Source organism: Bidens hawaiensis, unplaced genomic scaffold, assembly GCF_021521415.1.
Source record: "Bidens hawaiensis isolate Kalapana, Puna unplaced genomic scaffold, B.hawaiensis_p1.1 tig00013298_1, whole genome shotgun sequence".
Lineage (NCBI taxonomy): Eukaryota > Viridiplantae > Streptophyta > Magnoliopsida > Asterales > Asteraceae > Bidens > Bidens hawaiensis.
Window position 1 is genome coordinate 248,699 of NW_027492127.1, and position 68,186 is coordinate 316,884.

Here is a 68,186-nt window from a genome sequence, read left to right on the forward strand (position 1 = left end):
AAAAAGTACTACTGGAATATATATATATATATATATAATTACTGAGTTACAACTTAGATATATGATGTTTGCAAGAATCAAATTCTTTTGGCACTACAGTACAAATCAATTCATCTAAAGCAAAAACTGAAATGAAAGCACTTATTAGTTAGGGTTTATGATCAATGGTGTGATTGTGATCCACAATGTCATAGTACACATTCATAAGGGCCTCCAACTCCAATATATATATAGAGTCATACTTATCTCTATGTTTGAAAGCAACCCTAGAACCAATCCCATGTGGTCCTTCCTGTAAGTGGTCATAATGCCAGTCTAAAAGGAAATGACAGCGTGAGTTAGGGCTTTCTACTCTACAGATAGAGAGAGAATGAATGGTATATAGTGTACATTTATAGGTTTAGGCGGCATGTAAATATGGAAAGTAAATAGTAGTGTTTCACATGACTTTGAACGTTTTGGTCCCTTGCAAATTTCCAAAAATTTGTACCAGTATATATAATATAATAATAATAATACAAAACAACTTAATTAGGGTTCCCAATTAAAACTTTTATGAGATGGATATTTGTCTTTTCTTGTATGTATTTTAACTTATAAGTCGTATTAAAATAAAATATAAAGAAAGAGGGGTAAAGCAATAGAATGTATTGTAAGAAATATGGTTCATTAATATAATTACCTGAGATGGATATTTGTCTTTTTTTTTCCTTTTTTTGGAAAAGTAGGTGTACATCATACATAATTAGTACGCCATCAGTGTCCGGTAGAGGTGCAAGTTTGAGCTTAGCATAAACAACTTCGGGTTAGATTTGTTTTGCGACAAATATATGTCGGGTTTCTTTAGCGGTATACCATAACATTTAGAGGTGCAATATCGGTTATTCAATTCGGTTACTAATAGTACTCGTGAATCGGTCAAACGGTCAGTTATTTGTTCGTAACCCTTTTTCTGGGCTTGAAAACACTAACCCATCCAACCGGTTTTGGTTATTATAAACCTAACCTAAAAATAGCTTGTTTTTTTAAATAATAAAAACAAAAAAAGCCCAAAACAATTTAACTACTAAAATGTATAAAGCAGATATGAAAAAATATTTTATTTGTAGATGTATAATCATCGTGTTAGTCATTGTTGTCGCGTCGTCGATCATCGTATTTAAATACCGGCTCCGGAGCCTTTGTCCCCATTTTTTGGTTTCATCGTCGATCATCGTATTTAAATACCGGCTCCGGAGCGTTTGTCCCCATTTTTTGGTTTCACCGCTTGCAAATTGCAATGTTTTGACAGATGAGCTCGTAAGGTGGAGTTGGACGTGGCTTTAAGGAACACTATACAAATTTTGCAACGAATATGTTTTTACCTTTGAAATGAGACGCAAATTAAACTTTGTGAAGATTTTGGGGTCTTGGTTTCGAGTTGAGTATCAAAACATTGTTTCCGTTTGTCATTGGATTTGCAAAAAGCAGATAAGTGATGTAATCGAACCTAAACATTTAATACCTACTTATAAAAAGGGGTAAAATCTAATTTTAACGTTACTAGTTAAGTGGTTAGTAAACTGTTAAAAACATCCGGTTAGTAATCGGTTAAATTCAAAAATGTATAACCGGTTCCTAACCATCGGTTTAATTAAATCGTTTACTAACCGATTTCTTTAGTACTGGTTATTAACCCACTAACTGGTTTCAGTTTCAAACTGATTTAGGTTAACCGAATAGGAATTGCACCTCTACTTACATTACAACCACATATGATTCAATTATAAGACCCGCTATAAACATTACAACCAAATTATTCACATTACAACCAATTATGACCCCATAACTAAGACCCGACATTTAACTGTTTCCTATCTACTACTTCTTATAAGAAAAGTCATCACCAATTAACTTAAAAGTGTTTGTGTAAGTTTGTAAATATGTAAAAAAATATATAACTTTTTGGGTTAAACAAGTTATGTCCGTGTTAGCCCGTGAATACATGAGCTTAGGGATGAGCATTTTATCCCAAATACCCGTATTCGTACTCGTACCGTACCCATACGCGTACATGTTCCCGTATCAATTTAGCCTATACGGTACGGGTATTGGTACTCATTTTTGTTAAATATTAGTACATGTACAATCGGGTACAGGTACGGGTACATATTGTATTTTGTACTTGTTTGGAGTATATAAAGGTTTAATTGGGATTCTTCATATTTAATATATAAAATAAATTCTCTAACAATGTTATTATTGAACAAGTACCAAACGTTTCTTCAAAATTAAATAATATAACATCCAAGACTCGAACCAATAAACAAATCACTTAAAGTCGGCGACCGAATTAGGTTTCTTCAATACTATCTTATTATTAAATCGACGCCCAATTTGGTACTTGTACTAATTTGGTACCCTTCACATACATGTGCAAGCACAGATACCCGGACTAATTCAGATTGTTTGTTACTCGTGTCGGTACCGGTTTCAAGATCGTCAAAGATTTGGAAATAAAAAAAATCAAAGTGGTACAAAAACGGGATTGTACCGAAATACTCGTACCAATACCCGTACTCGTACGCTACCGAAAAATTTGGTACGAGTATTGACATGTTTTTATTGATTTTTGGTATGAGTATAATCGGGTATGGGTACGGATACAGGTACTATGTCACACTCATCCCTAGATGAGCTACATGTCCAACATGAGTTGCAACCTTTTTGAACTCTATTTGAAAAAGAGAAATTTTTATGTAGGTTAATTAAAATGTTTTTGGTTGTGATCTTTGTGTATTCTGCCAATTAATTAAGTAGCGTGCCTTCAGAATTAGCATGCAATCAGATTATATGCTGACGAACTATAGTGACCTTCTGCTTGACCTTGTACCTTTGTTCTATAAGTCTATCTCTCATATAGGTAATGAATGTACTTTCTTGACCTGGCCAGTAATTTGATGTATTTATTTTGTCGTCTTTGATACGAAAAAGAAAATGTTATGGGTGGCTAAAAAGCCATAAACTATTCAACAACAGAAAAACAGTATATAGGCAACCGTTTTTGTTCGGGCTTATTTTTTTTTCAATTAATAACCATGTGATTTACATTAAACTATTTAAATTACATCAGAATAGGAGGTAAGCGGGCTACAAGTTACGTCGCTAGTCTCTTTCGGATTGCAAAACCAAGTATTTTATAAACTATATTGGTTGAACTTGGAGTCATAAGTCATAACATTATTGCAATGTATGCATAACGCGTTGAACTCGATTAAGTAGCTCAATGGCCTGATACACAAGGAACCCAAAAGTATCGAACACAAAAGGTGTTGGGGAATTTCTGCAAACGATTATCTTTGGATATCTCAGAGTCGTGAAAACACTATCAGATCAAAATTATTTGTGGTTCCCAAATATTTTGACCGGATGAAACTCAGAAATATGAGCAAGAATCAAGTATGGATTTGTATATGTTATGATGAATCAGAGAAGTTACGTATGATCAAGATCAATAATATATTAGGGTTGGGTCAGTTATAACTGCTTAGCAGTTATAACATAATCATGTTTGAAATTCAAAAACATCATATGACGCTCCTATTGTTTCATTAATATTAATAATAATATTAGTTACGAAATTTAATATAATTAAATTTCTGATACGTTTTTAATGAAACAACAAATGTACGAAATTGAATATTAGTTCGACCCCAGCCAAGGGCGCTGCCCCTTGGACCCTGCCAGGGGTTGCCGCCTCGCACCCCGCTACCTGGGGCGTTGCCTCTTGGCCCCCCATGACTTAGGGGCTTCGCCCCTTAGTACCAATAGAATTATAAATTATAATAAGATCAAATAAGTATGCACCCCGCACCCGACTTATTTAGATTCGTATTACAATTACCTTGATCAACAAGTTAAATCCTTAATTACACTAAAATCACTAATAAAAGGAATAAACATGTGTTGGTTGTCAATTCACGATTTCTTGTGTTTGATCACTTTGTATGATACGTCTTATAAGACAACCTGGCCCACCATGAACACACTACTATCCAAGCTCACAAGAGGAGAAACTCTTGTTGTAAATACAATAACTTAACGTTGATAAAATATCATTTTCTATTTAAAAATATATAGATAACCAATAACATCTTGCTAATATATATTTTCCTAATGAATTTCCCACTTGTGGCTTAGTGTTAGGAGGTTTGGGTTTTCTAATGGAGACTCAAGTTCAATTCTCACTCGTGTTATTTTGGGTGGATATTGTCAATGAATGATTTAAGCTAAGCCTTATGCAAAGGTTGTCATTTTGAACCCCGAGCCCACCGGGGTTTTAGTCCCACTCTATGTTACGCTAGTTCTGCTCTTATGGTAACACGACTGTCAAGTGACAGCCGGCGGTATGGTTTCTCGAGAGAACACCTAAGTCAAACTCTGAAGTCAGTATAAGTTTGGTTAAAACAACATAATCTGGCCAAGTGAAACAACGGAATTTCCAAATTTAAAGATCACGGTAACCTAAATACTTAAAAGTCGTAGTCATGAAAAAAAATATTTTTCTAGTGGGTCGGTTTTTCTTAAAAGTCAGATCTTAAGAGTTGGGTGGACTCACGTTCTAAAATATTATATCATAAAATACATAGGTAGTAAGAGCCCATAAACTAATACAAAATCAGAAATCTTGGTTATTCTTTTAGGAAATGGTCATCTTTTTTCAAAACAAAAAATGAATTCCACAATCTTCAACTTTTAATTTATCATAAAATTCATTTGAAGAAAACTAGTTGAGTTAGAGCATTTACATAATGACAATCTCATTCTCATCCGTATTTTAATAATTATATTAACAACTAAAAATTACTTACATATATATAATTTTTTTTCAAATTAGTTTTTTTTATATTATAAATAGTAATAATTCTCTATTCTCTACTCATAGTTAAAACGGGAAAAATGGACGATTCCTAGAATAGAAAAATGATTTGAAAAAGAAGATTATGTGATGTTGGCATCGGCTATCCGGACACCCTTTTTGCTAATCAGCCACTCTTTTGTGCTATTTAGACTCTCTTACACGTTTTAGAGCCGGTTTTATGCAAACCGAAACAAACTGGTTTGATAACAAAATTCTTTATGATTTACCAAACTGATTTTAAAACAAGACCGCCTTTAGGGAAAACCGGGTTCAAATCGAAGCGAACCAACTTGGACAAGTTTGATCCTCTAAGATATAACAAGTATATGATATAAAACTTTGTATATGCACATTTCATAAACAGAATCAACATAAAATTTAAAAAGGATAAAAATTAAAATTCTCAAGTCGAACATAAGATTTGAACTTCCAAAACAACCAAATAAAGTTTTAAAAACAAAAGTTTCTAAATGGAATACTTCCCAAGATCCAAAATGCATACAATACATCAAAAAGATAATATCTAATTCAACCTCTGGGCCGCTTCCTTGGCCAAAACCCTCTCTTTGGCCTTCGTCTTCGCCTGAGATTTGGAACCCATTATCCCACCGCCCCACTTCTTTCTATACTCGTCATACTTGTCATTAAAGTTGGCCTAAAATACCAAAAAAAAATGTTAAAACTCAACAATCAAACAAAAAGGATTGTTTTTACAAAAATTAATAAACATTAGATAAAACAAAAAATCAAACCTTGATAGCTTCCAAGATTCTGCTGAACTCCATCTTGTCTTCGTTTTTAACTGTAGTCAAGCACAGAGCTGATGCTGTTTTCTGATGAACAATCTGATAAATGCAAAGAAAAATGTCAAATCATAATAATGAAATTCATACCAGATACCAGTAAGTGTTTTCAAAAAATAACAAATAGGTAAAATAGACTTGTAAACAAAAAGGCATGTTTGTGCTCATTTGCTCTACTTTAACCGAACACACAATTGAAAAAAGAGAAAAATCAAGGTTTTCTTGCATAAGTTAGTTAGCTAAAAAAATGATGGCGTCTGTCTGTTCACATTCGTTCATTAAGAGTAAAAAGAAAAGTTCTCGAATAACAAAATAACAAAATATAGATGAGCAAACATAACAAAACTTAAAAACAAAAAAAGTGTGAACTTTCTTTGTTTAACCCCAATCGACCACCAACGGTCAAACAAGAAGGTTTTGATGTTCTCGTCCATTTTTTAAAAAAATGAATGTGCTCGTGTTCGTTTGTGTTCGTTCATTAATCGTATAAATGAACTCTTAATGAAGATAAGCAAACAAACATAACATATCAAAAACACTTATAAAGAAGACGTGAAAATCATCACGTTAAGCCTAAAATGTTACTAAAACTAAACCAAATTTAACAAACATAAAGTTTTAAATAAAAATATTAGTGAACAAAAACTAACATAAATAAATGTAAACAAACAAATAGAAACATTTTTAAGTAAATGCACTTTCACGAACATAAATAAATGTGCTTACGTTCGTTCAGTTAAATATATATATAAACAATGAAACATATTAAAACAATTGAACCAACAAAACTAAATTTAGACTTTTGTTTTAAATCATAAAACTTACAGCTCCAAGACGGGATTTTCCCTTAACAATGCAGTATGGGATTTCCATCTTTCTGCACAATGCAGGAAGCCAGACAACCAACTCAATAGGGTCAACATCATGAGCAATGACAACCAATTGTGCCTTGTTCTGAAGAAAAGTAAATAAAACTCAGTAAAAAAATTGCCAAAAAACCAGCATACAATATGTTTAACTTAGTTTATCAAAAAAATGTGACAGCAAACCTGCTCAATGAGATATGTGACATGATTGAGACCATACTTAACAACAATAGGCTTCTTTGTTTCTACAGTTTTTCCTTCAGATTCAGCCTTGGCCTTGTTCACGAGTCGTTCCTTCTTAGCAGCCTTATCCTCAGGCCTGTACTTAAGCAGCATCTTGAACAAGTTGGTTGCTACATATTCAAAAACAAATATTTCAAAAAGCAATTCAATAACTGGCCACTTGTAAATACAAACTAAAAAGTAAAGTTTTACATCTATAATATTGTAGCCCGCAAAAACTAACTACTTGCTGTTAAATCAAAAAAATAAGTTTTAATGTTTTTATAAGTTGCTATTAAAACCAACGATATGATTACTTGTAACCAAAAGAAACTAACTAATATAGATATGTTGTTGCAAATTCCAAAAAGCAGTTTTACAAAGCAAGCAAAACACCTAGCTTGTTGCTAATAAACAACTTACAAACATTTTCAAGCAACTAATATCTCTAAAGACAAGTTAACAACCAATAAAACCAGTGTTGTAAATTTCAAGACTACTCAGCAATTATTTGCAAGCCGGACCATAACTACAATTTTAATTCTGGCCAAATTCCAGCAACTTGCGGCAGTTTGTAGCCAATTTTAGGTTATTCAATATATATAGATAAAAATGTGTGTATAAATAAAAACTACATATAAAAATGTTTGTGTATATATATACAATGTAACATAAAAAATTGTATATATATATATTTTAAAAAATAAAAAACAGTATAGTAAAAATCCAATCAAACTAATCACTAGTCAAACTCTAAATCACTACTATCTACACAAGCTCATTTTACAAATTTGCAGCCATGTATCATGTTTTAAAAATATAGCTTTAAATCACTTACTAAACCACACCATTAAACAGTCAAACTGTAATAATAATAAGAAGAACAAATACCTAGATTCTTATCAAGCGTCTTAGTGAACTGGTTCAAAGCCGGTGGAACCTTCAACCTCTGTTTCAAAATCCTCCTCTTCCTCTGAATCCGGACAACTTGCGGCCATCGGACGAACCTGTGGACGTCCTTCTTCGGCGGCAATGCTCCACCGATTCCAAACTGCTTCGGCCTCTTCTCGAACAACGGGTTCACTACCTTCTCCTATTTTAATCAATCAAAATTAACAAATCATAAACATATTCCAAACACAAAGTAAGATTTAATATTAATAATAATAATCGTACCGTTTTCTTCTTTGTTGCCACTGCCTTTCCTCCCTTCTTTGGAGCCTTCAGTTATAATAATAAATAAAATTATGTAAGCAATCGGAATTTTGTTTTTAAATTTATTATGAAATTGAGAGATTAAATTTGGACTCACCATTTCTGCAGCTGAAGATCTAGAGAGACGACGGCGGTGATGAAAATGGTTTTTGTGTTTATAAAAAGGAAGAGGTTAGGTTCACCAAGTTTTAGGGTTTCGAGTTCTGGGCCGGGTGTTAAGTGGCTTTGCAGCCCAGAAGCCTGTTTAGAGGTCAACTTAAGATAACTATGTGTTGGGCTAGGCCTGAACGAAACATTAGAGGTGAAAAAAAAAACCGTACCCGGACCCGGACCCGGAAAAAAAAAAGCCGGAACCGGTTTTTTAATAATTGGGTTTTTAATACACCAACTAGTACCCGACCGTACCCATAGGGGATGAATAGGGTATGCATTTTAGTACCAAAACTCGTACCCGAACCGGACCCGATTTGTACCCGGTAATACTAGAAAACCCGAACTGCTTCCATACTCGGAACCAAGTTTTGTCAATACCCGAAACCGGGTTTTTCAAATACCGGATTTATACCCGAAAAATAACTTGAAATACCCCGAAAAATACCCCTAAGTGCAACCCCTAAAAAATTCCAATCTATACCCGCAAAAACCCGAAAATATGGTTTTTTCAATACCCGAAATAGGGTATTCAAATACCTGATTTTAGAATACATGGTTCTATACTCATCCCGATCCCGATAAATAGGGAATGGTTTTTAAAGGCAATACCCGGACCCGAACCCAATCCGGGTATTGCTAATACCTGATTTTTCAACACCCGGACATACCTTAACCCAGTTTCATACCCGAACCCGATTTTTTCTAATACCCGATTTATGCACCTCTAGAGTACATTGTATCAACAGTCAACATTAAAGGTGCACACAGAAACCAGTTTGTACATGATTTTGTAACCGGTCTAGTCCTAACCGGTTACTAATTGATCCTAACCGTCGGTTAGTAACCTGTTTATATTATTGATTTCAAAACCGGTTAATCGATTTTTTTACTTATTATTTTATTAAAAATCGGGTTTTTCCGGTTATTAACCGGTCCGGTCTAACCGGTCAAAACCGGTTACTACCCGACCCGAAAAACCGGTCTAACCGGTTAATTCCCGCAAAAAAAAAAAAAAAAAAAAAAAAAACAGTTAGCGTATTAACCGATTTGTGCACCTCTAGTCTAGTCAACACCATTGTGTATGCTTGTTTAAATTTTAGATACTCTAGTTTAGTAGTTCACTCTTGAGCTCATATCGTTTTCAAGCTCAAGTTGGACTCATAAAGACTGTTAGGGATTTTTGAGTTTTGTTAGGATTGAATAATCTGAGGATCATGGAATATTTTCGTATCGAAATAATTTGGTGATTTTCAAGAACTTTCAATCGGAAAAACTCATACTTCTAACAAGAATGAGTATGTGTATTCGTGTGAATTTCGTGAACTAGAGCGACAAACCGTGAACATCCAAAGACGACCAAATGACCGTTAGGGTTTTATACATTGTTGGCGACTTTTACATGTTACCTTCCTATATATTCTTCATTACCTATTTGCGTTTATTGGAAGTATAAGAAGGTTATATTACTCTTCATTGTCGTATCTTTCAAAACTAGGTGCTGGTGTCGAAAATATTTGGTTCGGTACCTTCACCGTAGACAAGATTTTGGTAAATACTAGTACAAATGCTCATTTTAGTACCTTTTGCTCATCTCTACTGCATCCCACCCTCTAAACCCTACCAATAGATTTGCTACGTATGGGATCTTACTATCATTAGTAATTATCTAACCTCCGTAAATGTCAGTAGTGGTTATAACCACTATAACTACCGATGGCACTGCTTTATAGTGTGTACTCGCATCTTCTAACTTGTATCATTATATATTCTAATTTCTCATTTGATCTTAAGTGAATCCCAGTTGCCCTAAATGGCTTCATGACACTAAAATCGCCAACATTCATCTCTCATTTTAGTGTAATCCTTGATTCATTTAAACGGGCATTCACATAAAACAAACTTATGCATAAATGAAATATCGTGACGATTAAATTTCATCATAGTATATTACACACTCTACTAATTCGAATATCAAGGTGTCACTATAGATTGAACCCTTTTTATTCAAAGTGAATACATGAAGATAAATACACAAAAGTTTGCATACTTGTATATTCTTACTTGACCCTATCCTTTGCTAGCATCTTTTACTAGCCTTGTGTCCTTTCCTTCAACGAGTGCATATAAGCCAAGTCACAAGCTTCATTGTAGCGCCTAAACTTAATACTCGTATATGTAGTTCTTGTACTCTTACACGTGAGTATGCAATTTTTCCAAGTTAAACTTCAACCTTCTTAACTTGCAGGTCTAAACATGTACCTTGGGATGATGTTACTAATGTGTTACAATATTTAGATGTTAAGTTTTTCACATTAAATTCAACACCTAATTTCATATTATATGGAAAGTCGGTCTCTTAACATGAAAAATTTTAGGTGGCCTATAATCTCAACCCTATAGCCGACTTGTTACCTAGGCACCTAGCCCTTTTGTTGGATGATCAGTTAAGTTATGTTGAGTTTGTTTGATATATGTACACAAGGTACAACATACAATGACATTGTCGATGACATATGATCCCGAAGGGTCACACACTAAGCAACATTATCTAGAATATGTATAAATTAGATTTGTACATTACAACCTCGCTTAAAATATATGACAAAATCATTGTAAATATAAATGATGTAGATATGTATTATGTTCATTATTTATATATTAACTATTAACGTATCAATTTGGGTTCATATTTGGCTTTAACGAACTAAAAATATATATAGTGTGACATGTTATTAGGAATAAGCATATTTTATTATTACATATTGCTACTAATATAAATCTGGTTCACAATAAACCAAATAAGTTACAAAACAAAATGATAACACACCAAACATATTCTAGAAGATAGTACAAGAAATGAATCATTAAACAGCACCATATCTCACCTTTTACGCATTCTTATCCGTGAATGAGATGGTGATGCAACAGATTTTTTGCTGCCAAAATATTGACTTTGCACCACATGTAGTCAAGTGATAAGTATGTCCAAAGATAAATACGTATGGGATATAATATCCCTGTAGGTAAATGTTAGATAAGGTAAAAGTACACTTTTAGCCAAGGCAACTTCACTATGGCATCTGAGAGATATAGGTGATATCGGTTTAGGGCCACAATGCAATTTCATAAATAGGATTTCTTAACCACTCGGCTAAAGAAGCTTACTTATCAAGGTTGTGAAAATACTGCGTTTAAATAAGGAACATGTGACATGCATCTAAAAAATAAGTAACCATGAGCCATTACACAAGCCACTAACCGGTGCATAGAAGAAAAGATCGTGCCATTTTAACCACAGGCTGGACCCAGGCCTTTCGACCCTCCATATCATACATTCCACAAATGTTTTCAAAATAACCGTTCAGCGATACAAAACAAGATTCGTCCAACAATTAGCCCGCTCAAGTACTCGAATCAAAATACAAAGTTAGTCAACACGCTACAACTACAATCCATGGTCAACTCACGCCTTCTTTGGTCTTCCTCTTCCTCTCTTAGCCGGTGCAGCACCACCAACATTATTCTTGCTGGCAGCAGGTTGGTGCCCCCGCCCACGGCCTCTGCCTGAAGCCTTCCCGCCCCTTTTACTCTTTTTTTCAACAACACCGTTAGCTTCCGAGTCACTATCATCACTATTATTATCTTCTTTTTCCGCTTCATCTTCCGAATCGGAAGGTTCTTTGGTTTTCTTCCGCTTGCTGGGTGTTTTTGCAGCAGCAGCCTTTTTGCTAGTTTTTTTGGCGGATGGCGGTAAAGTACTAGGTTGTTCAACCCCTTCTCCAGCAGCTTTTCCGTCATAAATTTCAAGCTGTAAACAGCCAAGGATCAATGACTTGGATATTATTATACACAAATACGATTACAAAAGAAATTAAATAATTTATTCTTTTATATTACCTGGTTTAAGTAATTCTCTTATTTTACCCAAGGCTGATAAATGTGTAATGTTCATCGAATATATTCACGACATGAAACTAAAATTTATTTTATTCCACCTCTGCATACTTATACTCCAATATTATGTGACTGTATATAAAATAGTTACAGTTTTACAATTAAACTTTGAATCTTGGCATAATGTACAATTAATTTAAGTCAAAACATTAAACATGTATTTACAGATAGTAAACAGGTCAAAAATTACCACAAGATTGCAATAAGAGGTTACCTGATCAAGCTGATCACCAACATTTGTCCGATCAACTACCACCAACGAATGTGCAAAGCCACACGCCACACTACAAAACAACACAATAAACAAAATCACATAATAAAAAAACAATACACGTTTTTTAGCTCGTTTTGAAAAGATTTTGTGATACCAACTAACCTTATAACATGCATGCCTTCAAGCGAATCTACCTTCTTCGGTATTGAAGAAGATCTACAGCACAAAACACAAGTTTCACCAACTAGAAGACAAATAAACACACACAATGAAACCTTAAAACAATGTAACATACTTCTGTTGGTTGGGCCCGTATCCAAGTTCACCCGATTGAGCAGGCCCCCAACTTATACACGAGCTATCCGCACCAACAAAATGGTGCATACTGCCTGAATCCATACACCGTATATTCCAACCGCTAAAACACAAAAACAATAATTAATAATCTTAAAGTTGGCACGTCATCAAAACAGAGAGATGCATTAAACTCAAACCTGAGATCCATGAGTGGTTTGGGGTACATCCAGTCATCACCGGAGTTCTTAATCTTGCCCCACATGTACATCTGCCCTGCACCTGAAATTACAAATTTGCCCCACAATCCAGATAATTTGTTCCTGGTCTAACTGTTTAATATTTATATTGGGAAGGCATTTGTTTTTTACCAGCAGTAATAGAAGAACTGACAGAACCAGCAGAAACAACTGCACTGGGAGGTACAAGGTTATGTTTTGTGAAAACATCAAGACGGCGAGGGCTAAATTCGTCTTTTTGCTCTTTATGTCCAAGCCTGTTAATATAATTAAATTATTATAATTATCAATTGCTTATAAATCAAGATGTAAATATCGAGATCCATAATTTCCCAGGTTGATTTAAATACATGCAAAAACAAAGCCGAACCGGAAGTTTATTCTGTTCGGCAACAGATTGGTTTTTGGTTTCAGGCACACCCCTACTAAATACTACCCAAACAGACTTAAGATAATGGAAAACGGAACAGGACCTGTTCAACCAGTTTATCTAAACGAGTCAAACAGGTTGGTGGTTTGTAAATTTGTTGTAATTAAACTGTAAATGAGTTGGGGGTCGACTTGTTTAAGTAAACAGGTTGGCAAGTTAACCGGTCAACCAAACCACGAACCGTTTAGGTGTGTGTAAGCACTAAATATATACTTTGGACAACTTTCAACCTGCTTAGCTTGTTTCCTTATATCTAACATTCTAAGTTATTTTAAATATGACTCATTTGACCCATTAAAAACAAACCATGACCCGAATCAACATGCTGACAAATAGAAAGTACCAACCTTCCGTATCCTCCAAAACCCCACCTACAACAATTCATAAAGCAAATGTTTAATATAAAAGATCCACATAAATTAATTATCTAAAACTTATATTATCAACATATGACAGCAATTGGGCAAGATAACTTACGTGTACACGTAGCCCTTCGAGTCCACAGCAACTAAACACATCCATATTAGATACAAAAGAATCATAGCATAAATCATTATAAAAAAAAATAAACAAGACTTATATGAATATATAAAAACCTGTATGATTTGATCCGCAAGCCACTTTTACTACAGTTTCGTTAGCAAAAGAAGCTATTGCTTTGGGCTGAGGTTGCGCTTCGTAAGCAAGCTTCACGGAGCTCTCTTTTGTATTATACTGAAAATTAAAAAAAGTAACATCATTAATTTACGATGTCAATATAAAATAATTAATATAGTATACAATGTAAAGTAAATGATGCACAGAGCTAGCTTTTATAAACAAACGAACACGAACATGCTCCGTTCGTGTTCGTTCGGTTCATTTACGAGCCTACTAAGTATACCTCATTGTCAGTTCCATGTCCAAGTTGACCGTACTGTGGAAGTCCGGCAGTTCTACAAATTAACATACAGCAAAATGACAAAATAAATTATATTGTAAAAGAAAATGTGTTGACTATATTGTTGACCATACAGTATCGAAGCGCCTTCAACAGAAGTCAACCAAACGGTAAAATCAGCTCCACATGCAACATTTGTGACTTCAGATACTAAACAGCGTACTGGGTTTACCTCAACTTCTGCAAAAGAGAAATAGATTGTGTTTTTAATCGTCAAAGACTCAAAACTATTTAAGCGCTCAATAATTAAAATAATTAGTGAACTCACCATTTCTCGCTGAACCCGTACCGAGTTGACCGTGTTTATTCCAACCAAAAGATAAAGAGATGCCATCTTCGGTTGCTACAACCGTATGGGATTTCCCGCTCCCGGCTTTTACAATTTTGTACCTGAAATTTTGTACCCAAAATAACAAATTAAATATAATTGGTTAAATGGGGTGCTTTCAAAGATTAAACATGCAATCTTGATGATAATCAAGACCATTGAGGGGTCAAGTGATCGTTTTTGGATGGTGAATTAAGCACTGTCTTATACAACCCGCTGTATTTTCTGATTTTGATTATTCAACATTACACGGATCAGTTTTTAAAAAGTGAACAAAAACTCACGAAGCAAGTGCTGAGACTACAGTTGGCTCATCACGCCTCATTCGATCTCCATGTCCAAGCTGACCCTTCTGCAAACACACAATAATATTCGCTTGAATTCTTTATAATACAGTTTGGCAGTAGTTAAAAATTTAGTTTCAAAATTAATAAAAACTGAATCTTGATACAGCAATTTTAACTTACATCATTGCGGCCCCAAGTATAGCAACGTCCATCAACACCCAATGCCACGCAATGACAAGACGCTACAGCAAAACATTTCAAGAACATTAAACCGAGGCCCGCTATACAAACACAGCTAATGTGCTATATCAGACACCGCTTTGTTATACTGGTCAAACAGCTTGTGTTGATGGTCATAGGGCCCGAATGATGGGAAGAAAAAAGCCATATGAAGCCCAAATCATACGACTTGTATAAGTTCTTGACTAATAACAAAATTACTGATGTAACCACCAATAAAGTTGCCCGTATGACTTTTTTCGCCTAATCATTCTGCCCATATGACATCAACCAGGCCCGTGTGACATCATACAAACCCATATAACTTCATACTAGCTATGTGTGATGTCAAATAGGCCCACGTCACTTCAAGCGGGCCTGTGTCGCTTCACTAAATCATAAGTCACGCAGCTGTATGACCTCTTTTCGCCTAATTGTTTTGGCTGTGTGACTTCATACAGGCCACAATGCCACATGTGACATCAAACAGGCCCACGTGACGCCAAATGAGCTAGTGTGACTTCAACAGGCCCACATGACGTCAAATGGGCTCGTGTAACTTCAAATGAGCTCGTGTGACTTCAACAAGATCAAATGGGCTCGCGTGAGGGCCTGTGTGACTTCACGGACAAACGGCCTCTTTTTTCCTAATCATACGGTGTGTGACTTCAACGGGCCCAAGTGACGTCAAACAGGCCCGTGTCACTTCATTAAGTCACACGGACAAACAGCCTCAGTTTAGCCTAACCCTCAAAAACACTAAAACATATAGCATACACGCATCACATAACCCTCAAAAACACTAAAACAGAATCACTCATGAGTAAAGAAAGGTACAAAACAACTGCTTATCAGTGAGCAAGAAGAGTGACTGACTGACTAACCAGAACCAGCAGCCACATAACGAATATCAACTCCGACGAGTGGGCGGAGCCTTGTGGGAGAAACCAAGCTCCATTCCGATAAGCCCTTCTGCCGACCAACGGCATCCCACGCCGTCGTACCACAAAACAACAACTCTCCACCTTTCACCTCCTCTTTCTTCTCAGCCGCCACCGCCGCAGTTGTCATCTCCGATCAAGCTGATAATAATAATAATAATGTACTGAAACCCTAATTATTTATAAAGAAAGAAAAATGGGGTATGTGTGACTGGTATTAATAAGGAAGGGTATGTTGGTTTTCCAATGTCATTTTCTTTTTCTTTTATTATCCTCTTTTTGTGTTATTCTCAGCAGGATTTCCCACCTTTTTTTAAATAAGGTTTTGGATTATTATGCTTCCGCAGGTTCTTTCTTGTTTTGCCCACTGTTTTCCCTCTTTTCATATATCTTCTTTTTTAACTCTTTTTGAGTTTTTGTATACACTTGAAGAAATAAAATAGGTTACCCTTCATTTTATATGTTGTGTTTTCTTTCAACTAAGAACATGGTATAGTTCATTTAAAGCTCATATAAGTCCTTTGATCTCTCAACCAATCATTTTTTTATTTTATTTTTTTCCTTTTGTTATTAAATAAAATTAAATGATGGAGAATGAGGTATAATATGAGTTAAATAATTAAGGAAAAACTAAGGTAGCACTGACGTGGTAAATGATGAAGAATGAGATGAATAAACCGTAGCACGTGGTCTAATGTCGGATTTGATACTAACTTGGTGTCAGCGATAGTGTTGTTAGGTTTTTACATGGCTAAATCATGTTTGTGTTTGGCAGATTGTATATAAAAGTAGACCGAATTTATTTGTTGTGTTAACACTTTTGTTTCATTTGTGCCATGGAGATTTGTCCCCCTGTGTTTTTGTTCTTACCCTTATGTTTATTTGCAACCCGAATGTTTCTTTGTGTTTTCCTTTATACACGCCTAATGACACGTGTTTGACATTTGGGTATTTGTAGGGGTTTTACTATTTTCCATCGCTCGCTTTTATTCTTTTCCATCACCCCTCACATTGTTATGGTGCTTGTTCATCTTGGTACATTTCTTTGCTTTGCATATGATTAGGGGTTGATTTTAATATTTTCATCGCATTTTTACAATATTGAAGTTAGGGTGATTCCTTAACCCTCAGTGGTACACGTAGGAATCCAAATCTTGATTCATTGATTCATCGTAAGCATAGTTTACTTATTTAGTATCGTCTTCCTCGTAAAGTGGGCAATTTTCAGCTCCGTGGCCCAACTCCTCAGTCCTCACAGTCTTCACATACGTCAAATTTAACTCCCGCCTTACCTACATAGTTTTTCCCTTTCTCGTTTTTCAGCATCAATAACTCTCGTTCCACTTATGTTAACATTTCATTGGTCTCATGATCAGTTGTTGACTTTTAAATCGAATGTTTTGTTCTTCTTTCAGCTAATGCATCTAATTTGGAACTTTGACTCATTTTTTTCCAGTAAATCCCAATCTTCTTTGATTTTTAATGAGCTAATGACTTTGTTAAACTCTTTCATAACTTATAAAAACAAATGCAAATAAGCAACGAGTTTAAGGATAAAGACGACACAGCTGATTTATAAAGGTTAAAGTGAATGTTAACTAATTAACTATATGACCTCTCCCCAATCGCCTTGTTGAGAGTTTTCTTCATTGGTCGTCTCCCTAGTCTGTAGGGATCACTGATACATCGTCTCACTTTTCAAATGAAGTGATCGCCTTATTCACTAAACACACCAAGTGCTTAGATTTACAATTATTTTAATTCCCCACTATGCCATGATAATGAATCTTCTCTTAATCTCTAATTAACCTACATTAAGATAGAGTTCTCAACCCAATAAAAAATAACACTATATCAAGATAGTGTGCTCATTTCTCAAATCATCAACAAAATGACGATTACTCGCTTGTCAAATCACTAGAGTAACCTGTAGTAATGACCTCTCAAAACACAAGTGTGGACAGTAGTGTTAAACCTATCAAACTGATGGCCAAAAACCAAACAACTAAGGTGGCGTTTGTCATGTAGGAATGGAGGTCGATTGGAATGATCTATTGTAAGGGAATGAAGAAAAGTGTGTTTGGTTGATCAAATGAATGGAGTGACTCATTACCTAGTGCATTTCATTCCCTCTAAAACAACCCAAATTTATTTCATTCATACCCCATGTGTTTTTTTCATTTCATTTCCTATTTCACCCTACATCACTTCCACCACCACCCCCACCAACACCAACCCCCGATCACTTCACATTCATTTCGTCAACGTGCGAAATTGAAATCAATGCCAACGATATATCAAGTACATAATATACAATAAACCGCTATTATACAATAACCACTCTTAAAAGAATTAAAAGAATGAAATATCATAATCAAAACATACATACATAGGCATAAGATCACGTATTTCTTGAATTAATCAATATCTATACTATATATAATACATCAAATAAGGGCAAATTAAGACACCCATTTTTAAGTAATCTACAACACTTAAAGCATGAGATACATGTGTCAGTAAGGGTAAACATGTCTTTTAAACACAATCAATTCAACTTACAAGTTTGGTCTCACATCTTTAACAATATTATCTTTTAATTTAACCTGTAAACTAACTTATCACCCATGATTTTTAAACGACTATAGCCTTTTCACACGTTAATATTTTTATAAACAAATTGCACCATAAAAACGGGCATTTTATTCTCTTTATTTTGGATATGATATTGTTGTAATTTTTTTCATTTTAAATAAATTTATATGTTACGTAGGGGTGTTTAGTGTCGGTTTTGATGGTTTTTAAGTTAAACTTGTGAGTTCAACCGTTAGTACAGATTTTTTGTCGTCCAAAACCAAACTCAACCATTGAAAGTTGAAACCGAATCGTTACTAACGGCTTGGTTCCAGTTTGGTTTCATACTTTAAACTTTAATAATAAATCTAGTTTAAAATAATTAATAATTTAAATGTACCATCAATTTTAACTAATAACAAACATAATATGATACCTGAGATGATCATAAATAAAAAATGATAATTTTATCCACATAAATGGTAAATATTAATGGAAGATATAGGACGTGAAATAATAACAACAAATATTACAAAAGGAATCATATTGCAATTGGGTTAATTTGAAGTTGTACAGCCAAGTTATTTTTAATAAAAAGATTATGCTCAATTAAATTTTAACTATATCTAATATATTACAAAACATTCTAATAATTAATAATAACAAAGATTAAATTGCATTCAACATTTACAGTCTGGTCTGGTTTCATATAGCCGGTTGCCGATATAAACCGCGAACCAACCGTTCACTACGTTTTGAAAATTTTGAAACCGACCAACAAACCGAAAGTAAAAAAAGAAAAAGAAAAAAGTAAGTCAAACCAATGACCGATTTATACGATTTCAAGGTTTTAACCGAACCATAAACACTTATATTTATACGTGATTAACATGTTTAAACACCCGCTGCATCGCGCGGCCACCCGTCTAGTCAACTTCAACAAGTAACATGACTACATTTGGTCCCTTAATAATTTCAAACAAAACAAAAACAAAAAGGCCTTCAGAACCGAGTCACGATTTCCAAGTTGACTCATCAATCCGAGTCACAACACACAAAAGAAACACAGATCCACCGAGTCAAAACAAACACAAAACCATCAATCCGAGTCTACTCCATCCATCCAATCACAACCGTCCATTTTACCTCCAACCAATCAAAACCAACCTCACGGATCACCAATTCCTCTTTCACAGAAGTCGTTGAGAACACACAATCCACGTCTCCCCGTGTATATATATACCCACTCACTATTTTCCCATTATACTTTTGCGAAATCAGAAACCCTAATCCCCAATTTCTCTCGTAAGTTCTTTAATCGTTAACCAAGATCTATAAATCTGTTGATTAAATACCTTCTAATCGTTATTATTTTGATTTAATTTCAGTTTTGTTGATTTGAATTGCAATGGCTCGTACCAAGCAGACTGCTCGTAAGTCCACCGGTGGAAAGGCTCCTAGGAAGCAGCTTGCCACCAAGGCTGCTCGGAAATCAGCTCCGACCACCGGCGGAGTCAAGAAGCCCCATCGTTACCGTCCCGGAACTGTTGCTCTCCGGTAAGTCTTCCAATTAACCCTAATTCGTTTTTAGTTTCGTTATTTAACGTCAATTTTTATTTCTATTTGTTTATTTATCAATTTCGGTTTGATTATTTCGATACCTAATTCCAAATCGGCTTTGATTATTTCAATACTTAATTATCGTTTGATTATAAAAAAATATATTGAAATCCACAATAGCAAATCAACATTTATAATTTTAAAGAAAACTGGTTTTTGAATAAATTAAGTAATAATACTTATTATTTTATAGGGGGAATTTAATGTACAAATTGTGCGAATCAAGGAGCTTAATTATGTAATTACACTATACTGTATATATAGTTAACTATGTTGTATAAATTACACTAATATATTCACACGGTTAGCCAGTCAATTTAGTTTGTTTTTGATCCAAAGCCTTATTTTATAAATAATTCTAGAGAGTTTTTTGAAACGCATATCAGAATCCTAAATTTTGCATATTTTAATTATTTGGATGTTTCGGGTTTAGTTTAGAGTAATTTGAAATTGGTAGTTGTGTTTATAAAAACATAAACTTTAAGCTCTAGGTTTAATGATATTCTGATTTGAACCATCAATTTGTTTGAAAATGCAGTGAGATCCGTAAGTACCAGAAGAGTACCGAGTTGCTGATACGTAAGTTGCCCTTCCAGAGGCTTGTTCGTGAAATTGCTCAAGACTTCAAGGTTTCTATTCAACTTTTTAATTGAAGTTATTGTTTTATTTTATGTTTATAATTACAATATTTTCTGAAGCTAATTTGCATATTGTGTTGGTGTAGACTGATTTGAGGTTCCAGAGTCACGCTGTGCTGGCTCTGCAGGAGGCTGCAGAAGCTTACTTGGTTGGTTTGTTTGAGGATACCAACTTGTGTGCTATTCATGCCAAGAGGGTTACCATCATGCCGAAGGACATCCAGTTGGCAAGGCGTATTCGTGGGGAGCGTGCTTAGGTTATCGTTAGGATGCATGTTTTAGTATTCGTACTGTGAACTTGTTTTGTTCTTTGATGTTTGGGGATGAAACTGTAATGTGAACCCTTTTGTTTTGGGATGTGGTATGTAAATTTGCTACAGTTGAAATGTGGTATGCAGTGATTTAGCTTTGGTAACTGTGGCCTTCGTTTGCTACTATTTAAATGATGTTAAACCATAATTCTGTTTAAGTTTATTGTCTCCATTATATTGACTGGTTTTTTAGACTCAGTTGATCAAATGTTTTTCCTGGCATCCAAAATTGCTTATTGCTTGCTTTTAGGGGTATAATGGCAACTGAGGTAACCTCTATTTCAGCCATAAACTGTTTGTTATCAGCTTTTGTTTGTGAACACCATTTGGTCAAAAGAGCAATGCTACTTGTTTTCTGATCACTGATACGCAAGTCGATAGTGACTTGTTTTTACAATTAGGTAGTATGGCTTCTAAGATGTCTATGTGGTTCTTGTAGGCAGAATTCTTTTGTGGGTTAAAGTTTGTACCAATTAGTGACCCAAAGTATTTGAAGGGTATGCGGCAATGGATTATAATTTCAATTTGGTTGGAAATCCATTCAATCACTAAAGAGAGCTCTTGAAGTTATGTCTAGTCCGGAGGGCAAAAGGAAACCCTTGTAACAATCTTGCAAGGTTTTAACATTTGAGATAGGCCATTCATGAGAAATAGTGTCATCGGCATTGAATCACTCCTAACTCAACAACCGTTTGCCATCACCGCGAGTGCTTCCATAGGCCATAGCTATATATACAAGATATGGGGAAAGAGGATCCCCTTGGCACACCCTCCGTATGAGATTAAAATTTTGAGTCGTTTTGACTTGAATAGGTGACCCAGGAGGAAGAAGGGCTCTCTTGCATCCAACTTTGCCATTTAACTGGGAAGTTCATGTGAGAAAGATTGGAATAGAGGAATTTCCGATTTAGACAGACAAAAATATATCAAAATTAATATTTTATTTTCCATATATTAAAACTGGTGAACGTCGGTACGCCACCAGCGAGAAGCTGGAAAACAGTTATAAACAACAAAAAAGAAAAGGTAAAAGGAGAACGAAAAAAACAATCCCTCAAGCTACAATACACGAAAACGGGGAGTTAACCCAAACAGACCAACTGATTTTCTTGTGCATGGACCTAAGTTTTATCCAACCAAACTACCGAGTTATAAAAATCATCTCGTTCCTCTGCTTCCGAATAAGCCACAAAAAATTCAGCTTAACACCATCATTTATCATTGAACTCATACTTAACCTCAAGGTTAAAACACTAACCAAGCTTCCTTTTGATAAAATAGGTAATATTATTCAGGATTAAAATAATAAAAAAAATCTCAAATGGTCGCTTCCTGTTAGATAAAACTAACAAACAAATATATAATAATAAAAAAAATCTCATATGGTTGTCAGACAAACACGTATTGTTTAAATACAAATATAATAAATAAAAGAATAAAAACAAAAAAAGATCTGGTTTATCTTGTTGCAATTGATTAATAAGCTGGTATTGTCTGTCTAGGGAGATCAGATTGACATCTGAATCACAAAACCTCACATCCATTCAATTCAATTCAATTGAAAATCCTAAATCAATCAATCAATTAACCAACAATGTCTTCAACGTTCTCCGGCGACGAAACCGCTCCGTTCTTCGGCTTCCTCGGCGCCGCTGCCGCCCTAGTCTTCTCCTGTAACTCAAATCCCCTTATTATTATTATTATTCCATTCCATCTGATTATTAAAATCTACTACATGTAGGTATGGGTGCGGCTTATGGTACGGCCAAGAGTGGCGTTGGAGTGGCATCCATGGGAGTCATGAGGCCGGAGCTGGTCATGAAGTCGATTGTCCCGGTGGTTATGGCCGGAGTGTTGGGGATTTACGGTCTCATTATTGCTGTCATCATTAGTACTGGAATTAACCCTAAGGCCAAGTCTTATTATCTGTTTGATGGATATGCTCATCTGTCTTCGGGTCTTGCTTGCGGTTTAGCTGGTCTTTCGGCCGGTATGGCGATTGGGATCGTTGGTGATGCTGGTGTTAGGTATGGTTGTTATATTGTGACAATAAGCTTGAACGTTATCGGTTATTGTTTACGGGTTCGGTTTGATTTTACGGTGATTTGAGTTGTTTGATCAGTGAAAGAAAGATTAATATGCTTACGCTGATTTTGATAGATTAGAGAGTAAAAAAACTATATTTGCAAAACTGAAGGGAGCTAGCTTGCTCGGTCTTAGCTAACTAAGTTACGTGTACTACTTTTAAGTTCTCTTAGGCGTTGTTAATCTTGTATGATACCTTAGTTATTTGGGATCATATATGCTTATAGGCCATAGTAGTCAAAGTCACAGGATGCAAGAAAGCACAAACCCGAGACAAAAGAACACAATGATAGAAAAGAAAGTAGAAGTTGCATAATAGGCATAGAAGTTTTTAGAAAGATATGCAAAGGTTATCGTAATTTCATACCACTAGTACTACTACTACCCTTTGATTCTAGATAAATACATAGAACTTTAGTACTAAACTTTATGCATAAAGCGGTACATAACTGCAACATATATGTAAGAGAACACTTTATGATAGCTTCATAGTGTCCTTGATATTTTGATTGAAGCAATTCTTTGATCTGGAGCTGAAAAATGTGCATGTCTGGTAAACTCCCAACACAATGGTCACGTTAAACTTTAAGCAAAACAGAAGATAAGTGACAATTTAGAACTGTGACTCTAAAATGGAGTGAAATTTAACAGTTTTGATCTTTCAGTTACATTTTTATGTTTTACTTATTAAATAATCGTAGTACTAAATCTGATATTGAATTTGTGTTTTTTGGCCTCTCTGATGAACTAAGTCTCATTTTATTTATTTTTTACTAGTTTGAGGCCCGTGTACTACACGGGTAGTTCTTGAAAATACAATATTTAATAAATATTCAGTATATACGAAACAATAAACCCCTTAAACACTATTAATACAGTCGTTGTTCAATAGTCTTTAAAACAATTTTAAAGTAAAAGATAATTATAAATATCAATGTTTAAATAAATAGGTTGTAAATATTAAATTAACAAATTTTGAAGCATAAATTTTAAGAATGGTAACTATTATTTTACTATTATAAATTTGTTAAAAAGTGTGAGGTTTAATGTAAGAGTGACAAGTGGCAAAACTTGTAGCCTTTTATTAGAGAGTATAGATATAGATCTAGTTTTGGTAACCTACGAAGTATGATCTTTCATTCTCTCCCATAAAAAATGCCCAATGCTTTTACCAATCTTGAACTGAGTTTAAGATTTTGATGTATGAATGTTCCCTAGAAATTTAGCCCAACATATTATACCTGCAATAAAGTGTAAAATGTTAGAAAAGATGTGTGCATATTCAAGACTGAAATTGAAGTAAGGTGCTATTCTATGTTTGTATACAGAGCAGTTAAACATTAGATGGATTAACACTGATTAAAGACAGATGTTAGCATGTTGCATCTTTTATTGTTTTGCTCTTGAATTGACATGATGAGCAAGTCATGGGGTTGGGTAACAGGTCAAAACAGTGGTGTGGGATTGAAACATGTAGTTTTCTTGTACAAGTTGAAACAGGTCAGGTCCGGTTCGGTTGGCCTGCTAACACTTCTCTGTCCATTAAAAAAAAGATTATAAATACCTAATGCATATTATTAGCACAAAAACAGTATTATAGTATAAATAATCTAAATCTTTGAATAAAAAATTTACGAAGTTTTATGCATTAAAGATGGACTTTGTGTTTAGCACTTCAGCCTGTTTGATCTTTCCCTTTACCTACCATTTTTTATTTAACATATTCGAGTCGTGATAAAGCACAACCCAAATCTCGTCATTCATGAGCAAGTTGATTGAAATTGTCATCTCTAATTAATAGTACTTATATATTTCATGGGATTTATTGTTTCTGTCCTTTCTAAACATGGGAGTCTGATTAATCTATTGTGTTGTAAATGCAGGGCCAATGCACAACAACCAAAACTTTTTGTTGGAATGATTTTGATTCTCATTTTTGCTGAAGCTTTGGCTCTCTACGGTCTTATTGTTGGCATTATTCTTTCTTCTCGAGCTGGTCAATCCCGAGCGGATTAGAAGAATCGATTGTGGGTCCTAAGAGTGCGTTAAAGTAATCACATTTTGTCTCCTCTGGTTAAGAGGCATGGTTTGTTCTACCTTTCTTTTGTGTAGGTTGTAGACTAGATTCTAGTATTCCCTAAAATAAAATCCCTTTTTATGCTATTTTTATTTGCAAATATGGCTTGTGACATTATAAGATATGGAAATCACGGGTTGTGATTTATTTATTATGTACAACTTCACAATAACAGATTTTCCGAGTGGTTGAAGTTTTGATTGTCATGTTTATGAAAATTGTTTGTGGGTAATCCTATTCTGTTGAGTTTGGTAGGGGTATGAGTTGACCCATTTAGCTTCTTATTTTCTTTATATTTTTAAAAATGTCATTTACAGTATTTATGCTAAAAATATAAGTATCAAAAAAGAAATAGACAATTAGTTTTATAATTTAAGAGTAGTTTTATGTACATTTGCTTTTTTTTTTGTTTGAGAAATATGCATTTTGTCTCCCTGGTTTATATCGTCGCGCGATGGGTTAACCACTGAAAAAGATTTTACGAACTTTGACTCCCTGTGTTTCTCCGACGGGTTTTTTTTGACTCCTGCCGTCAGTTGACCTTCCTTTGACCTGTTAAAATTGTTGAAATGACTCATTTACCCCTATATCTTCATCATCTAACCCATAAATCTTCATCCATGGCTGTCCGAATTCTTAAGTTTGGTATAACAACAACAACAACAGCAACAACAACAGCAACAGCAAAACAGCAACAGCAGCAACAGCAACACGCATCACTCATCGGAAACCCAATGTCCTCCACCACCACCACCGTGGCCGTCTTGGACAACGACGGCGGCCAAATAAAAGCCGGGTTCGGCGGCGAACACGGGGGATGATGTTGAGCGGCTTGATGATGATGATTATTATTAAGATCCAGATGAATTACAAAACCCTAGAAAACAAATCAAATAATAAATGATAGAAAAAACATGAAATTGATATTATGAATATACGTGCGGTAGGTGGCGTATGCTTCTGGTTGTGTGAGTGATATCATGAATCGTCGGAGACTCGCCGGCGGTGGGACACGTGGCGGCAGAAGGCGGTGGTTGGTTCTAGAGATTTGGGGATTGATTTGGAGAATTAGATGGCGGCAAAAAGTTTGTATATACGCAAGTTATGGATTAGCCACCAAAAAAGATCATGTAATCTGGAAAGATGGAATCTTGTATGTTGTTTCATGACTTCATTCATGTGATCTGGAAAGAAAGAAAGGTTAAATAGTTTTTTATTATATCAACCACTTTACCAAATTATTATTATTATTATTTATTATTTATTAGAAGATTACTAATGTGACATTCGTCAATTTCGGGTCACTTTTGTTATGTAAACCCGACCCGTTTGTAAACCGAACATTTCAAATATATAAAATATTGGATCTTGTCATTTAAAATATATAAAATATATAAAATATTGTTTTTTTTATATTATGCATTGTTTGACCATTTAAACATACCCATTTTTATGCAAACCATAAAAGAATCTTTATACCGAACCATTCACTCCTTCCCTATATATACACACCCATCTTCTTCATTTTACTCTTGCTACATCTCCAAAAACTCTCTCAAAACTCCATAGATTCAAGGTTTTTATTTCTTATGTATTCTTGAAGTTTTGACTTCTCAAGTCAAACTAACTATAGTCTTTCATTCTAACTTGTTCATCTAACATTACTAACTCTTGAATATGGTGGTACAACATATATATAATACACACCCCTTGTTTCCTTTATTTGTTACTTCACCGACTCTGGTTGGTTAAGTTTCGAAGGTCATAAGCCAAGGCTTCATGGAGGACTTCGTGTTCTTGATATATATTTACACACACATAACTTATTATACATATCACTTATGACTAACTTCTAACCCTTTAGTTTGTTCATCTTATTTACAAGTTCCATGGTGTGGGTTTGTATAAGACTAACCTCGGTTTAACCGAAACTAGTCCAAACCGGAAACCGAACTTTTGTTTACTAGTTTTGTTAAAATAGTTGTTTAAACATGTTTATTGCTAGATTTGAGTTTCAAAAATCATTTTTACAAGTTCTTTGATATTAAGCATATGGAATCCATCTATGAACTCGTTGGGAGATGGAAACCGAACTAAACCGAAACTTTTGCTTAAAAGACTTGTAGTTAACTTTTTTTGTTGTAAAATTTAAGTTTTCTTCATTTATAAACCAATATACAAGTTCTATGATATTTGGGCATGTAGAAACCATCTATGAACTATTTGTGAGATGGAGACCGAACCAAACCGAACTATACCGACTTTTACTCGCTTAAGACACACAAGTGTGTTTTTAGCTATCAAGACTTGTATATTTCTTTAAAAAATAGTTTACAAACTGATTTTAATTATTTTCTTAAGTACTTGGAATAGTTGGATCCAACTTGATCTCATAACATAGTTTGGACCGACAAAACCGAACACTCGCTTAACGTGCGTTGTTAGTTCTAAACAATAGATCTACATACTTGGTTAAGTGTTAGTATGTTTTAATGAGTTATCTCATAACAATTAATATTTTGGAAAGTTGACTTTGGGTTCGACCATTTGTCAAGACCCGAACCGACAACCCGAACACTCGTTAAAAACCCGTTTTAGTATCTTTAGCCTAATGGAACTTGCATTTTAGCATTTTCCCTACCTTATTACTTAACATTGGTTAAGTAAATATTAAGGTTAGATACTTTAACCCGGTTTTGAGCAAACTTACATTTTTTTAAAAGGGTTATTATTATAAATTCTTAAATAGTTACATTTTAAACCTTGAACTTTAATTGATTAGTTTTTGCAACAATTATTTTATTTAAAGATCTTCAAGACAACCTTTCTAAATCCAAGACTTTCTTTTATTTAGGCTTCATACGTTAAACTCGTCGTTCCGGCAAATCTCCAAATAATCAATCTTTCAAGTTTATTACTTGAACGTGAGTAACTTCATACCCCGTTTTCTATCTTTTATTTTGGGGGTGACATTTCAACTTATCTAAACTAAATGTTTTATACTTGGGTCTTAAACCACAAACGTTGTTGTATACCTTACTTGAATAATTGCTCGATTTGGTGTTCTATGCTTATTTGACTATGTGTTTATCGCTTTTGGATGGTGGAACTATAAATCCTAGACCATTTGGCAACCCCTCATGGCAAGGTGTCGTTAACGTAATGCAATTAACGATAACTATAAAATCCTAAACTATTTGGCAACCCCTTATAGTTGGGTGTCGCTAACTTGTTAGCGATAACTATTTATCCAAGTTTATAGCTATTATTTATGGTTTTTTTTACTAGTTTTGTGGCTTTTCATACTATATATCTATTGTTCAAACTTATGAATTGCTCACCAACCTTTGTGTTGATAAACTTTATTTATGAAATGTTACAGGTTTGCATCTAGGTTGATTATGGAGTTCGGTGAAGAAAACGTCACAAATACCGTTAGGATATTAGCAAAAATGAACAATATTTGATTTGCTATATTTTGTTATATTTTGTTGTATTTGAGTTATGAATATTTGGTTATGTGACATTTTCGATGTTGTGAAATGAAATGAGTTTGTTAAATATTGTCGCTTTAAATAGTGTCATGCGCTTATGAGCAATCGTTGCACCCCGACATGTTCCGCCGCCTTTGGTCGGGGTGTGACAACTAAAATACCCTTAATATGTTGCTATTATTACTAAAATACCAACAGTCAACTGACGGCAGGAGTCTATAAACCCGCCGGAGAAACACAGGGAGTCAAAGTTCGCAAAATCTTTTTCAGTGGTTAACTCATCGCGCGACAATATAAACCAGGGAGACAAAATGCAGATTTCTCTTTTTGTTTTGTCTTGCAATTTAGAGTACTAATATGCAGAAGCTAAAAAATATATATTCGTGTGAAATGGGCTGCGTTTGTGTCAGCGAATGAAATTTGTGTCGAGTTTAGGTTCACATGTCTGATATATATATGATATGATTAAGTTGACTTATATGCACCGGCTAGTATCGACAACTATTTGAATATGTAAGATAGTAAGTTCATGGATGAGAAATATCTTCACATAAACTTAAGGCCATGGGGCATGGCTCATGGATGGTCACCGGGGGTGCTGCGACGGCGTACATGACACCATTGAAACACCATGCCGCCGCCTCCTTGGTCGCTAGTGACGACATGCGCATGAGGGCCATCATGGAGCCCATTCCCATATTTCCCATTTTGTGACCCCACCACCTACAATCTCGCCCAATTATATATTTTTTTTCTTTTCTTATTTCATATTTTTTTTTGTATTTAAATAATATAAATAAATAGAATGGCGCAGAATGATGGAGAAAAACTCATAAGTAACAATAACATTGGTTGATTGGTGGAGTTGAACGATAGATGAATGCTGATATGATGTTGATGTAACAAATGATGGAAAATGGGGAGAATGACCCATAACACGTAGCCTAAATATGTAATATAATGGTTCGTGTGAATGTTAAAGGGGAAATGGGTGCTCTTCTCAAGTATACTAACTTCTATCAATCTTACACTTTATCTAAACTATTCTAAAACACCTTAATAACATGTCGCGTTTCTTTAAGTAGTCTAATTTTTCCTCTTTAAACAAGTTAAACCAATAAAAGTAATAACTAAAATAAAGTAAATTAAATGAAAAAAAAACGACAATTTAAAAATGGTTAACACTAAATAAATGAATGAAACTTGAATTATTTTTTGTTGGGCTTTGATTTGTGCCACTTAATTATCATATTTAAAGGCCACATAATAAACATAAACAAACACATGCATCTCTTTCATCCACCTAGCAGCCAGCACACTAGCACAGTACCCACCCTCCAGCTGGTGATGCCGCCATTGTCGTCAGGCGACAAAACCAGGCGGTGGCGATGTTACCGAATTAGGTATGATTTGAGGTAGCGGCAGGCGCCCCCTTCCCCACCAAAGTAACTAACAGGTCAATTGAGAATTCTGGTAACTTCCCAATTTTTAATATGGTATAGTAGCGTATAACTTGTGTATTACACAAGGCTGAAAAATTATTAAACTAAAAAAAATATAGATAAAAATAAAGTCCATATAACACAAATTAATATAACATAAATTCAAATAATATACTCAGTTGGCATTTTAATACAAAAGTTTTTTTTTGTTTGAACGGCTAAATTTTGTACACTATGGGTATTGAACCTATGACCTCCCCTTTTGTTTTGTTAGCTATGTATAAAATTCAAAGTATATATACATATAATTTATTTTATAGAAGAACATCAAAGCATAAAATAATTAATAAAGAAACGAGGGGAGTAGATATATCATAACTTCTACATGATAAAACTAACTGAATCACAATTTAAACATAAAGCCACACCTAAAAATAACTTGGTGACTCGCTAAGGCTTTAGTATATCTTCTAACACTTTGAGAAGATTGCTTAGAGCCTCTTATAGCTAGAACTAGGTTTATGGAGAAACCGGAAGTCTGGTACTTCGGTTATCAGGTTACATATATAAAGTTCCCCTGTACATGTTATGATGCACATAGTACAGGTATTATAAAATAAGAAAATTACCAAATATGTCCATTTTAGTATTTTATATTTTTAGTTTTTTTACCAATCAAATAAAACAAAATGTTTATTTGACTTATTGAATATGGGTCGTGCTATTGGCACACCCCCATCTATTTACACACCCCTAATATGGTTCATATTGCCCAATATGAAGCATAAATGACCTCAAATGTCATACATGATTGTAATACACGGAATTATATGCAAAGTGAATGGGTCCCATAAGTCTAATCTCTCACAATATGGACAGTTTATATGGTCCATACTACTCATATGATCCATATTGGTACATATCATCTTATAACTGACTTAATCAGACAAAAAAATCACACTAAGGTCCATATGGTCCATATTGACCATTAAGTTACATATTGGAATAACAACCAGACCAAAAAATGACATGGTCAGCTTTTTGTCTGTTAGATGGGCTGATATGGGTCATATTGATCAAATATGACTCATATGAGGGGTGTGTATATAGATGAGGGGGGTGTGCCAATAGACGGAGCCTTGAATATACTTTCAATCTCGGCCACTTGTATACTTTTTTAATTATTAGCTGAAGAAATTTTTAATCGACAAAATTATGCCACACGCTATGGAAGTCGGGTCGACAGTTGTTTTTATTTAAATCGTCAAGGCCGGCAGGATTTTGTATGTGTTCGACTAGATTTATTTTGGCAACTGGCGAGACTAAAAATTGTTTTCCATTGAAATTTTTTTTGGACTCATACGAGATTTTTTGAATTCCGACAAGATTGTTTTGACAAGCAGTAAAATGTGGTTAGTTAAAAGTTTCCTCAAGTAATGATAAAATGTTGTTGATTCAACGTGATTTAGAGGTAGACATTTTGGGCGTAAGATCTTCAAATAAATATTTTCTTGACTTCGATAATGGACATTTTGATCATTTTCATTTATAAAAGTTTTATCTTTGACCATGGGTTGACTTTCCGTACACGTTTTTCTGCTCATTATACAATCACTGATTGTGTTTGTGATTGTTTTAAAAGAGACTATAAAAAAATCGAAATTTAAGTTTGAATTCAAAAGTTGTTAGCATCTCCATTCTCCATGAATCTTGCAACATCATGTTATTTAAACGTGTTTCTCTTTTCAACCGAGAAACAAAACAAGATCATTTTGCTTCATTTTTAGTCAAATAGTGAAGGATATTCGATGAGTAATGAAAAAAGGGGCGGAGGCGATCCGTATATGTTGTTTAGATCGATCAGAAAGTGCAGAAATAGCTAGAATTGAATGCGGAAATTATGGAAAAACATCTAGTAATGTATTTAACCAGAAAATAGATTATGCTCATACAGAAGTATCTACTTTTTACGGAATCTCGGGTGTCAAAGTGTGGATTTCATATAGTAAAAAGGAAAAAGGGACGTGCCATATCCAAGACATACAAAATCTAGTAATTGACGGAAAGACAGATGACTATGTTTAAAAATAGCCCACGTCATTTGCAAATTTTGTTAATTCCATGTTATTAAAATTGCTTTAAGATAAATTTTAATTAAACTGCTAACTATCTTTCAAACTTTAAGGTTTCACATCATTTAATGTAAAACTGACATTTTAAAAATATATCTTGTTGTAGTTGCCAATTATTATACATAACAAACAAAAAGTTTCATGCCGCAAGACAACAGTTGTCCACTTGGTAAGCTATGATTGGGCCAAGTAATTCACTCTGCTTTCTTTTGTTTTTTTTGGTTTTTTATATTAATATCATAATTAAATGGTTATTCGTGTCGTCTCACTATCAGAAACCAACAACACTTGGGTTTTACCGACTCACCGTCGCAATGTCCGGGACAACAATGCTCGGGTTTTACCAACGACCGGGTTTTACCCAACATTTTTGTTTTAGTTTTGTTGACTTTATTAAGAATAAGAAAGAAGAACTTCATGTAAATACCATGGAATAAGGGTTTTTTCAAAAAATGACCACAATTGAGACTTTTTTAGAAATTGGACGTCACATTGGCTCTATTTGCGTCATTTTCTATCTATTATTTTGAATTAGATCTATAAGATCCCCCAAGTCCTAGCTTTTAAATAAAAGCATAACTGTAACTGACCGAATTTGCGTCGGCTTACCAGCGCAACGCCCAAGACAGAAAACGCTCGGATTCTACCAACGTCTAGATTTTACCGATCGAATAAACATCGTTTTAAACATTGTATTTGTTTATAAGTAAACCCGAAGAAGTTATCTATTAGGTTTTAACGCTTTGGTTCTACCAACTTTGCTTATATCATAACGAACGTAATTGATATTGGTCGAATTCTCATCGGCTCGCCATCGTAATGGTTTTTACCCACTAGGGTTTTAGCAACATGGGGGTTTCAACGCTCGAGTTTCAGCAATGCTCAGTGTTTACCGACCGAACAAATGTCGTCTTAAATTTTTTAATTTTTTGTATGTTAGTCTTTTTTATATGTTAATTCGATGAAGTTATTTTTTGAGTTTAATTTTGGTACCGCTATGAACGTAACAGATACTGATCAAATATGTGTCAACTCGCTGCTTCATCGTTTAGGTTTTACTAAAGCCCGAGTTTTACAGACCTAAAATAAATTGTTATAAATATGTTAAATTCCTTTTCGTAATACGTTATACGAGTGCGGCTATTTATTTTGTGTTTTAATTTAAATATGTTAATTTAACGAATTTATTTTTTAGGTTTAGTTCTGGCACCGTAATAAACGTAATCAGTACCGACTGACTTCGCTCTGACCGGCCACCGCAACACCTAATTTTCACCAATCTAGTTCTTGCATAAATTAATTTGTATCATACTTAAATTTATTGTATTGCATTAACATGCTACATTATAATGTGTGTAATATACTAATATGTGTGTCTGCATGATAGTTGGTTTTATATTATAATTCAAAAGGTCCTTTTGCAAGGAAATTATCTATTGTTAAGTTGTTTCCATATATATAAAATGCACAATTATACAATAACATGCTGTTCTTCTCAAGTACTATAATGCTTCGTGTGAATGTTAAAAGAGAAAGGGGTGTTCCTTCCAAGTATACTAACTTCTAAATTACTATATAGCCTAAACTACTCTAAAACACCTTAATAATATGTCGCGTTTCTCAAGTACTCTAAAACCATTTTTTTCCTCTTCAAACAAATTAAATATTAAAAAGTAATGACTAAAATAAAGTAAATGAAAAAAAAGGCGACATTTTAGAAAATGGTTCACTAAATAAAGGAATAAAAGTTGAATTATTTTTGTCGGGCTTTGATTTGGGCCACTTGATTATCATTTTAAAGCCCAAATAATAAACCTGATAAACAAACAACTGCATCTCTTGCTAGCGGCCAGCACAGTACCCACCCTCCAGGAGGTGATGCCGCCATTGTTGTCGGGCAGCAAAACTAGGCGGCAGTGTTACCAAATTGGGTACGATATGAGGTAGCGGCGGGCACCCCTTCCCCACCTAGGTAACTAACATTGGGCCGATTTTAATATGGTATAGTAGAGTTCGAACTTAGAACTCGTGTATTACATTAGATCGAAAAATTATAATTACAGAAAATATAAATAAATAGAAAAAGTCCGTATAACATAAGTTCAAATAATATTCTAAGTTGGCATTTTAATACAACAGTCTTGTTAGGTTAGTTATATATAAAATTTAAAATATATTATTTCTTTTATTATAAAAGAATATCAAAACATAAAATAATTAATAAAGAAATGAGGGGTGTAGATATATCATATGTTCTACGTGATGAAACTAACTGAATCACAACTTAAACATGAAGGCCACACCTCAAAATAACGTGATGCCTAGGTTAAGGCTTTAGTATATCTTCTAACACTTTGGGAAGATTGCTTAGAGCCTCCTTATAGCTAACATCTAGCTAGAACTTCTTGCTCAATGGTGAAATATGCTAAGAACACAAAGAACAAGGTTTTGGGTGTGACATGAGAGAATTAGATGATGATTATGCATGGTTATGGACTTCCAATCTTCCTTTTATAAGCCCAAATCGACCAGGTTATTCATTAGTTGGCATTTAGCATGTATGAGTCATGTTGGCAAAACTTATTTACAGAGTCACCTTTACCTTTAAAGACGGACTGCCACAAAATTATGGGCGGATTAAATTGTTCGTCTTGTCCTTAAATCTTCACTGATACGAAAGCCTTTATACGAACTGTCACAAGTGATTAGACGTATTGTCTAATTGACAATTGCACCAGATTATATAGATACCTAATACGAACTGTCACAAATGGTCAGGCAGCCCGTCTAACAAAGTTTTGGTTCAATTACCGTTCGATTGTTCCATTTCCAAAGGTATTAAGATAGGGAAACTCTTCAAGGTATTATAGGTCCAACTATGGTTGATGCGCTTTATCAATTACCTTCACCTTCAGTATCACTTGCCACCCATCCATAAGGTCTCCCTAAATTCGTACAAGTATGAAGTACAAACATTTATGATGATTAGTGTGTATTATGGAACACTCCAAACTGATTCAAACATAAAGTTGTGCTCTGGTAGCTACTCATCCTAGGTCACACACACACACATGATAACGAGCAAGCGATGAAAGCAAGTTTTGGTTAACTTGTTGACTTTTCTTAAAAGTATATGGCATGATCTTGTTGTGTCGGGGTTTGTGGCCTCCTCCAAGAACAAAAATAAATCAAACAAGCATCGTCTTTTTCCTCTCTCCCCCGTTTGTCATCAACGACGTGATTGTTGAATTAGAAACAAGGCGGTGTATAGGTTTGTGTCTATTAATGAGGTTCGGAGTATATGGTATCTTAACGTTAATTGGATTGATCAAAACACTGGGTGCGACTCCAGTAAGGGTCCTGAGATCTTAATTGCCGGTAATGGTGGACACGTGGAGTTTATTTTTACAAAACTCACTTGAGTTGTGAAAATGAGTGACTACCCTAACATGGAATGTATATGTTTTTAGATTGCCACCAAATAGTGGTCGTAGTTGGGGTGGTGACAGATTTAAGAACGAATCTTCAATCTGCTATATGAACCCCCCATAAAAGAAAAGAAAAACAATGAAAAAAAGAAATAATGGTTGGGTCGGTGACCTATGTTTACTTATATACGTTGAAGAGTTGTCGCTTTAAACAATCTATTTGCTTTGATCGACCCAATACTACTTTGTGTGTTCTTGCCCTTTGTTAACCCAACCGTCGACTTTAGGGTTTTTCCGGTGAGGCCGGCGCTGCCATGTAGCCGGGAGAGGATTGATCGAATTAGGACGCGCTGTGAGAATTCGGCTTGTTCGACGGTGTCGAAAAGTGTTAGATTGTTGACCGACATGGCGACATCATATCATTGTCTGCCATTGTTGGCTAGTTGAAGGAAAGGAAAGGAAAGGATGAGTTACCCGTTTAGGGTTACGTTTATGGAAATTTGTAAAAGAGAAGGGTTGAGTTTGTTTGTTTTATATTAAATGATCTGGAATGCCACATAATTTTCAACGTAATCTTTTTTTTTGTTTGACACCTGGATAGGCCACGTTATCAAATCATTAAAGGAGTTAATATCCGTTAGTCGTGATCCATTTAAAATAAATACCCATTTAGTTTGTACCGTCAATATCATCAGTCAACTTTGAAGTTGAGACCATTATTTAATAATAGAACATAGTTGGAATGATTTAAAATCAAGAAACCTAAATTATATGATTATACATGATATAAAAGATTCTAATATGAATGCTCTTAAAACCCGGAACTCTCCAAGAGTCAAAGTATCATTACATAAAATTCTTAAATTTTAAATTTTGACATACATCTCATATGTGAAAATATTTATTAAGTATACTAATGATTAAAAAAAATATAAAAAGATATGCAAAAGTTAATTTATAATTGATTTTGAAAATACATTAATTATTTGTTTAATGTAATTTGACTTTTATGTACTATTTAATTAGAAAGAAAAGTTATATTCAAATATATTAAAAGAAAGAGGGAATTTAAAATAAATATATTTTTATTAATACAACTAGGTTAGAAACCCATGTATTATACATGCTAAATAAATATAAATGTAGTACATATTAAGTTATAAGAATTTAGGAACTATTAAACAATATTATGATATTTTGAATTAAAAAATAATTTAATACGCACACTAGTAAATTTTAAGAAAATAATATAGTTAAAATTAATATTTTTAATAACTAAAGCAACAATAATATTTATAATTGAAAACAGATTTCCATAACTTATAAATCATTGAATACTTCTTTGTATATGATATTTGATGTTCTATGAGGATGATTGTCATTTTTATCTACTTCGTGATCCAACGGGTCAATGATTTTTAGATTTTATCAATCTATGTCCCCCTTTTAAATGAAAAAGTTATGCAAGTGGGTTTCTCATTTTATTTCTTTATTTTGAATTTTGAATATGACTTTAGAGCTATTTATTTCACAAAAGAATCAAAAGAAATATAAAAAATTCTCATAATGGCCATTTTAATGAGTAAGATCCCAAATTTGTCCTTCACATTTTCTTAATTCTTCGAATGCCCCTCCAAAGATCTCGGCCCGAGTAAAAGATAACCCATGAGTGTTTCCATAACCAATTAATTGAAGACGCGTGACAATAAACTTGTCGGGACGAGTATTTTAGGAAAAGAAAATTACCGAGACGAATCTTTTTAGAACAAAATGCAACGGACATGTATTTTGAAGAACAAAATCGTCTAGACGAGTTTAATTCTTTCCTTTTTCATCATTTTTCATTCAGTAACTCGTAATTAGTTTTTCTTTTATAATATTTAAAACATAAAGTTTTACAAAATTCAGAATATACCATTCAGAAGTGCTTTTTTTTATCTATGCGTCAACGTAAATTTAATTCAAACCGAGCCGGGTTCAAATTAAAAAGAAAAATAGATATTTAAGTAATGAACAATCTACTGCTACTCTATAAGTTGGTTGTGGCTCAATGGTAGAGCACTCACTTTACAAGTGAGAGATAGGGGGATCAAACCTCAATACCACCAACTTATATGGGATATATGAGGGATGACTCTGGCTTGTCAGGGTTCGAGTCCTGATCTCACCCGGTTTTACCGGCTCCTCGCTGTCGTGCCGTTTGGCGGACGTGGGATTCGGGTTTTATCCGGTGAATCCCTCAACAGGTGGACCACTAGGGGCTCCGTCCGTCTGGACTAGTGGCCGGCTCGGGTTACCTTTAGCCAATTAGAGCCGCGTACGAGGTACCCGGTGTTACTTATCTGGCCGTAAAAAAAAGAAAATCTACTGCTACTCTACAATTCATAATATCTTGTGTATCAATCAACAATTTACTTTCCCGATGGAATCTCTCGGCCACCTGAGACTCACCGGCTGTATACCATTAACCACCACTACCACAACCACCACTAACAAACACTTCAAATTAAAACCTAACGCCGTGAGTAACGGACCTGTTTCCAGCAACTTCTCAGCCAGCAAATGGGCCAACCGCCTCTTATCCGACTTCCACTTCCTTCCTACAACCACCACGGACCCACCAGACCTAACCACCGCCACCACTCTCACTCCGCCGTACCCTCCGGCCAGCACCACCGACCGCTACGTTCCAATTCCAATTGACTTCTACCGAGTACTCGGCGCCGAGCCGCATTTCCTTGGTGATGGAATTAAGAGGTGTTATGAGGCTAGGGTTTTGAAACCGCCTCAGTATGGTTATAGTGATGATGCGTTGATTAGCCGCAGGCAGATTCTTCAAGCCGCGTGTGAAACCCTAGCGGACCTTAGCTCCAGACGGGAGTATAATTTAGGGCTTGCGGATGATGAGTTTGATACGATTGTTACGGATGTGCCGTTTGATAATGTAATTGATTCTCTGAGCTTATTCTCTGTGTTTGATTTATAGCTTACTGTGATTTAGCTTGCTAGGGCTGAAATTAGGATTGAGCAATAACCGAATTAACCGATGTTCGGTTAAGCTGTAACCGATTAACCAAAAATTACGGTTCGGTTTTGGTGTGTGGCATAACTGAACTGATTATAAAAAATATAAGTATTCGAAATATGTGATGTTTTTTAGACACAAAGGGCTTAAATTAGCCATTAGGATTGAGAAAAATAACTGAATTTACTGAACTGAACAATTAACCGATGGTTCGGTTAAGCCGTAACTGATTAACCAAAAATTATGGCTCGGTTTCGGTTCTGGTGTGTGGCATAATTGAATTAGCTGAACTGATTATAAGTATGACTATTCAAAATATGTAATGTTTTTTAGACATAATTGCTTATCTTTTGAGAAATATATGTCTTCTTGGCTTCAAACTTTAATGTGGTTACCTTTTGTTTAAAATGCACCAGAACCCTAAGCAAGAAATCAAATTGAATATGAAACCATGTGTTATAACACCAATTGTGAGGTAACATGACAGCACAAAAAGGAAAAGAAGCCATGCACATCCTTACTGATTATTGTTACTAAATATTTTAAGGTTCCTGGAGCCTTGTGTGTGTTGCAAGAAGCTGGAGAAGATGAACTGGTGCTTCATATTGGTGAGAGTTTACTGAAAGAAAGACTACCAAAGTCATTCAAGCAGGATGTTGTGTTGGCAATGTCATTATCCTATATTGAAATATCACGTGATACAATGGCAATGTCTCCACCTGATTATATCAAAGGTTGTGAATTACTTGAAAGGGCACTTAAGTTATTGCAGGTAAAACTTTGACAAAATCTTGAATGTTTGATTTCAGTATCAAATTAATAAGAATATAGAAAGGTTGTTTGAATTCTTGAAATGATCTGTTCAGGAAGAAGGTGCCAGCAGCCTTGCACCGGATTTGCAGGCACAAATTGATGAAACTTTAGAAGAGATTAACCCTAGATATGTGCTTGAGCTTTTGGCTTTACCTCTTGATGATGAGTATAAGTCACGAAGAACCGAAGGCCTTCAAGGCTGTGCGCAATATTTTGTGGGCTGTTGGGGGCGGTGGTGCCGCCGCGATTGCTGGTGGCTTTACACGTGAAGATTTCATGAATGAGGCGTTTTTACGAATGACAGCAGCGGAGCAGGTAACATTTTGCTTTTTTTTAACGAGGCACGTGCAGTTTCAACGGTGCTATCCAAATTATTACACCAAATTATAGGTTTATGTTTATATGAAATGGGTCAGTTTGGGACTCAAAACCGAATCAAAAACCTAAATTAGGTTTTTGAGTTTCTGAAAACCGTTTGGTTTCGGTATTTTGTTTGAGGTTTGGGTTTGTTTCGATTTTGGTTTTACTAACTTGGCTTGAAATTTTTGGGCAGAAAAAAGATTGGCCCAAAAATAATGAATTTGAGCCTAAACCTTTTGGTTAATTGATTTTAATACACTTGGGACTAAAATAATTGTGTTGCACTATTTTTTAAATTCTTATAAGTTGCTTAACTTTCAAAATTAAAAATGAAAAATCATAAATTTGGTTCGTTTTTTTTTTCTAAAGTTTGGCTTGGGCTTCGGTTTTTTCAGTTTTTTACCATTTTGGCTTAAAGTTTTTGGGCCAGAAAAAGATTGCCCCAAAAATAATGAATTTGGGCCTAAACATTTTTTTTTTGATTTATGATTAATCGATTATTATACATTTGGGACTTAGGTATTTGGGTTGCACTATATATCAAATTCTTATATATTACTTCACATTAAAAATTCAAAATAAAAAATGAAAATCCATAAATTTGGTTCGGTACATGCAAAACCGAAACCGAATTGAAAATTTGGTTCTTACTATAACATAAAACCAAAACGTCAGTTTTTGTTTTGTTTGGTTATTTCGGTTAGGTTTTAATATTTTTTTAGGTCATGGATCGGTTTTGTCGATTTCATGCACACCCCTTACATAAAACTCACAATCATTTACCAAAAAGTAAATTATTATTACATATCTGATTCTCCAGTTATTTATAAATCTGTTTCTGATTTTGTTTTCAATCTTTATATTTATAAGGTTGAACTCTTTACTGCCACACCGTATAACATACCAGCAGAAAGTTTTGAAGTTTATGGAGTCGCTTTAGCATTTATAGCTCAAGCATTTACGGGTAAAAAGCCCCGTTTAATTAAAGAAGCCGACAGTTTGTTTCAACAACTTCAACAAATCAAAGTAACCGCTTTAAGCAATTCAAACGTGAGAGAGAATCGTGAAGCGGACTTTGCATTAGAACGTGGCCTCTGTTCACTTCTTGTAGGCGAGGTTGACGAGTGCCGTTCATGGTTAGGTTTAAACGATGAAAACTCACCGTACCGAGAACCATCTATTGTTACTTTCGTTATGGAACATTCTAGAAATGATCCTGACAACGATCTCCTTCCGGGTCTTTGCAAGTTGTTGGAAACATGGCTCGATGAGGTTGTGTTTCCTAGGTTTCGTGAGACAGCCGATGTCCAGTTTAAGCTTGGTGATTATTATGACGACCCGATCGTGTTGAGGTATTTAGAACGGTTAGAAGGAGTTGGTGGTTCACCATTGGCTGCCGCTGCTGCGATTGCAAAAATCGGTGCTGAAGCGACAGCGGTTCTTGATAGTGTTAAGGTAGGGGCAATTCAGGCATTACAGAAAGTTTTTCCTCTAGGTCAGGAGGTAGAGAGTGTTAAACGTTATAATAATAACAATAATGGTGCGGTTGAGGAATCATTTGCGGTTGAGACAGATGAGTTAGTTTTTGAGGAAAATAAGTTAAACGGGAATCAAGAACGGGAAATGATCACTTATCAGATTAAAGATGTGGCTGTGAAGATTGCGTGTGCGGGCATGGTGGTTGGATTATTGACTTTGACTGGATTGAAGTTTGTACCGTTCAGAAAAGGCCCTCGTAAAGAAGTTAGTTCGGTATTGGCTTCAGATGTCATCAGTGTAGGTATGATCTAATATGACGCGTGATAGTGTAATCTAGACATATATGATTAATAATTTTTAATAAATTTGTTTTATTTTTTGCTTTTTGGTGGATATATAAAATTAACTCAAAGAGTTGGCAAGATAGGCAGGTTGTGGTTTGGTTAACAGGTTAAAACAAGTTCATGTTAAAAACATTTCATTTTTAATACGGGCTGGTAGGCCTGTAAACGAACTGAACGAACACGAAGGGTGCATGTTCATGTTCGTTCGTTTAGTTTTAACTGAACAAATGATCGAACACGAACGGTTATATGAATATGATTTTCTTGTTCGTGTTTGTTCATGTCTGTATGTTAACAATATAGACGAACGGTTCATGAACGTATACAAACGAACATAGCTGAATATAAATGAACGGACATAAACGAGGAAAAACCATTTTAAAAAGAAAAGTGAACAATTTGTTGGGTCTCAAAAGTTACTAAACTAGACTAATCTGTAACGGGCCTAACAAATTTAAATGAATTTATTAACGAACATGCTTAAAACAAACGTAAACTAGCGAACATAAATGCAATGCTCAGTTTGTTTACAGGTCTACGATCCGAAATCAGGGGTCATGTCGTGCCGGTCGCAACTTTTTTGGCAATTATTAAAAAAGTTTGTAAATACTTAACGTGTTAATTATTTAGTTAGCAAGCTCTTCTATTAAAAAAATCCCAGTGGTTGTATTATGGCGGTGTTTGGGATTCCTTGTTTTACCTTATAACTTTTCCCATAAGTTATTAAGTTACAAAGTTGTAACTTATTAAGTTATTAACTTATCCCCTCACAATAACACACAATACCAAACACCTCACAATAACACACAATACCAAACACCTTTTAACTTTTTCAAACGTTAGTCATAAGTTGCTTAAAATAAGCAATCCCAAACACCCCCTATGTATGCATTAATAATATACTTTGTAAGTAGGTTGCAACTTGATTTGGCACCTGTGATAAAAAGAATTGGAACATTAAGCTTCATATCAAACAATATGTTAAAATGTTTCATTATTCATTGCAGGGGAATCTATGGTTGAAGATTCTCTAGAGATTCCTAGAATGGATGCAAGAGTCGCCGAAGATCTTGTTCGCAAGTGGCAGAGTGTTAAGTCCCAAGCCCTTGGACCCGATCATTGCCTCTCAAAATTATCAGAGGTAGAGTCTTGCATCCTAGTAGTTGACCCATTAATAAGTGAGAGTGTCAAAATTCACACATCTAACTGATACTTAGAAATATGGCAGGTGTTAGATGGTGAAATGCTTAATATCTGGCTTAAACGGGCAACTGAAATTGCTCAACATGGTTGGTTCTGGGAATACACTCTTTTAAACATTACTATTGACAGTGTTACTATTTCACTCGATGGCCGTTTAGCTGTTGTGGAAGCAACCCTTGAAGAGTCTGCAAAGTTGACCGATTTGACCCACCCGGAAAATAATGACTCCTACAATTTAACCTACACAACACGTTATGAGATGTCGTGTGCCAACTCAGCATGGAAAATCACAAAGGGGGCTGTCCTAAAATCATAACAGATGTAATTCTCTCTCTTTTTCTGCTATTTTTTTTGGGGACAAATATATATACTTTTATTATGTAATCATTTAGGGGTCAAATATTCAATTTCAGATGAATTCCAAACAACAAACACTAGACTTGTAAACGAGCCAAGCAGACACGAACGAAGCATGTTCTTGTTTGTTCGTTTAACTATAAGTTAAAAGTCTTTAACCGAACAAATGATCGAATACGAACTATACGAACGGAATTTTCTTGTTTGTGCTCATTTGTTAACAGTATAAACGAATCATTCAGGAGTGTAAATGAACAAACATAACCTAGCCAGAACCAGTAATGTGAAGAACAATGTGTTGGGCTAAAAATTTATTATAATTAGACTAAGGTGTAGGGGCCAAAATTTTTTTTAAATGAATATATTAAAGAACGTAAACGAATGAACTTAAACAAAAGCAAATTAACAAACATTAACAAATTTAAATGAATGAACATAAACAAAAGGTCAAAAACGTAAATGAACAAACGGTATAGCTGCTCACTGAACGTTCAGAACGTTCTGTTCGTTTACAGGCAAAACAAAAGCACATGATATAATTTTTCAGTATTAGATAATCACTTTTAAAACGCAAATCCAAACGTACTCATAATTCCGGAGCCTGGAGAATTAACACGATGAAAGTACAATTTTTATTGCATTGAGAACAAACATGACGTTTGGCAAGGGATAAAAGCTTTACTTAAAAGATATAAACTAATTTGGTAATGCTCATACTTCAATATGATTACATAACATGTAACAAAATCTATACATGTGAATTATAGCTAGATGCCAGTTTAATACCTTAGCAGCGATAGGCTGCTTTTCCAGGTGGATATAAGGCTTTGTGATTCTTGTTGTTTGGTAGCAACGGTTAACCCGAACAACTCTTTTGGTGTTTTGTCTGGATCGATGAGCCCAACAAGCTTTGCAACAATCTTTGCACTGTCCCTAATATGCTCGATGTCGTCTGTTTTTGTCCACAATAATTGAGACAATTGCAATCTCCTGTTTCGGGATTCCAAATCTATGCCCCACTTCGCAAACAGAGTCTGTCTTTCGGCTGAAGTGAATTTGTTCAAAAGCTTACGGCATAACATTGCCCGCTCAAGAGTTAGTGCCCGTGCACTGTTAATCATTAAGAAGCGAGATGGTTAACCTTTTTGAAGCGAAATGGATGTAAAAGTTAGGTCTTTTTTGCAATGTTTGTTCATGGTTAGGGGCTCATTTAATCTTAAAGAGTACAAGCCTTCAAAGAGCCGGTCTCAAGTAGCTTACGAGCTGCTCTGCTTGTTTACGCCCCTAGTCATGGTGAATTTAAAGGTGTAAACGAGTCCATCTCGACTAGGCTCGATCCCGGCTCGCTTAACTTACGAGAGCTTGAGCTCGGTTCATGAGTAGTCTTTCAAGTTCTATCGACTCAGGCTCGACTCGTTTATTATTTATTAGTTAATTTACATTTTTAGAACTCTTTATATATTTTTATCATAGTTTTTAATTTTTTATATATGATATATATATATATATATATCATAGTTATTAAAAGCGGGCACTTTTTGCGCTTAAGCGCATTTAAAGCGCCAGGCGCATTAAGTGCGACATGCACAATCTTATTTTCCCAAACCTCCCATGTGTATTAAATACTCTTTAATATTTTGTTTCTATTCTCTAGGAGTCCTCTAACACTCCACTATTTAAGGGGTTCCATAATCAAAATATTATATCACACAAAATCATCAAGAACTAAGAATTACAAGTTAATTTTGTTCTTATTTCCCTATTTTCGGATTTCTTTCTTTACTATGCGCCTTTTTGTTCTTTGTTTCTTATAATCTTATGTAACTTTAATATTGTTTCAGCACTTTCTTTCTTTACTATGCACTTTTTCTATGTTTTGGTTTTTCATTTTTCTAATTATTATGATGTACTTGGTACTACATGTTTTGAATTTTGGATTTTGGTTTTTTGTTGTTTTTATAAACTATTTGAAGAATTAATGTATTTGTTCTTCATAAGATGTTCTATTTAAGTTAATTTTTTTGTTTTTTTAATGTGCGCTTTTTTTTTAAATCGGACGCTTTTTTTGCGCTTATCGCCTGGGCGCTAGACCCAGCCTCAACGCTTTCGAGCGCTTATCGCATTTGATAACTATGATATATATATAGGGTAAGGTTATTGTAAAAAACAATAGTTTTGTGAGAAGAATAAGAATAGATATATATTTAGTTATTTTTATCATAGTTTTACATATAATAATAACTATTATAGAAATATATTTTTGTTATATTAATTAGTTTATATAAATAATAGGCTAGCGGGCTAGCTTGAGCTTGATAAGTGAAGCCCGGCCCCGGGCTCGGCTATTATTTATTAATTAATTTATATTTTATTTTTAAACTTTTTTTGTATTTAAATTAAAATTTTTATATATAACATGGTATATATAATTTAGTTATTTTGTCATAATTTTACATACCGTATTAATTATTGTATAAAAAATATACTTATTATACTAATACGAGCTATATGAGTAAATAAGTAATAAGCTCATTTAGGTTCATGAGCCAGCTCGAGCACGATAAGCAAAGCTCAGGCTTGTTTATTAAACACATTTTTAGGCTCGGGCTCATTTAAGCTCGAACTCGTTTAAGATCAGTTTGAGCTTTTAGTGAGCCGATCTCGAGTAGTTTCGCAGTTCGGCTCGCCTCGTTTACATCTTGTTCATGGTCATTATAATAAAAGAAACGAACTACCACCTTGCAATTTGATCTAGTGTTTGCTTGAGGAATGCTAGACGTCTAAGCTCGACTTCAATGTACACGGAATCTGATGGATCGCCTTTGATAAGCAAGAAAAAGTAGGTCCTGTGAAGCAACGGTATGTTGCATTCATTCCAGAGTTCAATTATCTTCTGTCTTTGCTCCTCAAACACCAAACACCACTCTTTCTCAGATTCAAAACCTTCATCCGCTTCATCTCTTGATTCAATGGTTTCCGGCGTCGCCTTCACCTGACATGATATCAATAAGTTGTATCAGAGTCAAACGGGTCGAAAGTTTCCTAAAATATTTTATAACCGTTTATGACACATTCGTTATTTATATAATAAAAAGATTGTATAAAAGGTGTTTCAGATCAACCCAACTTAACCTGTGCATTAGTTATTTATATATAAAAAAAGGGAGCATACGGGTCTACCTAACTGACCCATGTGAAAGTAACAATCTTGCATGGGCTGATTTGGGTCGATTTTGGGCTCAAACCAATCCAAAACTCGAAAATTCGATTTTTGGGTTTATGAATACCATTCATTTTCGATTTCCAGGATAGTTTTGGTTCGGTTTAGTTTTTTTGGTTTTGCTGTTTGGGCTTGAAAATTTTTGGCCGAAAAAATGGCCCAAAATAATAAATTGGGCTTAAATATTTTTGTTAATTAATGATTAATTGATTATTACACATATGGGTTTAAAACATTTGAGCTACACTATGTATTACGGGTTCGGTCAGTGTTTTTGGAAATGAGTACATGCAAAACCGATACCAAATCAGAAACTGTGTTTGAGAAAACATAAAACCAAATGACGGTTTTGGTTTGGTTTCGGTTACATTGATAATTTCGGTTACACGTCAGTTATTTCAGTTTCATACACATTGTACACCCCTAATACTCACCATGACATTTTCGTGTTTCGTCTTTGATAAAGGAGATAAGACGATAATATCCTCTTCTCCATGCTGCATTTCTTTCTCGTCAACACGTTTGGCCGAACGCTGAGAATCTTGCCGACATAATTTCTTAATATCCGACTCTGATCTTGATTCAACCACAACATTCTTTTCACATATCGGAGGCGATGATGTTGATGTTGATACATCGCCTTCAATAACAGCCGAGCAGCTCGTGCTTCTTGTTAAACTTGTAGTTTTTGTTTCAGACACGTCTTCAAGAGCTGGTTGAGGCATTTGGTCTACATGTGAATTTGTTTCATTTTTCTCAATACTTACTTCTACTTCTTTACAACTATCTACTAAATCTGTCATTTCTTTTTGGGAAGTCTTATCCAAATCTTGGGTCAGGTCAGGCCCGGAATATTGGTTCATGAACTCGAGTGGGGTGATATTGTCAAAAACATAGTGGTCTTCGTTTGGATTATGTAGTTTATGATTCTTCGGGAAACTGTATGTGTTGACTGCAGCAGTTGGGGGAAGAGGAGCATTGACTTTGACTTTGATGTTGGCTGCCACGTCAGATGCATCTGATGTGGAATGTCCGTCCCATGAACTGCTACGGAAGTGCCCAGATGGAGAACCTCTGTCTGGTGAACTAGAATCCGTCTGCATGATAATAACATACCCGATTTCTTTTCATCGACCGACCTTTTTACCACCCTAAAAATATGGTTATCATCTTAACAAGAAAGATAATAACATACCCATTGTACTGAATTTTGATTTACTCCAGCTGCTTTTAATATTTCATCAAGCCGAGACCGAGCAAGATCCCGTTCTTGAGTCAAATCTGTAATTTCTTGTTCCATCTGTGATACAACAATAATCAACTCAATTGACTGATGATCACGAAAGTGTTTCATGTCAACCCTGCTCAACTGACCCAACAAGAAACGGTTACTGACCTTTTGTATTTGAAGCTCCTTTTCTTTGATTATTGTCTCGGACTCACTTGTTGTGCCTGTCATGTTTTTTAATTCGTTTTCAAGTCGGGCCATTTCTCGTTGCAATTGTTTCACCAATGCTTTCTCGGACACGACTACATTAACCTGTGCACTTGTTCTGACCTCCTTGGCACAAACTGCAAACAAAAGTGTGTTTCTTGTTTGCTCGAGATGAGTGTGTGCAGGGCTGAGTGTGCATACTATGGCTGTTTTTGCATTTCCTCCCAATGAGTTTTGTAGGATTCTTGTTAGCTTTGAGTCTCGGTATGGTATATGACCGTTTGGCTCTTTGCTACATCCAGATAATATAATAAGTTCATTTCACTTACAGAAACGGTATTTGTTTCAACTTTCAATCTTGGTATTAAAAAAGAACAAGACGCTCTTAGGTGTTTAAAGTGGTGCGCATGCTTCACACACACGTGGTGTCCTATGTATAGTTATTGACAACCAGAAGCTGTCTTTCGTGTCTTTTGTATTTTTATCAAGAAAACATTGGTTCTTCTGCATGGAGTGTTTGGCAGATTGTAATTTTAAAACACGAAAATAAAGCAATAGAAAGAAATACAAACCTTAATTTGCGGATAACTGTTCCTAGCGTTAGTAAGCTGCGGTTTATGTGGCCGCCTTCTTTCAGCCGTTTACCAGCTGATAACGTTTGAGAAGCGCGTTCACTTCCTGCTAGATCGATAAAATTCTACAAGAATACAATTCTTTGTATTTATTCATTTTAACCTCAAAAATCTATATAAAAACTAAATCAAAATTAATATTTAGTAAGCATACGTACCACCGCAGCTGTTAGAATGTTTGCACTGTTAGTCCTTGAGAATTCACTGGGAGAACTTTCAATTGTCTGATAAAGAAAACAACAATAAATCATGATGATCAAAGAATCTTCAAGTTTGTTCATGTTGATTAAGTGTTTAAATTATGAAAAGTGTACCAGGCGAATAATCTGATGAGACCTCGAGCTCATTTCGTTCATCGATGTTTCCCCAATTTTTCTTTGAGCTACACAGGTAATTCCAATTTCCAAATGATTTAACAATATACACGTTCGACTCGTTATGGTTAAACAGGCTGGCAAGTGATGGGTATGTGGGTCTGTGGGTTTGGTTTATACATCGACTCAAATGCCGAAACAAAAATCATTCGGTTTTGATTTTTAGGTTTTTGGTCTGGGTTCGATTTTTCCTGTTTTACCATGTTTTACCATTTGGGCTTGAAAGTTTTGTGCCAAACAAAAGTGGCCCAAAATAATAAAGTTGACTTAGAAGCTTTTGTTAATTAAAGATTATTTAATTTTTATACCTTAGGGTCTAAAATAATTCGGTTACACTCTTAGTTAACTTTTACTTAACGTTCAATAATAAATGAGAAATTATAAATTCGGTTCAGATTCGGTTTCATTTTGTTTCGGTTACGGATCAGTTTCTTTCGGTTTCATGCACACCCCCGTTTCAAATATTATAGAAACTTGCCACTGGCAAACATCATAGCTCATAAGTTGCATAAAAGGCATTCAAAACATTAAACTTAAGTAAAATTAAACAAGAGAGATTTTGTGAGGTAGCCTAACCGTGCCCGGCCTCGGCCTGACCCGACCCGAAAATATTTTTACCTTCACATACGGCAAGGAGCTCCATTAGATGGGTCCAGTCCTCTAAATGGATTTCTGTGAGTTTATCTACAATCGTCCCTTTCTGTGATGACATAAAAAGCCACTCGATAAATGTTTGTTTAATTAATGGGCCATTTGTGTAATATAATAAGATGATAATATTCACCACTGGATCATCAAGGAGTCTAAGTGGAGTAGCATCTGCACTAAGAAGGTCTCTAACGCATTCATTGTATATTTCAATAGCCGAAAATTTCAATATAAATTCTCTATCATCTTGCTGAAACACAAAACATATCATTAAGTAGCAATGTTTAATGGGTTGTGCTTTCGACTCACCAACCCGAACATGACCGGTTTCACCTGATTTTTTTTCATATGTATGTACCATAAAAAATACAAACATTTTTTTTTTTGCATATGTACCATAAAAATGTGTTTAAACTATAAAACTCGTGTATTGTTTCTTATTTATCTTTAAATTTGAACATAAAATAACCAAGATTGTAGAAGTCGCTAGGCGGACCCTAGGCGGGTCGACTGGGGAGTTGGGTGTACTCGAACATAGTAAATATAAAGAAAATTTTGGATATTACATATATGGTAAATATCACAAGTTTTATAATATTTATAACAAAATAGGTCAATATCAATATAATATAAATAAGACAAATGCATTTTTAAATAATAAATTATTCTAATAATTGTTGATCATTAACTAAAAAAATTGATATTTATTCTTTAATATTATAGATTTATGAATTATTTTTTTAAGTCAAAATTTTCCCACGTTCACCACTAGATGTAATTCTGGCTGAGGTTAACCATCTTTGATCAATTCTTTGTAACTAGGCGGAGTTAAAGATACTCGTCTCGGCGACATACTTTGTAGCGAGTATCCGGCCTTGTAAACATACTTTTTACAACATTGAAAATAACCAATCAGTTTAAATTATATAAGGAAATAAAAAATACATTTTCTTAACAGAAAATACACATTCTAGCGCAAATATGATTTGTTTAGCTAAACGTGTTTGCGGTTTTAACCAACAATGTTGCCCGTTTTGACTTAAGTTTGTGTCATTATTGGTTTTCACGGTCATAAAAGAAAAATAGTTACCAAGTTATACCCGAGAAAAATATCCTTTTTATATAATTAGATTACCTTGTTTACGTGATCAAATATGTCTGAAATTGCATATTGAGTGATGCCAGTCATGGTGTACGTCTTCCCACTGCTTGTCTGCCCATATGCGAATACACTAGCTGAAGAAATAATTTAATTTGCAACATGACATATGATATTGTTTAATATCACAACCCAAAACAATAATAATTGATGCTCACAGTTGAAACCGTAGATCGTTGAAAGCGCGATTCTTTTGACTCCCTCCTCGTACACTTGTCTTGTTGTACTGTCACACCCGTATACTCGGTCTGGTGGAGAACATTGATACCGGTTAATATGCACTCAACGTTCGACGGGATATTGTATAGATACCAAAGTATGGTTTCAACTTTATGAGGTTTAAATAACTTCTAATATAAAACTTCATATATTAAATAAAAGGATCCAATTACAATAGAGATGTGATTAAGCGGACAACAAGCTGTGTTGTTTTTTCTTTAAATGGTTACTTTGTATTAAAATTTTTAAAATGACAGCGGGGTTCATGAATATAATACGCATATATAATTGCATATTCCGCAAGCAAAATAAATAAGGTCAAACGGTCAACCATTGACCCCACCGTTAAGAAGTCAAAACCGAACTATATTATGTCAAGCTAGTTGAACCAGTCGACTTGTTTCGATTTGGACGGTTCATTCAACGAGATGTGTATTGCTTACCAAATGTGTAGGCATTTGGGTACGCTGATCGGTCTGTTAAGGCCTTAACGTTCTTGTATATGATGGTGTCATTGCTCACACATTCCCAATCCGAAGTATCATGCTTGGCGATTTCCTTCGCGTTTAAAGGCCTCACCCTCACCGTCACGAATATCTTCTCTTGTTGCCCGTCCCCGGGATACATCTCGTTTCCACTCATCGTATTTCCTTATCGAGGCACATGGACTCGATAAGGATATAGAGGGAAGAAAACTTAAAAGCCTTGATTTTATCTATATCTGCAAAAAATAATCATAAATAATCCATGTTTAACCTGTATAATAAACATGTTATGTTCAGGTTAACCTGTTTATTAAACGGGTTGTGTTTGGGCTAACCTATATAAAGCAACTAGCTAAACTTGGCAGCCCCGTTAGCTTTTTGATAATTAGAATACAAGCATATATTTCGTAATGTCAACCCATTAATCCATTTAACACATTTATTATAACCATCAATCTATTTAACTCGTTTAGATAGATGAGTTACACAAGAAAATGTATTTTTGGTTCCATGATTTTAAGTGAGTTAGCGTTAGCGTTTATATCTTTTGACACAAACAAATGTATCCCATCAACCAAGTAACCGGGGAACAACCAGCATGCGATAAACAAACGTTAATTATTGATCATGAATTCAAATATAGATTTCGTTTAGGTACCCGAATAATATGAGATTAGTTACCTCCGGGAATGAACGATGGATTGGACCTAAATAAGCTAAAAGATGATGTAAAATTGTTAAATAATAAGAGAGAAATGTAGTCAATTGGCATGATTCTAGAGAGACAAGTGCAAGTTTAGAAGATATTAATTTGTGGTTGTCAAGATGAAACAACGAATGCAACGGAGAACCAATAAAGAATTTGGTTTCAAAATAGACAACCATCTTCAACGATGGGAGAATGAAAAATTTTAATTTCACAACAAAAATAATTTCACATTAACACAACACTACATATGCGTTCTTTTTAGAACTAATAAAGGTCATAATCACATAACATCTTTTCAAATAATAATAATAATAATAATAATAATAATAATAATAATAATAATACATTTGTACTTATAACAAAAAAATGGTTATATGGTTTTTTTAGTCGATGGTGCCGTTTCGAATAGTTTTACGATTTCAGCCAAAATAAATAAATAAATAAACTCTTCAAACCGAACTAAGCAAACCAAAAACTAAACCGACAAACACCCCAAGTACAACATACATAAATAAAACTAGATATTTCTAGTGGTTGTTTGATAGTCTCTTGATGATTCAGTTAAGATGCTACCTCTAAATCGGTTACTCAGTTAGCATTATAGTGTGTTTGATTCACCAATGGTAAGTCTCTGAATTAGTCATAGAGCCTCCGAATAAGTCAAATTTATAAATATGTTGAATGGAACTTCTAAATCAGTAAGTCCTCTTAATGACTCAGGTGGTGGGTTCCAAACCGCCCTATAGTAAGTTGGATTGGTTAGGAACAGAGGGTTAAGATGGGCGTTTATTTGTGCTTCTGGGATAACATTCTTATATATAGTGAATTTGTATTCTCCTCGCTATACCTTCTACAATTATGAATATTTTAGAATAACTTGCCTTGTATATCTGCCATTTTCTACTTTTGTCTTTTATTACAATAATAATACCAATTAACTATGTAAAAAACTATCTTATAGTTACTACTAAATGCACAAATTTATTAATTAATAAAGTTGAATTTCAATATTTCATTTGGCCTAATATTTATTTCTTGAAAGTAAAGCATATATTAAATAAGTTCTGTTTATCTCATAATAAACTAATCATTATTAACATAAACAAGTTTAGACCTAAAGTTTCTAAATTCATTGTTTTGTATATTTATTTCCGCTCAAAAATTTCAAGCTCAGACGATAAATTGAAAAAAATCGAAACCTAACAGCTTCCAAAAACCTAAAATCAAATGCTCGGTTTTTTACTCAGTTGTGAGTCTAAAACAGACGCATACACAACTCTACCACATCCCAACCCAATTCAATATAGAATATCGTGCAAGCCAAGATCAAAATAAACCTAGAAACAAAATGTCACAATGATCGAAAAACCTTTGTAAAAACACGTCCAAGTCCTGATATATTATCGTAAAAACTACATACAACCGCAACTCACAAACCAACACCTCTTTGTGAATGCACGTCTTGTCTTAAAACAACACTCAATTTTAACAGATTCCAATAAAACAAAAATATTCAAACTCATCAGCTACTAGGCAAAAATCCTCTGCTCTACTATGGAATCCAAACATGCTTAAACTGTAAACAAGTCAAATCACAAATCACGGTCAATCGTATAATCATAAACTGTAAAATGTTAGATATTATTCAAAATAGTGCCAAGATATTTCGAGTTGTGTTTTATCTCAAACGAGTCAAACAAGCAGAATAAAAAAAAATCTAAAAGGGAATAACCCAACCTGAGTATCCGACTATTGGAAGTTAATCCTAATCCACACGTCTAGAGTTTGAAGATGAGTTTTGAGTCCATAATTTTTTTAAGAGTTTATTTATTTTATTTTTGGTTGTTATATTTAATAAAGTTATATTGAATATATTATAATTTCATAATGAAAATATTAAGGGAACCATAAAATGTACTTTTAAGCAAATTGATATTCTGATAATATTTTTTTTAAAAATCCAGCAAGAGAAAGAAGATTACCTATAGAACTGAGACCGGCAAGATTATAAAGGAAACTTATATGATTCATCTGATCTGAGCTGGCGAACACAGTAAGCCCGAAGCATCTGATCCCACGACAGCAAGGTTACAAACAGTACAAAGCTGACCTTCCTGGGAAACCACAAAGTGTGAGTTACAGTACGGGCATAGCACATCCTTCTGTCCCCTATATATAGGCACATAAGTCGCCCCACAGACAACAAACGGGTTCCTAAAGTCATAATTCAACTCTGTAGAATCCTTCATGTTCCTCTCAGCAGCCTGCATAACCGACCGCGCAGTTTTCATCTGGTTTTCAGCAGTCGGGTTTGTTTCCAACAACCTCCTTGCAAAATTTGACGCGGTTATTAAATTACCTGCTTTGTAACAAACGGTCATAGCATTCATTAATGCTAGCCTTAAATGTGGTAGTTGAAGATTGCAGTGAGTGAAATAAGCTGCTAGTTCTTGCTGACGAACGGGTTCATTTTTTAACTCACGCCTTTTGAGTTCCATTTGTAAGCCCAAAACGTATTCTTTCACGATAATAATCAGTTCTTTAACTTCATCAACCTTGCGTCTTGACTCGACAACAATAAGCGGGATGGTGTGGAGAATCGTTAAAAAGACGCGTAACGCTTCGGTAAACTTCCCAGTTGTGGTTGCTTTATAACCCGCTTTAAGTTTGTCTTCTAGTTGGGAGAAAGTGAATACGAGTGCAGGTGGGGCCCGAACGTTAGGACTTGCTGACTCGCTCCACCCGCGTTCGATCGCTAATGAAATTATCGGAGCTGATGCGAAGGCCCGTAAATAGGAATGACTTCCGGTGTGGAGATCGATAAATAACGACTTTAAAGGTTCAAAATTTTTAATGCCAAGCTGCCGGGTTAATAAACGCATGGCAGTGTCGAAGTTACCAGCGGCTGCATGTTCAGCTGCTAGAGACGATTTCTGCACCCAGATCTGGCTCACAGGCATACCCGCAGCCGGGGCCACAAAAACCGACGAGCGGGTCGTGGTGGTTTTTGGTGTCTCGACATCAGGTGGAAGTTCAAGATCTTCAAGATCCCAACCACCCTCCTCGTTATCTTCGGGTGCCTCGTCATCATCCGGAACCATGCTGACATCACCATTTTGAATATTATCCACATCCACAATATCCAACTCCTCACCCCAGTCAGCATCAGCAGCATCCTCATATTCCTCATTTCCGCCTTTTCCATTATTATCAAGACCGCCTTCAAATATCCCTTTCATGGTCCTCAACAATGGCCAATCTCCACCACATTTAACAGGTGTGGGTGGGATCAAAAGCGAACCTGACCGACCCAGGGGCAAATTAGGAATATTACCGTTAAGTTTATCAGCTAATTCTTCAGCAATATCATTCAACCCGTGAGTTTTAGCTGTCGCGTATGCTAACGGTAGATGACCCGCATTGACCAAAATCTTGACCCGTTCTTGAACATCACCCAAACACAAAGCATTATGAAACTGACCCATAACATCATTCTTCACCTCAGCAATCTTCATCATTTTAGACAACTTATCCAAATTGCCGGTTATCAAATACAAAAACGATAGCCTCTCGAAATTCTTCGTTCGTTGATACGCGTATTCAACGATACCCGAATTGCCCTGGCGAAGCGCCTCAACACCTAATCGATACCAGTGATCTTTCTCATCAATCTCTTTAGCAGAAGCAACCGCTATCTGAATATTCCCACTTTCGAGTGCTAAATTGAAACGGGTTTGTTCATCTTTCACAAAATGCAATGCAACTTCCGGGAAACCCTTTTGTTGTAAGTATGCAATCATTGCTTGTCCACAAAGCTCTGAGTTTCTGATCATACTCATCACATGATCATATCTTTTCTTTAATAAAGATAGCTTGAATATGTATTCAGTTGAATCGATAACAATCGGGCGGTTTTTCCCGTCACGGTCCAAACAAAAGAGTGTGTTTCCAAATATTTTGGTGATGTAAACCGGGACATCAAGTGTTTTAATAATTCCACTGTCTCCATTAGGCAAACAGTATTTAATATGGGTTAAAGTTGTATATATAAACACACCATTATCATCCCATGAACCGCTTTTCACTCGGATGGTCTCGTGAAGTGTGCACCGGTGAACCAGTTTCTTATCAGCTATGACTATTGAATGTTTACTAAGCAAAGCAACACTTTCCATATCATTTGACCAAACAACATACCTTACAAAAGACGTTTGTAGGTCACCGAGAACCAACCGTTGTTGAAGGTCAAAGATGTATACTCTATCTTCCGCCCTGCATAATAAGTTACCTGTACCCGCATAGAATATAGCATCAGCGGGAACCGGAAGCGCACTCTTTTTCACAATCTCGTTTTTCAAATTTTTAACCAACACTTGATTGGTGCTTTTTTCAAGGACTGCAAATCTGTTACGCGCAACAAAAACCGCATACCCACCAACCCCACGTTTAGCTTCTTGAATCGTATCACTTCGATTGACACTATCTTTAGGGATGATGTACAGTTCATAAGACCCACCATCAACATCTGAACATATTAGAACCGCGTTTTCGGTTGGGCTATACGAGAGGGTTCGTGGTCCCTGGTTCAAACTGACGGAACCGGGCCTGCGAATGGGTAATATTTGGGTGTCTTTTTGAGAAGTGTACTCGTAAAACCGTAGAAAACGGTCTTTTACAAAGTACAATGAGTCACCACTAACAGAAAATGCAGGGCGTTCACGTTCTAGCTTGAAAACAATCATACCACTGTCGTGGCCAGCTGCCAGCAGGTTCATCTCGGGATGACACCCGAGAATCCAGAACCGATCGTGCTCGCGGCGGAACGTTTGAAGAGCGGTTCGTTTTGTAGCGTCCCAAACGCGTATGCTTTTATCCTCTGAGTTTGATACTATAATGTCTTGTCTTGCATGGAAAAGAACAGATGATACGTTATTCATATGACCTCTCAATGTGTCTACTTCCCACGCTTTTGTATCTGAAAGACAAGACAAAAGTAAGTAAAGTAAATTCAGCGATAAAATCCAACCATTCATTTCATCAACATCTTTAAAGATACACAAATTTCAAAATTTCAACAATAATCTGTGACCAAAAATAATAATCTTTAAACAAAAGTAACAACCTGTATGAGCATTCCCTGTCAGTAGATGTATCTTACTAGGGGTGTTATTTATTCGAATAGGATAAAAAATCCTGAATTTTGATTCAAACCAAATTCGGGTTTCAAATATTCAAATCGGGCTCTTATCGTGCAACCTAACTAAAAACTGTTCAACACATCAACCTCATTGCATCAATCAGGAATACTAGCTGTTCAATCTTGTTCACGAAAGTTTTTTACAGATTGTTAATATTATAAGTTTATAGAAATTAGAATTGTTAAGCTTTTTAAGTTCTTGAAGTTTTTTACTCAGAAATCAGAACCGTGAAAAGTAATATGTTCTTAGATTGTATGAGTAAACAATCTGTTAACATATAACTTTAACGATTCTAATTTATGCGTAAAAAACTTCCAAGAACTAACAAGAACTTAAAAAACCTAACAATTATGGTCTCTATAAGCACATAAGCTTAACAAAATGGAAAAAACTTCCATAAATAAGACGGAGCTGTTAGTGTTCCGGAGTGATGCAGTGATGCTACAGTGTCGAACAATTTCAAATTACTTAACCTTCTTTTTAACACAACCATAATAAGATACATTTACTAGCTGAACACTACAACATTCTAGAAAAAACACACATTGCAGATTACTTAACCTTCATTTTAACCTTCAATGTGACGGGGTTTATAATAATAAAAAACATACCATTCATTCGCCAGATCTTCACTTGGCGATCATCAGCTCCTGAAACAATAAGAGGAAGGGTAGGATGAAACGATGCCCAATTGACCCCTCGATCATGACCTTCCAACACATACTTCACAACAGCATCAACGCCTCCAAAGAAATCCGTATTCATCTGACTCAACCGAAGAATATCATCAGCAGGTGAAGCAGTTTTCTTCTTCAGGGCACCAATATCCCAAACTCTAACAGTCTGATCCAATGACGCTGAAACCACAAGGTCCTCCTTCGGATGGAACAAAGCACACATCACATAATGGTTGTGTCCAGTCAAAACAGATATACACGTACGCGACTGCCAGTTCCATATCCGGATGGTTTGATCATCACTAGCACTAACGATCCACGGATTCTCATGGTGAAACTGAACCGTGCGAATGTAATCAAGGTGGCCAAGAAGCGTAAACAAACACCTGTGCAGCTTGTAGTTCCATACTTTGATCTTGTAATCATCTCCTGCATGTACAGCTCATATGTAAGGTCTTTGATTTAACCATTATGAAGAAGATACAAGGATAATAACTGTTTATACGTATATAGAAAACAGAACAAAACAGATCCAACACATTCACATGTTTTTTTTCATATTATAAACATTGCAGAAAAACGATATGCGTGGCACACACTTAAAACCCTAACTTGTATGAATCATGTAAGTCCAGTAAAAACAGAAGACATGAAATTCTCTAAAAATTAAAATAACAAGCTTCAAATCCAATCATCATCAATGCACGTAATGCATATGTAAGTGCTTCGATCTAACCGATACGAAGAAGACACAAGGATAACTGTTCATATGTATATAGATCAAACAGAACAAAACGATTCACATGTTGTTCAGATTTTAAACATTGCAGAAACACAATATCATAAACTTAAAACCCTAAGCAGTAATAATTCAATGCACATAACAGATCATCTAACAATAACAAAAACCTAAACGATAATTGAATGGAACTGAAAAGTAATAACAATAACAATAATAAACCTCCGGAGACGAAAAGCGGCTGCGATTGATGGAAGTGTACGCCGCGAACGGGGCCGTCGTGTTCGTCGAAGCGATCAATGAGAGTGCCCATGCGGTAATCCCATAGCTGGATGACACCACTGTGGAGACTGGCGAGGATCCAAGGGCGCTTGCTGTGGAAACTGAGGCCTTTGACTCGGTTACTCTTCGTCTCAAACTTCGTCAACATCTTCTTCTTCTTTCGTTAACTAATTGATTAATTAATTAATTAATTAATCAGATGATGATGATGATGTAATAAGTTGCAATTGAATTGGATCGTAAATTGGGGATGAATAAAAACCTAGATAGAGGCAGTTAGTTGTTGGTTAATTGTTACCTTATTATTAGATCTGAGAGGTGAATTGGAGAAGTGATGATTATTCGGTGGAAGAAATGGAGGTGGATCCAGTGTTTGTGTGTGAAAAACAGTGTTACATCTGATGGAAGGTGAGATTGTGAAGATGGGTTGAGTAAAAAACTAAAAACACTATTTTGACATATAAAAAATACCAGTGTGTGTGTGAGTCGACAACCTTGGATCAAAACGTGACCATTACGTACTTGAAAGAAATTCACGTGCCATGGCGAGACGTGACGGGAGCTTGGTTGGTATCGGACTATCGGGTTAGTTCTTTTGTATAGGTTGAATGAAAGAAATTTCCTTGCGAAGCGGTGACGATTTGGCGAGGATTTGATTGGCTTTGATACCTAAAATATTGTGTCGAGCTTTTTCCAAAGAAAGTATCTAGATATATTGAATATAATAATTGGGTTGGTTGAATTAACAAATGAAGAATTACAAAAGTATCGACTTCAAGGTTTAACTCAATTTTGAAGATGTCACGTCCTTTTTGGATAAATCATAAATATATGATTGAAATGGTTAAATGGTTAACATGGAAGACGAGTATGTTGACCTGAAACATCAAGACGGAAGACTAATATCACCAATCATCATCACTATGAGGTTAATAATTTAAACATGGTTCTCGATATGCAATTTTGAGAACGTGGAAACCGTTTTGGCGAGGTAACCATTGAGTTACTTATGTGTATGAGTTATTTGAGCCCATGTCTTACTTTTAATGCCTTTAATATATAAGCTTGCTAGGACTAGCTAAGATGCAACTATGGTTTTGATGAAAAAGACAAACTTAAGTATAAACAAAGTAACTATACCGATATCACCAACGAGTCCACTAACTATGAGGCCTTGAAATTACACTAGACTCAAACGAGTTTTTCTACCCGGCGTGTTGCGCTGACAGCTGGCAAAACCCCATCGTTGAAACCCAAGCATTGGTAAAACCCGAGCGTTATGACGATAAGTTAATATGAATTCGGTTGATGTTGCGTTTGTTATGATGTAGACACCATCGGTGAAATTTGAGAGTTATAACCCAAAAAACTAATTCTCAAATTAACATATAAGAAAATAAAATAATTAAGATGATGTTTATTTGTTTGGTAAACCTGGGCGGTGGTAAACTCAAGCGTTGTCGGTCTTGAGCATTGAGGCGATAACTTGACACGAATTCGATCGGTTTTGATTACGTACCTTACGGTACCGGAACTAAAATACGAAAAAAAATATAAAACTTGAGGTGAACCAACGACCAATTTTTTTTATGGGGGGGTGGTAGTGCTGTCGGTCATGGGCTTTATATAAGGCGGCGAGTCTGCGCGAACTCGGTCGGTTTCTTTCCAATTTGTTTTGGTACCTTAACTAAAACAAAAAAGAAAGTAACGTTTCGTCGGTTTCGATTATGTTTATTTTAAACTGAACTAAAAAAATCACCGACTAATACGGTGCCGCCAAGTGGCCTAGTAGACCACTTGCGGCACCAAACTCTTTAATTATATATAGTAGTAATAATGTCATTAATAATCTTAGTTGATTTGTTAGTGTATGTAGCCAATTGATGACATAGTAATATAAGGTTTGGAAAAAACACAAATTTATGTTTTTCACATTGTGAAGTTGTCCTCACATGAGTCGGTTTGGGGCGATTTTGAGCCAAAACCATAACCGATATGTCAGTAAATAAATAACCATAACCGATCCATTATGGCGGTTTCGGTTAATCGGTTATAAAAGTATAGTGAATCAGTTATAGGTCTGTTAACCATACTTAAACAATGTAATTGGGCCTAAAAGTTAATTATTTTTCTCATTTATAGCAAAACATTGTATGTGTGTCTATATATATATATATAGCTGAATTTAGAAATTAGGCAAGAATAACATGAACAATGATATAACTAAGACTAAGAAAATATTAACATGTGAAGCTCCACGATATATAAAATGAAGAAAAAACATAAAAAAAAGTATTAGAGATAAGGAAAAGGAAAGAGAAGGTGATGAGTGATTTCTAATCTTAGAGCATTCCCGGTCTATTCCATATATTTTTCTTTATAATTTAGCTAAAAAACATCATTCTATAAATTAATCTATTATTTTCCAAAAATCTTCCACATTCTATTCCCTATTCATATACATAAATTCTTTATTTATTATATTTTTCTCCTTTGTCTTGTTATATAGTATATGATGATTGGAAGATAGTTTATATATTATATGGTATAGATCAAAAGTGAGACCCTATATTTAGGTTTTTACTTAAGTTGTCATATAACTCATCCATATAATAGGGAATGGATTGGAAATGTGATTTTGATGGTTTTCTCAAAATTTACCCTAAATTATATGGGTTTAACAACTTTAGAGAATGAGTTGAGAATACTTTTAGAGTCTTAGTATAAATATGTTTATGATTTTGTAATAATAAAAGATGCGTTAGTTATGCCTATTAGCTCATCTACAATACATATATCTCACTTCATACTTAAATAAATGGTGCGGTTCGGTTATGACGATTTTCAAAAGTTCACTAAAACGACCCATCGTTTATGTTAGTTATCGGTTATGTCGGTTATGGTTTGGCTTAGCGGTTATAATTGTTAACTAGCTCACCCCTAGTCCTCATTAAAAGAGGGTACCTTCCAACCGCAATAGCAAATGAGTTTGAAGAAGATGAAAAGGTTTAACCTTGTTATATATTTAGATATACAATACCATTATTTTGTTATAATACGAAGTTATTGGCACATGTGTGAAGCCATGAACAAATTTGAGTAGAATTAATGGGTTGAATAGAATTTTTTGTCTGTCACACCCAGACTGAGAGGTTGAATGTGACGTTTGAATACCAAAAACACAACGAAAATAATGTAACAAATGTATAGTAAGACACTAGGTCAATGTTACAATCAAATATCAAGTACAACTATAAATCTAGAAATTTAACTACGGTCTAATTAGGTAATAGGCTCTACTATCCATCACGACTTAGGTTAAAGCTCCATGGTTTGACATAAATCTTCTAAATGGTCGGTCTTCTATCTTCAAACAACTCATATCTAATTCTCTATATTTTCACATCTTAAAAAGAGGTACCTAACTAAACACATGCTTAGAAATAAATGGCCACTAAAAAGTTTGTGAGTTCATGAGTTAAGTTACAAAACATATGTATGAAAACATATTGTTATTGGCCAATTTTACTTATGTGTACCAACATAAGATACAAATGGCGCAGACATATGTCACAAGATAATCCTTTTATCATTCAGTGGGTGCCTGGGTGGGTATAAGTGATATTTTCCTACCGTGTGCAAGGATCTTCCTCATATAGTACCTGCTCATACATCATGTAGCTTCTAGCGAAGTTAATAATTTTGCTACATCTTCGAGGATTGTTCATGGAAGCTAAATCGGGTTTGATTATATACCACTAATTTTAAAAGCATATGGAAGCATGTTCACCCATCAATTAATAAATAGGAAGCACATGAACTCACCTAGGTCTATGCGTGAAGACAAAATACTAAAGAAATATTGTATACTACACCGGAATGACTCCAAATTTAGACATTCCTAAATCCTTATAATGTATCACAAAAGGTAATATGCATCATAGAAAATGTGCTAGTGATCTAAGTAAGTTAAGGTTATATTATTTGAGGTTATGGTTGCATATTGTGACACAAGTCGTAACGTTTCCTCAACTACAAAGTTGTCATGTTGGGTATTTTAGACTTAGGTTATAATAAATTAATAATACTCGCTTTTATTAGTCATAGGACAGGATAACTAACAAGTTAGACAAATAATGTCTTCCCGAGTTTAAGTTTTTCTAAAATTAGGAAGGTTTGGGATGTTATAACATGCTTTCGTTTGTTATCTTTAGACACATGACCACGACTCCTCCTCGACCAGAACATCATTGATGAGGTTGCATCTTGAACTATGGTACTTGATATTTCACCTAATGATAAACAATAGTTGAACAAAAAGAGTTGTTTCTTTAGTTTTGAAAGAGCAATCAACAGCTAAGATAGAAATAACAAACATGAAATTTGAAACATGAAAGTACAACAATGGTAACATAAGAACAATAACTTTATGAACAAGCACAGTTATGGGAGTAATAGCGGATTAGTGTGGAGGTTTTGAAAGTAGTAGCAGTATTCTTAAACGGTAAATATGGGTAAATCCATTGCCCAACCACCGTCAACTTCGTTCCTGCTCGACAACACTAACCACAATGACCGTCACAACCATATGTGTTTTTCCCGCTTTTCCCCTCTTTATGTGTATATTTACGCATTTGTATTTGTGTGTATGCTTGTGAATTTGTGGACGTGTTTATGTATGTGTGTGCATTAATTATATGAATGTCTAAATTGTTTGTGTAGATTTATTATGTATGATTTATGTTGTAGAAATTGGTTATGCCACATTTACAAATAGAGTGGATGTACAAAACATTCATGTATGCAAAACAATTACATGCTATTTTATAAGGATAATTCTGAGTTGTCCTATTTTTGTGTGCGTCATAAACATCGTTATAAGTTGAACTATCAACAACCTAATACAGTCTTGACTTGCATGTCGATTACTCATAGACTTTAAAGAATTTTTATGTTAGAAAAGACAGTCAGGCCTCGTGGTCATCAAATGAAACTAGGACTCTAGAAATGATGGTGATCCAAAAGATGTTCAGACTCAAAAGCATTTTCACCCAAACAATCCTAACTTTGTGGAAGAAGTTCGAGATAGTAATATTAGGTTATATACTTGATGGCCGATTATTGGATGTTGGATTTTGCCATTGTTCGTTTTTTTCTTACCAAGATATGTGTGTGGCATTGTGTTACTTTCGAATGTTGCTACCAAAATCCATATTCGAAGACTAATGACTCAGGTAACCCAAAAAACAAGTGATTCCACCTTTTAAGTGACCTATGTGTTAAATGTTGATCATCGCATGTAGCTCGACTAAACTCATTGCTTTTGTTCCTTTACACCCGAATACAGTGATCGTCGTCTTATCATGTCGAGCTATAACATGATTCAGAGGATATCACGTTTGCCTGTATATGGTAGGAATCAAGTTTAATACACAAACACATAACCTAATTCTCATATCTCATGCCCAGAAACATCTAACTATACTATTAAAGCAATAAGTTTTAAGTTCATATATCCCCTTCCTATTGGTTGATGCTCATACTTTCCATGTATATCAATGCCTTCTCTAATTTTCAAGTGAATAAAATAAATCAATAATATATTAAAATAAGATCCATCAATGCTATTTAATTATTATCTTTCCTCTTTCCTTTAATCTTTAATTTTCCATTTTGAATACTTAAATAATAATGTAATAATGTAATATTTTAATATTACATTTAGCTAAAAGTGTAAATTTAGATTAATTAAATAACAACACAAAATATTCTAATTAATGTAATATTTTAAATTCATAGCTATAGTTTGAATACGAAATATTCAAAATTTATTTTTGAAAATTTTATTATTTTTGGTTGATTTCATTCACCACCTGTGTTAATTTTATAGATAATATATAATAAATAATTTAATTAATTATTTGTTATTTCATCAATAGAAGAAATTACGGATTTAATATAGAGATTACGGATAATATATATATATATATATATAGAGAGAGAGAGAGAGAGAGAGACCGATTTAAAATATTATAATTCTGTTAAATTATTATATTATTTAAATTATATTTGTCAAATTCGTAAGAAAATTAGGAAAGGATGACCCATTTTATTAAGGAAAGTTTTATTACGGATTTGTAAATTTCTAAATTTGATATTCCCCCCTTCCTATTTGAATTAATTATTGTCTAAATTATTGTCTAAATTTGAATGTAAATTTTATTTAATTAACAATCATTAAGTTTTACTATAATTACGTTAGTTGACCCATTGACCCACTGATTTAATTACAGTCATTTACTTTTAAGAATTAAAATACAAATCCATTGACTTATTATTGTTTAACAATAACAATGATTGAGTTACAAATCCATTGTTGACCCATTCACCCATTCACTTATTACTGTCAACATTGACTTAGAATTACGATTTACTAATTAACAATTGAGTTACAAATATATAACTAAATTAATAACTTTTTATTTTCACACCTTATATGAATTATAATACATACTATATAATTAGTAACTTACATTTTTACATTATGTAACATTGCATTTAAAGAACTACCATTACATAAAATTCAAAAATTTAAAAATATATTATTTGTATTTCGAATCTAATTATGTAAGATTGCATATTATTTGAAAATCTATTAATTACGATATCAATTCTATCACTTAAAACGAACTACGGGGACCAAAACTGCCATTTATGAAAAATCAGGAAATAACCCCTTGGCGGGGCGCGACGGGGTGGTCGCGGGGCGCGAAGGCAGGTCTGCAGCTGCACGTTTTTTGGTTATTTTTATGCATACATGTGACCAAAACACCCCATTTTCATGCAAGACCATTTATGCTTGACCATTTCAACTTACCCTATATATACACCACCCTTTCCATCCATTAATCTCTGCTACAACTCCAAATTTCTCTCTCAAATTCAAAAAATCTTAAGGTAATTTTCATTGTGTTCTTGAAGGTTTGACTTCTAAAAGTCAAACTGAGTATTATCTTTAATTCTAACTTGTTCATCTAACATTACTAACTCTTGAATATGGTGTTACAACATATATATAATATACACCCCTTGTTACCTTTGTTAGTTACTTCACCGACTCCGGTTGGTTAAGTTTCGAACGTCATAAGGCAAGGCTTCATGGAGGACTTCGAGTTCTTGATATATATATACACACACATAACTTATTTATACATATTATTTATGTCTAACTTCTGCTCATTTTAGTTTGTTAGTCACATTTACAAGTCTTGGGTATGTGGAGACCATCGATGAACTCATTGTGAGATGGAAACCGAACCAAACCGAACTTTTGTTAAAAAGGCTTGTTATTGACTTTTTAGTTGTAGAACTTAAATATTTTCATTTGTACATTATTATACAAGATCTATGATATATGGGTATGTGGAATCCATCTATGAACTTGTTGTGAGATGGAAACCGAACCGATCCGATTTTTACTCGCTTAAGACACACACGTGTGTTTTTAGCTATCAAGACTTGTATATTTCTTTAAAAATAGTTTACAAACTGATTTTTATTATTTTCTTAAGTATTTGGAAATATTGGATCCAACTTGACCTCATAACAAAGTTTGGACCGACAAAACCGAACACTCGCTTAACGTACGTTGTTAGTTCTAAACAATAGATCTACATACTTGGTTAAGCCTTAAAAAGTTTTTGTGAGTTATCCCATAACAATTAATATTTTGGAAAGTTGACTTTGGGTTTGACCATTCGTCAAGACCCGAACCAACAACCCGAACACTCGTTAAAGACCCGTTTTAGTATCTTTAGCCTAATGGAACTTGCATTTTAGCATTTTCCCCACCTTATTACTTAACATTGGTTAAGTAAATATTAAGGTTAGATACTTTAACCCGACTTAACATTGGTTAAGTAAATATTAAGGTTAGATACTTTAACCCGGTTTTGAGCAAACTTACATTTTTAAAAGGGTTATTATTATAAATTCTTAAATAGTTACATTTTAAACCTTGAACTTTAATTGATTACTTTTTGCAACAATTATTTTATTTAAAGATCTTCAAGACAACCTTTCTAAATCCAAGACTTTCTTTTATTTAGGCTTCATACGTTAAACTCGTCGTTCCGGCAAATCTCCAAATAATCAATCTTTCAAATTTATTACTTGAACGTGAGTAACTTCATACCCCGTTTTTCTATCTTTTGTTCTATTTATCCAAGTTTATATCTATTATTTACAGTTTTGTATACTAGTTTTGTGGCTTTTCATACTATATATCTATTGTTCACACTTATGAATTGCTCACCAACCTTTGTGTTGACAAACTTTATTTTATGAAATGTTACAGGTTTGCATCTAGGTTGATTATGGAGTTTGGTGAAGAAAACGTCACAAATACCGTTAGGATATTAGCAAAAAAATGAACAATATTTGACTTGCTATATTTTATGATATTTTGTTGTATTTGACTTATGAATATTTGGTTATGTGACATTTTCGATGTTGTGAAATGAAATGAGTTTGTTAAATATTATCGCTTTAAATAGTGTCATGCGCTTATGGGCAATCGTTGCACCCCGGCATGTTCCGTCGCCTTTGGTCGGGGTGTGACAATCAAAGCCTCTTTAGTAAAAACGAGTAGCTTTGTGCCAAGGTTTTTAGTTTTTGTTGTGTATATATCTTCCATTTTCATATTTCATTTTTGAGGCTTCAAAGTGTTATTGTTATATAATTTTTAATTTTTTTGTGTTTTCGTTAAATTTTTCTAGCAAGATAGAGCCAACAAATATCACCATGTTGAACCAACTTGATGTTCTTAATAGTGAGTGTATCCTAAAGGTCCGTATTTTGAAACTTTGGCGGCTGAAGGACAACTCAAAGCCCGGGAAAGATTGGTCCATCGAAATGATTGTTCAAGACGAAATGGTATTATTAACACATTCATTAATTTACTATATTATTCATACAACTTTTTACTAATCTTAATAATAATTTGCAAGGCAACATAATGCAA

General features: G+C 34.6%; 5 protein-coding genes and 2 pseudogenes across 8 annotated transcripts; 3 read left to right on the plus strand and 4 right to left on the minus strand.

Moving 5' to 3' along the window:
• Window positions 1-5,272: 5,272 nt before the first annotated feature.
• Window positions 5,273-8,212, minus strand: LOC143543773 (large ribosomal subunit protein eL8y-like). The gene is made up of 7 exons (XM_077036021.1): window positions 8,104-8,212; window positions 7,968-8,012; window positions 7,683-7,884; window positions 6,753-6,922; window positions 6,529-6,657; window positions 5,653-5,745; window positions 5,273-5,555 (listed from the first exon to the last, which is right to left on the minus strand). The coding sequence occupies exons 1-7, from the start codon at window positions 8,104-8,106 to the stop codon at window positions 5,424-5,426; spliced, it is 774 nt and encodes a 257-aa protein (XP_076892136.1). The 5' UTR covers window positions 8,107-8,212; the 3' UTR covers window positions 5,273-5,423.
• A 3,100-nt stretch (window positions 8,213-11,312) lies between these two features.
• LOC143543774 (uncharacterized) lies at window positions 11,313-16,284 on the minus strand. Its single transcript, XM_077036022.1, has 15 exons — window positions 15,949-16,284; window positions 15,026-15,087; window positions 14,843-14,910; window positions 14,499-14,620; window positions 14,305-14,410; window positions 14,174-14,225; window positions 13,887-14,004; window positions 13,768-13,798; window positions 13,638-13,661; window positions 12,993-13,117; window positions 12,822-12,903; window positions 12,623-12,745; window positions 12,490-12,543; window positions 12,328-12,397; window positions 11,313-11,967 (listed from the first exon to the last, which is right to left on the minus strand). Exons 1-15 carry the CDS (start codon window positions 16,133-16,135, stop codon window positions 11,623-11,625), a joined length of 1,569 nt encoding a protein of 522 aa, XP_076892137.1. The 5' UTR covers window positions 16,136-16,284; the 3' UTR covers window positions 11,313-11,622.
• A 3,664-nt stretch (window positions 16,285-19,948) lies between these two features.
• LOC143543775 (histone H3.3) lies at window positions 19,949-21,252 on the plus strand. The gene is made up of 3 exons (XM_077036023.1): window positions 19,949-20,136; window positions 20,738-20,828; window positions 20,924-21,252. Exons 1-3 carry the CDS (start codon window positions 19,988-19,990, stop codon window positions 21,092-21,094), a joined length of 411 nt encoding a protein of 136 aa, XP_076892138.1. The 5' UTR covers window positions 19,949-19,987; the 3' UTR covers window positions 21,095-21,252.
• Window positions 21,253-22,628: 1,376 nt separating this feature from the next.
• LOC143543792 (V-type proton ATPase 16 kDa proteolipid subunit) lies at window positions 22,629-25,542 on the plus strand. Its single transcript, XM_077036034.1, has 3 exons — window positions 22,629-22,821; window positions 22,890-23,175; window positions 25,117-25,542. The coding sequence occupies exons 1-3, from the start codon at window positions 22,743-22,745 to the stop codon at window positions 25,247-25,249; spliced, it is 498 nt and encodes a 165-aa protein (XP_076892149.1). The 5' UTR covers window positions 22,629-22,742; the 3' UTR covers window positions 25,250-25,542.
• Window positions 25,543-38,206: 12,664 nt separating this feature from the next.
• Window positions 38,207-43,533, plus strand: LOC143543794 (protein ACCUMULATION AND REPLICATION OF CHLOROPLASTS 6, chloroplastic-like; annotated as a pseudogene). The gene is made up of 6 exons (XR_013137144.1): window positions 38,207-38,750; window positions 39,379-39,603; window positions 39,698-39,959; window positions 40,875-41,784; window positions 42,835-42,968; window positions 43,056-43,533. The product of XR_013137144.1 is annotated as a protein ACCUMULATION AND REPLICATION OF CHLOROPLASTS 6, chloroplastic-like (transcript).
• Window positions 43,534-44,036: 503 nt separating this feature from the next.
• LOC143543788 (kinesin-like protein KIN-7F) lies at window positions 44,037-51,716 on the minus strand (annotated as a pseudogene). Its single transcript, XR_013137143.1, has 13 exons — window positions 51,518-51,716; window positions 50,832-50,932; window positions 49,833-49,946; window positions 49,677-49,748; window positions 48,989-49,156; window positions 48,833-48,898; window positions 48,615-48,739; window positions 48,004-48,334; window positions 47,803-47,907; window positions 47,029-47,758; window positions 46,416-46,429; window positions 46,126-46,379; window positions 44,037-44,497 (listed from the first exon to the last, which is right to left on the minus strand). The product of XR_013137143.1 is annotated as a kinesin-like protein KIN-7F (transcript).
• A 1,988-nt stretch (window positions 51,717-53,704) lies between these two features.
• Window positions 53,705-59,318, minus strand: LOC143543793 (coatomer subunit alpha-1-like). Of its 2 annotated transcripts, none has more exons than XM_077036035.1 (4): window positions 59,105-59,318; window positions 58,078-58,572; window positions 54,251-57,243; window positions 53,705-53,844 (listed from the first exon to the last, which is right to left on the minus strand). In XM_077036035.1, exons 1-3 carry the CDS (start codon window positions 59,310-59,312, stop codon window positions 54,296-54,298), a joined length of 3,651 nt encoding a protein of 1,216 aa, XP_076892150.1. In that variant the 5' UTR covers window positions 59,313-59,318; the 3' UTR covers window positions 53,705-53,844; window positions 54,251-54,295. The 2 variants fall into 2 exon arrangements, with proteins under 2 accessions (XP_076892150.1, XP_076892151.1); XM_077036036.1 differs by lacking the exon at window positions 53,705-53,844 and adding an exon at window positions 53,872-53,892.
• Between the last annotated feature and the right edge of the window lie 8,868 nt (window positions 59,319-68,186).

Excerpts from the sequence above, each read along its gene's own strand:
- LOC143543773 (XM_077036021.1), bottom strand. Across the intron at positions 7,885-7,967 it reads TGGCAACAAAGAAGAAAACG|GAGAAGGTAGTGAACCCGTT; the intron begins GTACGATTATTA and ends TGATTAAAATAG. Across the intron at positions 6,658-6,752 it reads TCACATATCTCATTGAGCAG|AACAAGGCACAATTGGTTGT; the intron begins GTTTGCTGTCAC and ends ACTTTTCTTCAG.
- LOC143543793 (XM_077036035.1), bottom strand. The coding sequence starts at position 59,312 with ATGTTGACGAAGTTTGAGACGAAGAGTAACCGAGTCAAAGGCCTCAGT. Across the intron at positions 58,573-59,104 it reads GCCGCTTTTCGTCTCCGGAG|GAGATGATTACAAGATCAAA; the intron begins GTTTATTATTGT and ends CTGTACATGCAG. Across the intron at positions 57,244-58,077 it reads GAAGATCTGGCGAATGAATG|ATACAAAAGCGTGGGAAGTA; the intron begins GTATGTTTTTTA and ends CTTGTCTTTCAG.
- LOC143543774 (XM_077036022.1), bottom strand. The coding sequence starts at position 16,135 with ATGACAACTGCGGCGGTGGCGGCTGAGAAGAAAGAGGAGGTGAAAGGT. Across the intron at positions 14,226-14,304 it reads GTTGAAGGCGCTTCGATACT|AACTGCCGGACTTCCACAGT; the intron begins GTATGGTCAACA and ends GTTAATTTGTAG. Across the intron at positions 12,746-12,821 it reads AAACCACTCATGGATCTCAG|CGGTTGGAATATACGGTGTA; the intron begins GTTTGAGTTTAA and ends TTTGTGTTTTAG.
- LOC143543775 (XM_077036023.1), top strand. The coding sequence starts at position 19,988 with ATGGCTCGTACCAAGCAGACTGCTCGTAAGTCCACCGGTGGAAAGGCT. Across the intron at positions 20,137-20,737 it reads CCCGGAACTGTTGCTCTCCG|TGAGATCCGTAAGTACCAGA; the intron begins GTAAGTCTTCCA and ends TTGAAAATGCAG. Across the intron at positions 20,829-20,923 it reads AAATTGCTCAAGACTTCAAG|ACTGATTTGAGGTTCCAGAG; the intron begins GTTTCTATTCAA and ends GTGTTGGTGTAG.
- LOC143543792 (XM_077036034.1), top strand. The coding sequence starts at position 22,743 with ATGTCTTCAACGTTCTCCGGCGACGAAACCGCTCCGTTCTTCGGCTTC. Across the intron at positions 22,822-22,889 it reads TGCCGCCCTAGTCTTCTCCT|GTATGGGTGCGGCTTATGGT; the intron begins GTAACTCAAATC and ends TACTACATGTAG. Across the intron at positions 23,176-25,116 it reads GTTGGTGATGCTGGTGTTAG|GGCCAATGCACAACAACCAA; the intron begins GTATGGTTGTTA and ends TTGTAAATGCAG.